Source organism: Pinus tabuliformis, chromosome 3_2 (genome assembly GCF_031772625.1).
Source record: "Pinus tabuliformis cultivar Carrire ecotype Pingquan chromosome 3_2, CPIR1, whole genome shotgun sequence".
NCBI lineage: Eukaryota > Viridiplantae > Streptophyta > Pinopsida > Pinales > Pinaceae > Pinus > Pinus tabuliformis.
The window spans coordinates 1,134,234,439-1,134,306,527 of record NC_142302.1 but is presented as its reverse complement, the minus strand read 5'-3'; the positions used below and the strand labels follow the sequence as shown (position 1 = coordinate 1,134,306,527).

General features: G+C 39.7%; 1 protein-coding gene across 1 annotated transcript; it reads right to left on the bottom strand.

The window, feature by feature from the left end:
* Positions 1 to 26,614: 26,614 nt before the first annotated feature.
* On the bottom strand, positions 26,615 to 30,597 carry LOC149184700 (uncharacterized). The gene is made up of 3 exons (XM_089418966.1): positions 27,670 to 30,597; positions 26,881 to 27,357; positions 26,615 to 26,778 (listed from the first exon to the last, which is right to left on the bottom strand). Exons 1-2 carry the CDS (start codon positions 30,584 to 30,586, stop codon positions 26,990 to 26,992), a joined length of 3,285 nt encoding a protein of 1,094 aa, XP_089275092.1. The 5' UTR covers positions 30,587 to 30,597; the 3' UTR covers positions 26,615 to 26,778; positions 26,881 to 26,989.
* Positions 30,598 to 72,089: the final 41,492 nt, after the last annotated feature.

Sequence of the window (72,089 nt, the reverse complement as noted above, 5' to 3'; positions counted from 1 at the left end):
TATGTTTCAGACTTAGACCTACTGAATTCCTTGTTCAGAGGAGTCCAAATGTCCGCTAATGACGCCATCGGGTTATCAGTGCAATACTTAATGTACCATGTCAACGCACGATCTTGTAGAGAAGTAACCAAATGCAATTTCTTCATATGATCATCTGTAATATTTTGTGTTGTTCACACGGCCTTCGCAATGAACCAAAACTGGTCTGGGTCCTCATTCCCCAAGCCCTTGAAAACGGGAAATTTCATCGTATTCGACATGTTGAACGGTGGCGAAGGTGATGGTGGTGTGGGCGAAGGTGTATGTTGTGGAGGTGAGGGTGGAGGTGGTGTGGACGGATGAGTTATTCACATAAACCCTTGCCTTATTAACTAAACAACGCTTTGCGGTGAAGCCTGTGTTGCTCCCTCGTCATCATTCAGATGAGGCTCAATCAATGGGCTATATTCAAGGCCTGTTCTCCCTCTATCCCTGAAGAACTTTCCACTTCGCGTAGTTCCAAACATCAAGGTAATGGTATAACCCTCTTTTCACATAAGAGCATCTTAATCCAAGTATTCAAAGATCTCAAATAATTACCTCGCGGCCCCTTGAAAAAGCGTCACTCTGCTTTATTGTAACTAACTGAGGTATCAACCGTGAATTCTATCATGAATCTTTCTATGACTCGATCCATCTAGTGATCGACATCGCACACGAGCTTATCTTCAGAGGATTACAAACTTCATATTAGCTCCGGGGTCCACACAATTGGACCATCAATTCTCCACCTTCCTTGGCCGTCTGCCAATTTAGCGATCCACTCGTATAGTTCGATCGGGAAGGTGCAGAAGAAGATCTTGTGTATATCTGTGTATAGGTATCTTTCCAACCACTGTTTTTTCGTCAGGCGCAGATTTCTATTCTCTTACGCTGTGAATTCGTGGATCTTTCTATCCAACCACTCCTTAATTTCTTTCTTGGTTGAATTCCAGTGATGCGACATCACACATCTCTTTATGCAAATCCCGGTCTCGGAAACAGAACCATTTGTTGGCTTAGTGGGTCCTGACCCAGGTTCAGAGTTAGTTTCACCAAACAAATCCCTACACTACTGGCCCTTTCAGCATCAATCCGCGGAGCATGGACTGAAGTCTCACCCAAAGCAGCATGGGGGGATGCAGGAACCAATTTTCCGCACCCAGAGATGAGTGTGATGTCGTTTTATGCCCTAAATATTCCTTCGCGTGGATCGATAAACCTTTAAGGCTTATCGATATAACTATCCTTGATCAGCTTCTATACCTCCACGAATGTTTACGACTGTCTTTCGTGGACCCTGAATAGGTGAATGCACTACTTACGCATATCAAAGATTACGTACAACCCAATAATTACTCAAGTTATCTTAATTGTTCGATAACTTCAACATATATCAAGATAATCGTCGTGTAAACAGTTAAAAATAATTGCATTCATGTAATAGTATAAGTCGTGTAAAGTCGCATATCAATACATCATTATTTCATAAACCCATTATAACATAAGGCGCATTCATATAAACAGAAGTAAAGAGATAAACACAAGTATTTATACAACAATCTTCTTTATTAATACTCAGTTTTGCTTACAAACTCAAGACTTCCATGCACACTCAACTACATAGGTCTACGCACTCAGCTGCAGAGGTCCGCGCACTCAGCTGTAGAGGTCCGCGCACTCAGCTAAGAACTCTACTCTAGGCCTCTGCGCACACAGCGGCAGAGCCTCTCTTCCTACTCTTCTTCGCTAAGTCTTTAGACTTCTCCCATAGACCAAAACATTACTTCTCCATCACCATGATCATGCCTTAGACTCTCTAAGACACACCTATTTATAAAATCCCATGGTCCGCAGACCATGCGTAGATCTTCAAAAGCCAACTCAACTTACATAAAAGAAGGGTAAAACCCTTTATGACACTTTAACTATCTACGCACTCCGCAACCACAACTTGTAGAGACTTTACATCTTTATACAACAAAACTTGGGCTTTTTCCCCAAAATTGACCCTAGGGGACCCCATCCCAACACCATGTTCCCAAAAAATGTCGTTTAGGGCCTCAAAACAGCTCTAAAAGTTCAAGACCTGAAAAAACTACCAAAAATAGTAAATTTTGCTACAACTAAGGAAACTGTAAAACTGAAAGAGATAGTTTTGGGGGTCCAAGTGGGATAGGCAGGTGACCACCAACATCCACCTGGATCATTCCTCCCCCCTTAGGAAGAAATGTTCCCCATTACGTTGAGTGCCTCCATGAGATGGGGAAACTTTTGTTGAACTTGGTCCCTGCTAAGTTGTTATGCAATCTCTGATGTGTCCAATAATGGTGGGAAGCATGGTCGAGGGCGGTCCACATTGAACACTCGGTGCAAGCCAAGGAATGGGGGAATGTTGTGCTCCAAAGCATTGTTTCCCACAACCTTGGTAATGTTGTAAGGACCATATTAGAGTGGTCTGAGCTTCTAATGGGCTCTTGTAAGGTGTTCTTTCTGTAGATGCAACCATACTTTATCACCCACCTGAAACTTGCGTAGCACCCGATGTTGATCATGTCCCTGCTTGTATTTGGCATTTTTCACAATGGAGCGACAATGTATTGGCCTATTGGGTAAAGGTGCTCCAACCAAATGCTTGACCTGACAGTGCAACGGTACCCCTGTGGTTGAGGAGAAGATGTTCTTGTGTTCTTTCATGACCATATCCACCTACTTCTGCTGCATGGAGGAACCCTTCCTAGGGGCCATGGATGTGGCTACGATCTTCCCCTTACTTTGAGAGCGAAACAGAAAGAAAATGAATTTCCTAGTCTTGGAGATGATCTTACTACATTTCTTAGCATAGATCAAAGAGGTGGTGGTAGGTGGGGCTACCTCTGATATCCTGTATAGTGAATTACCCAAAGAAATAATAACAACGCGAGGCATTGACTCATACACAGCATGTCACTTCAATAAGTATGGTTGTCCTAATAATACATCACAAACGTCAAGAGGTGCAACATCACACAATACCTCATCTATGAAGGGCTTGATGTCGTAGGGAAGGTGGAACTGCTAGCGGACTCAGAGATCTTGTCCTTGGTGAAGCCACTCGATGTTGTACGGCTGCAGGTGTGGTGTGGTGTGGTCGGTAGGCCAAGCTGCTTCACGACCTCTACTGAAATGAGGTTCTTTTGGCTACCACTGTCGACAATGAATTGCAACGGCGAACCCTTCACCCACATTTATGAGTGGAAAAGGTGCTCCCCCTCCTCTGGATCTTCAAGCTCATTCTTCTAGATCTTGGCGATGGAAAAAATGGCATTGGGCTCCGCATCAATGATTTTCTTCCCTTTTTCATTCCTCTTGTTGTGTTCTAACTCAAGGTCGGAACATGCATCTGATTCTGAAGCCTTCAACTCGGCCACCATCAACTACTTGGCCCGACACTCACTTGTGTTATGAGTAGGGCTCTTATGGAACTCATACCACTTCCCTGTGTCCTTCTTTGACGTCGTAGTGTTGTTCTTTTCTTGTGGCTTCGACGGGTTGTCTTGGGTCACACCATCTTGGCTTTGTCCTTGGTTCTACGGTTTGGGGAAGCCTTTCCCTTGCTTCGAATTCGTAGATCCAAATTCTCTTTTCTTCTGTTTAAACTTGTGCTCGATCTTGACAGTGTATCGGTACGTCGTGCCGAGCGAGGAGATGTCTAAGAACTCCATCTCGTCCTGGATGTACTTGTGTAGGCAGTCGCAGTATTTGAGTACCAAATTCTGCTTCGAATCCTTGATACCCAACTTTGTGCGAAGGGTATGAAAAATGTTGTTAAACTTCGGCAAGTCTTGGTCCCTTCCCTGCCACAATGTGGTCCACTTTATGTATTTATCCTCATAGCTTCTGACGGGGTAGTACTTCTCCTTGATGGCATCCCGGAATGAATTCCAAGTGGATGCGGCTGAAAACAGTGAGGCCATACTTTCATCCTTCTACTTGCAGTAGGTTTCCCACCAGTTCTTGACTTGGGGGGATGCATTGAGAAGTGAAAAAGTGATATTTTCCTAGCTGGAAAAAATCATGAACGGAAAAATATCCTTCTAGCAGATTTAACCATTTATCTATGACATTTGCATCTATTTGGCCCTCAAATATGGGAATTTCAAAGTTAACTTGTACCTTAAAGGGTTTGGCGCTTCCAGAGTAGCTTATGGAAGTAGATGCGTCGCCCCTAGGTAGCCGCTGAAGGATGTGGGAAAAGTTGTCCATCATCGCAATCCTTTGTCGCTCGAGGGCTTCTTCAAGCAAGGTTTTGATAGGATCTCTTGCCCCATCATATTTTTTTTCATCTGCCATGGGAGGCTTTCGGGATTTGCGAGGTTGGTCTTGCAAAGGTTTGACCAGTTCAAGCCCTAACTCCTTATATCCCGATCTCGTTGGGGACATGCAAAGAAAAATAGAGAAAGAGTAGATCGCTCTGATACCACTAATCTGAATTTAAACGGGAATGCAAAAAATGACAGACATAACCATAAATACAGAGATGCAGTAGAAATAACACTTCATTTCAATGAGATAAAATATTGAAATATGCTTACAAACAAAAATGGAAATAAACTAGCTCGGGCGATGGTAGCTTATCTCTGAGGAGAGATGTGGTGGATACATGCCTCTAAACTATGTTACAATGAGGCTCAAAGGCCTATTTATTATTGAGAAATAATGGAAAACCCTAAACATCCAAAAAAGTAACCCTAGGAGATGAAGCGCCAAACTATGGGCCCCGTTTGCGTAAATTGGTACATCAACTTCCCGGGGTCGTAACTTTGGCATACGATCTTTGTTTGACGTGCACAATGCCTCGTTAGAAATATCTATTCGAGGACTACAACTTTTGAATGACCAACATTGTTTTCTACCCCATGTTGGTCCCATTTTTCCCAAAAGGAGTCATTTAGGGCCTCAAAATGGCTCAGGAAGTTAAGGACCCAAAAATAGTAAATTGTGCTACAATTAAGGAAACTGTAAAACTAAAAGAGATAGTTGTGGGGTTCCAAGTGGGATAGGTGGGTCACCACCAACATCCTCCTGGATCACTCTTGTTGCTATTTTTGTTGAACATTTTGATTTTCTTGTACCTTCGGAAATTCTTTTTCTATGATTTCCTCAAGCACTGTGTATTATGTGCTTTCATTTTCTTGTTTCTTTCTTTGCAATGACCTTTGTACATGAACTTATCATTGAATACCACATTCCTAACCAAAATCATTAACTAAATATCCAATAAAAGTACACTTATTGGATTTTTCCTCAAGCTTTGTTCTATTTTCTCTATCAATATGGAAAAATGATTCACAACCAAATGTCTTCATAAAAAGTAGTTTATCATTTTACCTGTCCATGCCTCCTCTATAATGTCTTCATCCAAATAACTTGAAGATCCCCTATTTATTAAGTAAACCAGCATAGATCCATCTTTACTATGGGTCTACCAAGCACCGAGAGGGATCAAATTTTTTCACTCTATGCTAGTTTGCAAACCAGGATATTTTCTCAGCCCTTAGTAGATCCATAGTAAAGATGGATATATGCTAGCTTAATTTCCTTTTTTAAATAGGCTACATTCCATGTGCATACCATGGGTCAATACCATGTGCCATCTTTATTTTTATTAATATTAATATTAGGGTTAATAATGTTTTTTTGCATGGTATTAATAATAATTTGGCCCATAGACTTCACCTAAATAAAACCTCTTTTTTGAGTGTTCATAAATATAAAGTGGATTATGGAATATATATATATATATATATATATATATATATATATATATATATATATATATATATATATATATGGTTTATTTTTATTTTTATTTATTTACCATACCTCTTTTATAAATATGGTATTTGGCCCATGGTATTTAGTCCATGGTATTAAAATGGTATTTGGCCCATAGGCTTCACCTAAATAAAACCTCTTTTTTGAGTTTTCGTAAATATAAAGAGGTTTATGGAGTAAATATAAAAAGAGGTTTTATTTATTTACCATACTTCTAGTTTATTTATATTTATATTTATTTACCATACCTATTTTTTTTACTGTTCATAAACCTCTTTATATTTTAAATTTATATTTTGTTTATACATAATAATAATTAGATTGATTTTTAAATAGGGTGGACATTATATTAAAAATGTTAAATGTTAAACATTACATGTTAAATGTTTACGTTTACATTTACATTTACATTGATGTTTACATCTTTACATGATATATACCTCATACTCCTTGCATGCTCCATGATTGTCTAATTCATCCTTTCCGACACATTAATTTCTTATGTGCTCTTGGAACTATCTTCTACGAATCACATGGTAATAATAGTAACTATCAAACTCTTTGCTCCAATATTCACCTCCATTATCTTATTTGAGACACTTCAACTTATTTCCTATCTCATTCTCAACCAAAGATTTCCATTTATTAAAAGTATCAAAGACATCATATTTGTTTCTAATGCAATAACTCAATGTCTCCTAGTTGCATCATCAATAAAAGTAACATAATAATAAGAGCCACCAAGAGATGATACTTGAACTAGTCCACATACATATATATGCAGAGATTCTAACTTTTCACTCTTCTTTTCCTTCCCAACTTTGAGAAATCTAGCTCTTTTCTATTTTCCATAAGCACAATGCTCACAGAAGTCCAAATCAACCTTCTTCAAATCTAATAATAATTTCCGTAAGTGGAGAATTGCATCCCCTCCTCAATCACGTGCCTAAGTCTATGATGCCACAAAGATGTATTGGCCCCTATAGAAGCTAAAACAATAAAAAGGTCAACATTACCAATACGTAAATATAATGTACCTACCTTCTCTCATTTTATTGTTAACAAAGATCCTCTAGTGACCTTGAATCCATGAATTTCCTATAAATGTGATTGTACAACTTTCACTTCCCAACTGCCCTATTCAAATTAGACTTTGTCTTAAATCAGGAACATGTCTTACCTATTTCAGCAACCATTGGTTTCCATTTTGTAGTTTTATGAACACCTTACCCTTTCCCAAAATTTTACATTGTTCATCATCACTTAAATAAACCCATCCAAAATCACTTTGTACATAATCTTAAAAATATTTCCTATGGGGTTTAGCATGAAATGAATCCCCTAAGTCTATCTCCCAAGAATCAACAATGTTATCTACTAAAAGGGTTAAAGCTTCTTGTAACACATCCCCTACTACATTTTCTTCCTTATTATTCTCCTATTGTCCATCTCTTTTTTTTCTTTTAGAGACCAATAGCCTTTATTTGTGTGTCCTTTCTTTCCACAATGTTACCATTCCAACCTCCCTTTGGATTTGGATCTTCCCTTCTTAGAATTTCCACAATTCCCTATGCTCTTTCCACTCTCCATTTGTCTTCCCCTACACTCTACAGTCAAAGCATGACTTGATGTCTCACTGGTGCTTTTCCATCACATTTCCTTGTTAAGGATAACACCGATAGCATCATCAAACTTTGAACTATTTGAACTAGAAACAAAATTACTCGACGCAACCATGACCAAGTCATTCCTGCTTTTTAGAGATGAGCATGAAATCAAAAGAGCACTAACTTCATCATCAAATTTTACTCCTACAGAACTTAATTTACTGGTGACCATGTTAAACTCATTTAAATTATTAGCAACAAACCAACTTTCTAACATATTCATATTAAATAAATTCTTCATTAGAAATACCTTGTTGGAAGCTAAGGGTTTTTTGTACAATTTAACCAATGTCATCATCAAACCATGCATTGTCTTTTCTTTTGAAATGTTGAAATTCAATGATGTTGTCGAACATAGTTGTATTGTTCCTAGTGCCTTTTTGTCAAGAATATCCCATTCTTCATTTTTCATAGTCATTGGTTTCTTCGTTATTTCATCTAATGGTAGAAAAGAATTTTTATGATATGGATAATTTTCCATATGTATCTTCCATATCTGGTAATTTTGGCCATTAAATTTCTTGACCCTAAAACCTTCTTTCATCCTATTGCTCCCTCTCAAACCAAAAAGCCTCCTTTCCTACGAGTTTTATTAGCCAAGTAAACCTTTGGTTTCGATACCAGTTATCAGTAATAAATTCACAAATCAATAAAATCAAAATGAATGTGGAAATAAAAGATATAATGAAACAATAAAAAAGAGACACTAGTATATGTGGCTCTCCCATTTTGGGCTAGATCTATGGGGAAATAGCCAATCCTTCACTTTATTCCATCCAGTGAAACAAAGGAATTACAACCTAAAACACATCCACTGCAACCTTATTGGGCATGGAATCCCCACCAAGGCATGTTTTGGCGCTTAAAGCCCAAGTTTTGACCAAATTTTGTTGTAAGAGCTCTGCGAATTACGGGCGCGAGGCGCGAAAATATGATAGAGTCATAGGGTTGTCCACCCTAGTTTTGTAGTGTAATGTCAGCTGGATAGACCTACCCATGGACCACGAACCATGGGATTGTATAAATAGAGCAAGGCTCTAAGAGAAAAAAGGGAAGAAATAATAGAATCGGAGCATGAGAAGGCTAAGTGATTGAGTCAAAGTTTGTAGAGTAGGAGAAGGCTCTGCAGCTGAGTGCGCGGACCCCTGCAGCTGAGTGCACATGGCGAGTCGAGTTTGTAACCATGGAAAGAATCAATAAAAAGAAGTTTTGCTATAATTATGTGTATCTTTTCTGGTGTATTGCATAAATGAATGTAATTTACAAGTATACTGTTTATTTACTGCGTGAACCTGTATGAAGGTTTTATGTTGTTAAGTATAAATTAAAGCACTCAAGTAGGAAAAGATAATTAACTAATATTGGAATATAAGTAAGGCCTTAGGTAATAGCGCAAAGCACAACGCACAGCCCCTGGGTAGGGTTGCATGAAGGCAGTATATCAGGCCGCGAGGAATGGGAAAGTGCGCAAAGCAATCTGTGCGTAAGGACAAATCACTGACTAGACGAACTCATCAGACATCTCCACGGTGCAGAAACCTAGTTCTAGCACCCTCCCATACTACTTTGGGTGATACTTCAGTCTGTGCTCCACGGATCATTGCCGAAAGGGCCAGTAGTACCGGGATTTGTTTGGCTAATTAACTCTGAACCTGGGACAGGCCCCAACAATCCAACAAATGGTTCCGTTGCTGGGACCGGGATCTGCATAGAGATGTCTAATGTCGTATGATTGGAATCCAACAAAGAAAGGAATTGAAGAGTGGTTGGACAGAAAGATTCACGAGTTCGCGGCACAGGAAAACAGGAATCTGTGATTATCAAAGGAAGAGTGGTTAGATTGCTACAGAAATCCACGAAATTTTCTCTACATCCTTCCCTACTGAGTTGTATGAGTGGATCACGAGGCTAGCAGATAGCCAAGGAAGGTGTAAACTCGACAAACCTATTGTGTGGACTCCAGAATTGGTGCGCAGACTGGAAGCATCGAAAGATAAGATCGCGCGCGCTATCGATCACTGGCTAGATCGAATCATAGGAGGGTTCATCATTGAATTCGCGGTAGATACTTCGGTCAGCTATAGCGAGGCAGAATGACGCTTCCTCAAGGGACCGCGAGGTAAGTACGTTAAATATTTGAACACTTGGATTAAAATGCTACTGTGTGAAAAGTGGGTTATGTGAATAAATTGATGTTTGGGGCTACGCGGAGTGGGAGGATCTACAGAAACAAAGGTAGCATAGAACTAGAAACTAGCCCCTTGATTTCACCTCCGCGAGGAGGCGAAGAAGAGCTCACGAAGGTTTCACCAAGAAGTGCGATCAATCTAATAAAGCAGAGAATTTCGCACATACCACCCCCACCCACACCACCACCAGTTTCACCATCTTCACCCCCGACTTCGCCCATACCACCTCCGCCACCACTGCGAAGCAGTATGGCCAGCACGATAAAGCTACCAATGTTCAAGGGAGTAGGGAATGAAGATCCAAACCAATTTTGGTTCGTGGTAAAAGCTGTATGGGAAGCATAGGGTGTCATGGATGACAATATAAAGAAGGCAACGTTGGTCAACGCTTTGCAGGATCGCGCGCTGACCTGGTACATTAAGCATTCCAATGACAATCCGAATGCGGGGATAGCGGATATCCAAGCTGCGCTAAACAAGGAATTTAGTAGGCCAAAATCGGAGGCATAGTCAATCATTGGATTCAAGGAAATCACCATGCTACCAGGCGAAACCCTGTGGGAGTTGGATCAAAGACTGAAGTGCACAATTCATGAAGCGAACATGACCTTAACAGATGGGCAACACTGCGAATGGTTTGTAGCCTCGTTAACACCACATCTATGGAACGCACTGTCACAACAAAGGCTAACCACTCAGGCTAAGGCTTTAGAGGTCACGATGAGATTGCACAAGACTCCGATACAAGATCCTAACCTGGGAGTCCAGCAGATTCACGCACAGTTGAAAAACTTGTGCCTTGAGATGCAAAGTTTGAAACAAGTTAGGACGGTGGTGCGTAAAGTGCAAGGTCCAGGGGAAAGACAATGACCATTGCCCGGTGTTCGTGAATTACCTCACGGGAGGAGGACCAATGCCATTGAGACTGGAGGCACAAGTAGGACCAAGCACGGCACCTACATTATGGTGTGCGATTGTCAGATAGGAGGAAAACATGTTACAGATAACTTCCATATACTACAGAAGTATACGCAGAATTCCTAGCAGTTGTTCTGTAATGTCTGTAGGTCAGTAAGCCATGATGAGCGCACATGTAGAAGTTATGAATTGATGATGGATCGGACTCCTACCTACATAGTTCAGGCTGAAACACAGCCCCTCGATCAAAATGCAGGAATGGCGTGCACTGGATTTCAGGGGCATGGACGAGGCCGAGGTGGAATGGGACCAGGAAGAGGTTGCGGACAGCTGATATGTTACAGTTGCGAAGGTTCGGGGCATTATTCCCGCAATTGTACAAATCCAACGAGACCATCATGCTTATATTGTACGCAATTTGATCATGAGATGGAGGACTGATAAAGGAGCACTCCAACCTCCCCCGACTCAGAACCTGCAAATGATGAGGTCTAAGCTGCACGAGGAAGACCCTAATGTAAATATTGTGCTCCGAAGTGGTATTACGATAGTGGATGAAAAAGGCAAGCAGCCCGAGGAAAGTACCTAGGTTCGCAGGCTCCAACAAAGGAACTAAAATTTGATTTGGAGTGCGCTACGGAGACATTCATGGAAGCTAAGAGGAGCTTCGCAGATGCCTCCACTTCAGGAAGTAAAGACAGACTGGAGTCGAAAATGGACCCATCGATGCTCACTACATTCTTGGAGACATGCATGAAGCTGCTGCACGATAGCAAGGCTGTGAAGGGGTTGCAAGAACTCATAACTAGATGTGTTGGGACCGCGCCAGGAGAACCGTGCGTAGTCTGGAAGCTCGGGAAGCACACAACGCGAATAGGAAGGGAGATGAGATTGACCGCGCAGATCGGGGAATATGAGATGGATCAAGTGATTCTAGATCTAGGATCAGACGTGAACGTCTTACCAAAGCAGACATGGGAGCGCATGGGCAGGCCTGCGTTGCAATGGTCTCCTATCCAACTGCGAATGGCGAACCAGCAAAAGATCCTACCTATGGGGAGATTGCAGGGAATCACAGTAGATATCGAAGGAGCGAGTGTGCTAGAATATTTCAAAGTGATAGAGATTGTCGATGATAGCAATCCCTACCCTGCGCTACTGGGAATAGATTGGGCCACTAACATGAATGGAGTGATAAATCTAAAGAATCGCAAGATGATTTTTGAGAAAAAGTCACTGCACGTAGTGGTACCTTTAGACCCTGCGGAAGGATCATGCTACATAGAGCCAGTGCGCGACTACGACAGTGACGATGATCTAAACTGTATCTACAAGATAACTACGCACGAACAAGACTGGGTAAATCCAACTGTGGATGGTCGAATCTCGTGGGAGTGCGAAAGCTCCTATACATCAGATTCTGACGAAGAGATAGAATGATGGCAGAACCGGTTACACGAGGTAACCACGCTCAACTATAATATGATGACAAGGTCATTGCACTGTGTAGAAACAGAGGTAAGAGATCTGCCTAAGTACGACAGGTTAGGTGAAGTGGAGGAGTCCCTAAACAAATTTTAAGGAGAAGTGTCGAAACAATAGCGTTTAGGTGCTCTGAAATGGGTACTACATGCTACACCCGCAAGGTGGTGGGGTACGCACCATAAGAGTTTTGAGGACTGGCACGACTGCCGAAGGATGATGTGCCTACGATTTGGGAAGCCTTAGATGTGGTTAAAAGAAAAGTATGATAGATGAAATGGCCCGCGCGCCCACCTTTCCAGGTGGGTACAAGCATATGGTGCGAAACTTGCAGGAATGCACATAGTACTCGTAGTAGGAGACATGATCGAGATGCAGGCATGAGAAAGACAATGGTACGAACGACCCCTCTGGTTGGGACCATGAAGTATGGAAAGACTAGGTGCGCAGAAGGATATCCACGTAGAAGTCTTTAACAAAATACGCGAAGCACTGAACAAAGTCCACAATACGAAGTGGACTAGCTGGGACCTACGTGTACCAGCAGCTCTATGGGCTTATAGGACCACGTGCAAGACCCTGACCGCACAGGCACCTCCGAAGCTGAAGTATGAAGCGAATGCTATAATCCCCATGGAGCATGAAAAGCCTAGTCTGCACATAGTAGCACCAGTAGATACGATGGTTCGCAGAGCCTAGAAAGAAGGGATCACATAGTCGCAAGAAGCAGAACACATGGGACTTGAGGAAGAAATCCAACAGGGAAATTTTAGGCTCCAAGAACTTGAAAAAGAAAGGGTACGATTAAGGAGGAAAAGCACTTTGGTAGAAGCAGAAGTCAAGAAGCTGGAAGACGAGATAAGGGATGATTTTCTCGATAAGAAGACCACGGTGATAAAATAGGGTGCGCACGATCATGCTAACAAGTTTGAGGACTATCGCTGCGAATTGATCAGTATGATGCCTTGGCTTGGACCGCATATTACTAAGAGAATTAACCAAGGTGATGCACTGCAGAGGATAAGGTGCGCGACGCCACCAGTAACGATAAAAGGTAGGTATTTCCCAGGAAGAATGCTAGATGATCGGAGGAAACCGCACACAGGTGGCACGACCACCTGACTAGCCGAGGGAGGAACAGTCTTAGCACTCCAAGCAGTTGAAAGGAAGCGTGGGACTATAAAATACTCTGCCCGAAAGCTGCGCAAGGTTGGAGCTGCGCGCAGAAACAAAAAGTCACAAGATCTGCGACCGCGCACAGGGGGTTGCGCTACCATGCAGGGTGGCCAGAAAGTGACTGTTGAAGTCACTATTCACGATGGGATGCTTGACTTGAGGCCAAATGGAGTGGGTGGCAGGAATTTAAGACAATATTTATGGGTAATATTTGGAAAAATATGCCGCCAATGGAGCATTAGTGAATCGGATTTGCGGGGAACAGTCGAATTCAAATTCAAAAAGTGCTATAAAATACAAAGGGCTGCCCAGCAAACAACACTTGGTCATTTGCAAATTGAGCGATTGAGCAGAGCCCTGATTGTTGTGAGCCAAGCATTGATTGAGCCCCTGAGTTCGCGAGTGCTAGATTTCCAGACGAATACGATGGCAACAGCTGAGGACGTTATGGAGATAACCAAAATGACCGTCGGAGAGGCCGCACAGGCCCTAGTAGTGGGAGATGCTCCGGAAGGAGCTGAGATTGTGGCAGAAATCCCAAAATCACCGCGCATGCCCAGACCCAAGAAGGACAAGCAAGCGATGGTTCCCATACGTGTGTTCCTATGGAACTCGCTGCGCACCAAGCTGTCAATGGAGGAGAAGGGGAAAGCCATCACCATAGAGATCGACGAAGAAGAAGAAGACCTGGCGGACCTAATCATCGCCAAAGACGAGGATGAAGGCATGGAGGAGGAAACTCAGCCTGCACACCCCCCAACAAAGTTGTCTGCCCATGTCCCCCTGCGAAAAGGAAAGGATAAAGTGCCCAAGGACCTGGACGAGACCAAGAGCTCGCTCTAGACCCCACTCCTCCCAGACAGCATTATTTTTTAGGGCATGCACCTGGGACGGGTGTCGAACCTAAAATTTGAAGATTGGGACCTCACTGACCACGAGAAGTTCCCTCACCTTGAGACCAGGAACCTTATGAAGCCCAAGCAGAACACCGCGGCAGGAGTGACAAAATTAGAACTGCGGAAGTGGTTGCGCGGAGTGGAAAAGGCTAGGCTACTGAATCTGCTCTTGGTGCCACACTTCCACCATGCACCAATAACCATTTTCGTCATCAGACAGTTGTTTTTCCTTATGCATGATGGCTGTTTGTGGCTGGAGGAGCCCATCCCCATCACGGCAGACTTGATTCACTGCGTTTACCGACTTCCATGCAAAGGAGAAGACCCCGTGGTCATATTGGAAGGGAAGAACAGTGACTTTGTAGGTTTTAACCCCGTACAGAAATTACCTGCATACGAATTCTAAAACACAGAAAATAAATAATGCGAGAGCAGAACACATAAAACACATATACACAGAGATTTTCCCTTGGATCCCAAAATCGGGACTACCAGCTTGATTTTTCATTATGTTCCTTTCAATGTTATAATACATATTTATACATGCTGAAGCATCCAATACCATGAACCGAAAACCATCGCGTCCAATACCATGGACTGAAAACCATCGCGTCCAAAAAAAATGTGTGAAAATCATGCACAAAATGATAGGTGTGTCTGCCCAACCTAACATAGGGTCCAAAACCAAAATTTTCTGGGGCGCTGCCTCAGACCCCATAAACTGGGGTTACAGGTGCCCCTCAAACCCCCTGTTAACTACGTGGAAAGAATATAACACAACCCAACATTCTCCCACTTGTTGTTTTCTTTCCACAGGGGGCCACAAGAGAGCTTAGTCATTTTTCCAGCCCTAAAATGCCCATTGTCTCTCTACACCAAGAGAACTTCTCAAAGCTCACAGATTTTGTCAATACATCTGCAGTATTCTTCAAAGTGTCCACCTTTACCGGCAACACCTTTTTGTCTTCTATCATATCCCTCACAAAATGATACTGAACATCAATGTGCTTTGTCCTTGAATGATAAGCGAGGTTCTTTGCCAAGAAAATTGCACTTTGGCTGTCACAGTCTATCCTTATAGCTTCCTGTACTAACCCCATACTTGAACACAATATCTGCAACCAAACTGCTTCCTTGCTTGCATGAGTGGCTGCCATGTATTCTACCTTTGTAGTTGATAGTGCCACTACAGATTGTTTCTTACTCATCTAACTGACTGCACCTCCAAATAGGTTAAACAAATACCCACTTGTAGATCTTCTCTGATCCATATCTCCAGCCCATTCTGCATCAACAAAGCCACGAATATCCAACACTCTGTCTAATCTTGGTCTTCCTTGGTAGCACAAACCATAATCACTAGTGCCACGCAAATACCTGAAAACCTGTTTCACTACTGTCCAATGCTCCTTTCTTGGTTTTGACATAAACCTGCTCAATACTCCCACTGCATATGCAATGTTTGGTCTAGTATAGACCATTGCATATATCAGGCTACCGAGTTCACTTGCATATGGAACACGGGACATGTCCTCTTCCTCTTCTTGTGTCTTGGGACATTGTTCAGCAGATAACCTCACACCTACAAGAATAGGAACCTTCACCGGTTTACTATCCTGCATATTAAACCTCTGCAGTATTGTCTCGACATACTTCCTCTGGTTTAACCAGAGCTTCCTCTTTGCCCGATCTCTTTTAATTTCCATGCCCAAAATATAGTTTGCAGCACCAAGATCTTTCATGTCGAATTTGGAGGACAATTGGGTCTTCAAATCCTGGGTAACTTCTTTGTCATTTCCAACCAACAACATATCATCCACATACAAGACCAGATAAATAACACAGTCACCAATTAATTTAAAACACACACAGTGATCTACTTTTCTTCTGGTGAAGCCAAGTCCTTGTATAAATGTATCAAATTTCTGATACCACATCCTTGGTGACTGTTTTAACCCATACAGAGACTTCTTTAACTTGCATACCAGTTCTTTCTTACCTTTCACCGCAAAGCCTTCAGGTTGCTTCATGTAGATTTCCTCTTCCAGATCCCCGTGAAGAAATGTTGTCGTCACATCCATCTATTCTACCTCAAAATCAAAAGCAGCAACAACAGATAAAAGTAATCTAATAGAAGTTACCTTGGCAACAGGAGAAAAAATATCACAAAAATCAATTCTCGGCACCTGGGAATAACATTTTTCTACCAACCGAGCTTTGCATTTCTCCACTTTTCCTTCTGCATTTGTTTTCTTTTTTAACACCCATTTGCTGCCAATGGGTTTCCTTCCAGCCGGCAACTCCACCAGATCCCAAGCCTCATTTTTGTGCAAAGATTCCATTTCATCAACCATGGTCTCTTTCCAGAGTTTCCATCCTCTGAATCCACTGCTTCCTTCACAGATCTGGGATCATCATCAATAATAGACAAAGTAAAATTTGAACAGAAAGTAGATGGACTATACCTTTCTCGCTGCCTTCTTTCTCGAACTGATCTTCTCAAAGCTGAAGTTTTTGGCTCTTCATCTTCTAATTCCTCCTCTGTTGTAGAGTCTGGTTCTTCCTCCTTTAGCTCAAACTCTATCTTCTCAGGTTCCTTTGGTTGGACTTCATGTTTAATAACATCTTTCACCTCTCTGAACACCACATCTCGGTTGTACACAACCTTCCTTGTTACTGGGTTCCAAAGCTTATAACCCTTTAAACCATCCTTATACCCAATAAAGATGCACTTTTCAGATTTACTATCCAACTTTGTTCTTTTCTCCTTTAGAACATGTACATATGCATCACATCCAAATACCCTCAGATGTGAAAGAGAGGGTTTCTTACCAGTCCATACCTCTTGTGGAGTCTTATCCTCCAACGCTGATGAAGGTGACCTGTTGACCAGGTAACATGCAGTATCCACCGCCTCTGCCCAGAATTCCTGTCCTAACCCGGCACCACTGAGCATGCTTCTTGCCCTTTCCATCAACATCTTGTTCATTCTTTCTACAAATCCATTTTGCTGAGGTGTATATGGAGTAGTCTTCTGCCGTGCTATACCACACTTCTTACAGAATTTTTCAAATTCCTTACTGCAAAACTCTCCACCATTATCTATCCTCAGCACCTTTATCTTCTTCTCTTTCTGATTTTCCACCAAAGCCTTGAATTCTTTAAACCTTCAAAGACTTCAAATTTCTTCTTAAGGAAATATATCCATGTATTCCTTGAGAAGTCATCTATAAATGATACATAGTACACAGACTTACTCAGTGATGGAACCTTCACAGGTCCAAACACATCACTGTGCACAAGCTTTAATATCTGTTTTGTCCTCTTACCACCAGATGGGAAACTCACCCGATTTTGCTTCCCATATACACAATTTTCACAGAAATCAAAATCCAGAGAGCTATTACTCATACCTTCTACCATACCTTTACCATGAAGTATTCGAAGGCCCTTCTCTCCAATATGTCCAAGCCTTTGATGCCACAGCATGGTCTTTTCTCTAGAGACCACTAGATTTTCTACTCCACTTTCAGGAACCATGGAACTGTTGCACCCATCAACAACAGTGCTACCTTGCAACTTGTACAAAGTTCCAATCCGAACTTCCTGCATCAATACTATTGCTCCCAAACCATCTTGTAGGTATCCTTCTCGAACACTGTTTTTACACCTGCATCCTCCAGCTTACTAACAGAAATCAGATTTCTGGCTAATACAGGAATATGTAGAACACCCAGAAGTGTTCTAACCCTTCCACCTTGCAGCTTCAACTTTACTTTTCCACGACCAATGATTCTATCCTTCCTGTCATCCCCCAAGAAGACATCACCACCATCATATTTCTCATACTCACATAACCACTCCCTATGGGGATTGAAGTGAAAGGATGCACCTGAGTCAATCAACCATGCCTCATGATCTACATGTGTACTTGAAGAAGCCAAGTACACATCTCCACCTTCATCTGAGGTGGTTTTCACCTCTACAGAAGGAGCATCATCAAATCCCTTTCCTTTATCAGGAGCTTTAGATTTATAGTCCCTTTTGAAGTGCCCTTCCTTTCCGCATTTCCAGCACACCACCTTTATAGGTTTTCCTGGAGATTTAGATCCCCCTCTAGATTTAGATCTCCCATTCGATGACTTATTTTTGTTTCTGTTCTGGGACCGTCCTCGTACAGACAAGGCATCACCATTCTAGCTCTCCATATTTTTCCGTCTCATCTCCTCCGTCAGCAAGGATGAGACTATTTCATCAAAATGCAAGGCAGTTGCATTGCTACCTATTGCAATAACCAAACTATCCCACGAATCTGGTAGAGAACACAACAAACTGATGCACTTATCTTCATCTGAAATTTTAATATCAACAGATGCTAACTGACTTACCACAGTATTAAACGCATTCAAATGCTCTGTCACTGAGTCTCCATCTTTCATCCTCAGGTTATACAGCTTTTTCCACAGGAACAGTTTATTCACCAGAGACTTAGATTGGTACAAAGTCCCTAACTTGTCCCACAAAGCCCTTGTCGTACCTTCCCCTGATACATTTAGCAATACTGAATCTGAGACACACAATCGTATTGTGCTCTTTGCCTTCCGATCCAACTTCTTCCATTCTTCATCGGTCACTCCCATTGGTTTAGTACCCGGATCTACCGCGATCCACTGGTCTTTATCCACCAATAGATCCTCCATCTTGAGTTTCCACAACTCCAAAATCTGACCATTAAATTTCTCGATCTCTATCTTTCCACTGCTCACCATCTTCTTTCACTACCAGAATTGATCTCGCGGATCTCCCACTGAACAGGGTCTACCACAGGCCCGAGCGAAACCCCTCAGCAACAATGGTGTCCCCTTGAAGCCAAAACTGCTCTAATACCAAATATAGGTTTTAACCCCATACAGAAATTACCTGCATACGAATTCTAAAACACAGAAAATAAATAATGCGAGAGCAGAACACATAAAACACATATACACAAAGATTTTCCCCTGGATCCCAAAATCAGGACTACTAGCTTGATTTTTCATTATGTTGCTTTCAATGTTATAATACATATTTATACATGTCGAAGCATCCAATACGATGGACCGAAAACCATCGCATCCAATACCATGGATTGAAAACTATCGCGTCCAATACCATGGACCGAAAACCATCGCATCTAAAAAACATGTGTGAAAATCATGCACAAAACCATAGGTATGTCCGCCCAACCTAACATAGGGTCCAAAACCAAAATTTTCCAGGACGCTGTCTTGGACCCCATAAAGTGGGGTTACGGGTGCCCCTCAAACCCCCTGTTAACTACGTGGAAAGAATATAACACAACCCAACAGACTTGGTCGTCACGGAGGCCATGAAGAAAAAGTACAAGCTGGAAAAGAAGAAGAGGGGCTACGCCATCTCCAGCATCAAGGACAAAGCAGTACGTGTGGCGACCTAAATCCTGGCAGGAAAGGTTATGCGCAAGTGTCGCGCGGACGAAGTACCGCGCCGGTAGTCACACTGGCTAAACAGCGTGCGGAGGGGGTCCAGTTTAACTGGTCCGAGTTCCTCTGCAAGGAGTTTTTAGAAAATTGCCGCAAAGCTCAGGAACAGGGAAAAACGTTCCACTATGCATGGCTTTTGCTGTCCATAGTGCTCGTGGCAGGGGAATTACCAGAGGATAGTCAATTCCCCATAATTGACAGGGACCTGCCAGAGGCCGCAAAGTATGCTTCGCTCTGGGCCACAAAAGATGCCAAGAGGATCTGCGACAGTAAAATATTATGGGTGTTCATGGAGATGAACCTCAGAATGGGGATCAACCGCAAGCCGCGGTTGTCGCCCACTGTCTACAACAGTCTGCAGAGTTTTGCATAATTCAAAGCAGACATGCATAACATTTATATGAGAGCACGCAAGGATCCAACTAAACAATAGAGGAAGCTACCCTTTGTAGCCACAGACGATGTCATCTTCAACGTCCTGGAGACATGGCTGCCAGAGTGGCACGTCGTCGACATCGCGTAGGTAGAAAAGTCGATGGCACAGAGGAAGAAAGACGAGGCCAAGTTGCGTATCGTACAGTTGGTAGAAAAACGAAGAAGGAAGCAGCAACAGCAGAAGTGCGGGCAACACGGGACGCTGCACAGACAATAATTGAGCAGGAAAAGGCCGCAGCAGTAGCACAGGAGGCAACCGCGAAGGCACGCGAGGGCCAACCATCGCCTTTGCAAGGGCAAGAAGCAGAGGAAGCAGAAACAAAAAAGGCAAGTGCGGACCCATAAACCGTGTCAATGCAGTTGAAGCGACAACACCCAACAGAGCGGGCAAGGTCGCGTAAGAAGGTCAAGGCATCAAAGTTGTCTATTGACCCGATCACTTTAACCAAGGGTGATTTGCATGACATCGGCGAGACAGTGCGCGATGTCACCTTTGAGGCTCTCCAAGATTTCATGCAAGAGAACCAAATTTTGTTGGGGGCCCTCAGAGCGTAGTTGCAGGAATTACAAGCGCGCCCTCCTCAGGCTGGTACCCTTTCGACCAGCCTCGCAGCCAGCTCAACAGTAGTAGAGCAGATGTTGCACGCGCGGATGACGAATACCATAATGCTGCTAGAAGGGGCACTAGTGACATCAAATGAGGTCGATAGGCCTACGGTCAGCGCACTGAAAGGTCTCAGTCTCAATATGGTTGCACTCCCGCGGGAGACCTTATATATTTTGCAGGATGCAATAACTACAGAGCTGCGCGCTAGGGGGAGCCGCGCACTGCAAATCCTCAGTGAGAAGAAAATCAATATGGAACAACTGAGCTTGCAGCGCGACGAAGTAGTATCGCAAAACCAATAACTGGTATAGGTAATAGACGACGCTTGCCAAAGCGTCCCAGAGCTAGCCATCCCAGCAGACATGCTAGCAGAGGCGCGGATCCACAGGTTAGTAGCAGGGGTCCGTGAGGCAAGGGAAGAAATGACAAAGGTTCAGCTGGAGTTGAACCTTCAGATCGTCGAGCTGCGGTTGAAGGCGCAGCTGTCCAACCCTCCGAAAGTCAGATAACAGTGCGCTAGCGCTATCACAATGGGACTAGACAAGATTGGAGGTGCAGTGCAAGACTACACCAATACATTGGAAGAAACACTTGAGGTCCTCTCAAATCTGTAGGAGGACTCCAACATCCAGCGTTTAGAAACAGAGGCATGAGAACTCCAATAGTAGTATGACAGCATCCGAGGAACTGCGCAGACAGTGGTCCTCACTCAGAGGCTTACGCAGATGCAACAAGCTAAAGTGTTGAAAGAGCAGGTGGATGTGGCACGACACAAGGAAGCAGTCCTAAGGTGCGCGTTCAGCCTTGGATCGACGAGGCCTTCACCATCACAGCAAAAATTGAAGGCAAGCTCACACACATGCAAGGGATGCACGTACTGATGCAGAGAAGCACTCCCGACACAGAGGTCTCGAAACAACGTATGCAGCAGATCTAACAGGCAGTAGCTAAGTGCGATGTTGACCTTGCCACAATTCGAGAACAGTTGGAGGGACTCCGCACAAAGATCTCCGCGCCGACAGAGTGACTCGAGGGTGAGTCACGATGTTTGTGTTAGGGGCCTGTTGGGCATGTAATCCCCCCAAGGCAGGTTTTGGGGCTTAAAGCCCAAGTTTTGACCAAATTTTGGTGTAAGAGTTCCGCAAATTGCGGGCGTGGGGCACGAAAATATGATAGAATCATAGGGTTTTCCACCCTAGTTTTGTAATGTAATGTCGGCTAGATAGGCCTACCCATGGTCCGCGGACCATGGGATTGTATAAATAGAGCGAGGCTCTAAGTGAAAAAAGGGAAGAACTAATAGAATAGGAGCATGAGAAGGCTAAGTGATTGAGTCAAAGTGTAACGTGTGTTTGTGGGTCGTAGAGTAGGAGAAGGCTCTGTCGCTGAGTGCGCAGAGGCCTAGTAGTCCGCAGCTGAGTGTGCAGACCCCTGCAGCTAAGTGCGCAGGGCGAGTCGAGTCTGTAACCGTGGAAAGAATCAATAAAGAGAAGTTTTGCTATAATTTTGTGTATCTTTTCTGGTGTATTGCATGAATGAATGTAATTTACAAGTATACTATTTATTTATTGCGCAAACCTGTATGAAGGTTTTATGTTGTTAAGTATAACTTAAAGCACTCAAGTAGGCAAAGATAATTAACTAATATTGGAATATAAGCAAGGTCTTGGGTAATAGCGCAGAGCGCGACACACAACCCCTAGGTAGGGTTGCACGAAAGCAGTATATCAGGCCGCGAGGAACGAGAAAGTGCGCGAAGCAATCTGCGTGCAGGGACAAACCGCGGACCAGTCGAACTCATCAGACATCTCCAGGGTGCGGAAACCTAGTTCTAGCACCCTCCCATACTACTTCAGGTGAGACCTCAGCCAGAGCTGCCCGGACTGTTGCTGAAAGGGCCAGTAGTATCGGGATTTGTTTGGCTAATTAACTTTGAACCTGGGTCAGGCCCCAACTAACCAACAAACCTCCTCTTCTCTTTGTCATTGTCTCCTCTCTCAATTACAACGTTATCTCAATAATACATAGTTGTCATATAATTCCCTCATAAAAAGAGGGTTTCCTTCTAAGGATAAAAACCCTAACATAATAACTACCGTCAGATTTATGACCTAATGATGAATGGTCTAGATTGATTATTATATTAGAATATTGTACAGGGTAATTTTTTCAAAAAGTTATCTTTAGGACCACTGCCCCCGAACCCCTACTAGAGGGGCTCCAAATAGTTGTCACCGACCACCTAGTAATAATAGTAGGGGGGCAAACCCCCCTACACTCAGCATTGGAACCTAGGGTCCAAACACGACTAACAACAAGACCTCTAAATCAAGAAGAATCAGCTTCCACAACCAACATGAGGGTGTAGGATTAAAGAGAGTGATTCCTAGCAAATGATCGAGAGCGGCCCCAAAATCCCAACATTTCCAAATGCCCAAATTCCTTCAATAAAAGGACATATCAAACAAAGTGGATTTATGTCACATGCCCAACCAATGCTTAATTTGGAGGAGGGTTTGATCTTGAAGAATTGGATCCTTACCCATGATGCTATCACTTCAAATATTGATTTTCTTAATAAATTTCTAGATATGAGATATGCTCTAGACAAGTGGAACCTTATCCAAGCAACTAGAACAATCCCCAACTAAGTATTTTTTTTTTGAAGTATCATTTTCCACTAATAATATCTCCCAACATAAATCTCACAATAGTTTGGCTCTAAATGCAACATTCATTAAAGCGGAGTCCTTAACTCCTAGTCCTCCATTGGCTTTAGGGTCACAAACAACATTCTAATTTACCAAGTGAAAATCATTTTTTATGAACTTTCCTCCTCGCCAAAAAAAGGCTATAACAAATTTAATACCAACTAAAACTAATCAACACAAAAATTTGGAAAATGGAAAGAGTCGATCGTACATATTTAACCAAAACAAGATGATCAACAAAATCAAGTCATCACAGATCATATTGTTGAAATTTGGCTTTGATTTTTAATAGGTTACCAAAAATATCAAAATATTTAAAAAAAACACCTATCTGATTTTAAAAGAAAATGAAAAAATTTAAAATCATTAACAACGATTTTTTTGGGTAATATTCCATACATACAACGAACTTTTAACATATCAATTAAACCCCTAAAACTCTAATAAAGAAATAGTATGCTAATATGCTATAATGGCAGAAACTGCACTTATATATTTAAGTATCAATACTATTCTCCTAAATACATTAATAACACATGATGGTCCATATTTTATTGTGATTTGGAATCTACATTACTTTATATTCTAATATGTAAGCCTTCAAGGGTTAGAATTTCTTGTCCAAGTGATATAGTAGCTTCCCATGGAAGTGTTCCCGTTGATAGAATACATGCAAAAAGATATGCGATTAAGTAAAGGTGAAGCACCCGCAAAGAAAGTTACCACGTGGTTGGAGATATTGTAAGTCCACTTGTACTAGATACATGAAGAATGTAATGTGAGATTCTAAATAATAAATATATTGATTAGATTCAACACCTATCAAATTGTAAAGAAAGCAAAGGAAAGTTGGAAAAGGTTGTTGTTAATGGAAGGTAGTTGGGTGATTGAGAGAGTTTAATAATAATCTTTTCATTTAGGTTCAAGGCTTATTTAATATATTTATTAGATTCAACACCTATCAAATTGTAAAGAAAGCAAAGTTAAGTTGGAAAAGGTTGTTATTAATAGAAGGTTGTTGGGTGATTAAGAGAGTTTAATAATAATCTTTTCACTTAGGTTCAAGTTTTATTTAATTTATTATATATTTTATGCTCGTATGTCGATTACATAAATATTGAATAATAAATTTTTAATAAAGGTTAATATTTTAGTTATTGAATGGACACTACTTTTTTAAACTAGAACTAAACTTGTTTATCTCATAAAGGAACATTTTTTCTTCAATTTTTTAAATTTCAATCAATAAATTATATTTTATATTAAAAAAATATATTTATACGTTTTTTAATAACATATGATTTAATTAGTTTAAATCATTAAATATTACATTTAGCATAGACCAAGTTGATTTGTTCTCGCAAAATTTCACTAAAACCTTAATTAATTTAAAAGTGCACCCTATTATTATTCACTAAATTTATAATATATATATATTAAGATAAATGATATAAATATTTTATTATAAATAGTTATATATGTAATGGGAGTTGTTTTTAGTGGGGATTTCTGGACTATCAGAATTGTTTTTAGTAGGATTTTTTGGACTTTCACGGCGAAAAAATTTGAGGTGAAATCTTGATTTATATTATTTAAACTAGTTTTTTTACTGTATAAATGGATTCAGCACTCTGAAAAATCTCTAAGACACTTCGATTGTGTAGGGATTACTCATCAAACTTGTTATCTCAATAAATTCCTACGAGATTTTAGAAAAATTAAACTAAAAACACCCATAAAAAAAATTCTCACTAAAAACAACTCATATCTAATTTAATAAAACATAAAAACATAATGTCACTGTATGCTCTTGCATCCATTGTAGTCTCAGATATTCCATACACACTTCAAAATCATCTCCCATCTCACTAAAAACAACTCATATCTAATTTAAAACATAAAAGCATAATGTCACTGTATGCTCTTGCATCCATTGTAGTCTCAGATATTCGATACACTCTTCAAAATCCTCTCCCACTTGAGGGGAGGGGAATTCAAGAAAAAAATCCATTAATTCGCTTCTCTGCTGAGTTGCAGGAGATGTATCCTACATTTCCAAGTCAGAAACACGTGATAATGCATTTCAAAATGGCCAAAAATATTTCGAATGCGTTTTCCCCTTAACAGTCAACATTTTGGCCCACACTTAGGACCAACAAAGGCTATTAAAAGGTGGGGGGACCTGCAACAAGCACACATATGCTTAATGAAAACTAAAAAGAAAGGAGTTAAGAGTACAATGAATCAAACTGGAAATGGAAGCTCAAACTACAAGGTATCAAAGGGGAGATCAGCGCTGAAAAGAACCAATGGCATTCTTAATTTCTTAAGAATAGTTTTATGTTCTTGGAGAGTGATTCCAAATTTAATATATTTTCTAGTTTAAGTTTCCGCTTAAAATTTTAGAAATTGTTTTCCACCAGAAAAATTAAGTGGAACTAGTACCAACAATTCTCAAGTCAATATTAGTAGAACTTGTGACTTGGTGACGACAGAGATGTCCAGAGAAATTGGTCTCACTCTAAGGGGATGCTTCCCCTTTTAGCCGCAAGGTCAATATTAATTTATTAATATGTACCAATTTTTTATTTTTTATTTTAAATCTATAACCTCTTAAGAAGATGCATTTAACAATTTCTATTATTTCAGTGTTTAGAATTGGATTCCATAAAAATCCATTTTTCATTATCAAATTTGCTGTTTAAAAACACTTTTTTCATATATTTTGTATATACCACATTTCCAGAGCATACATATTTAGGAATCTGGTTCTGGTTTCCACATATTGTGCAACTTAACTTCTATGTAACCAGAAGAGAGGGAGGCCGTACAAGTGTAAAGATCAACCCTTAAGTGCATGAATGGTGCAAGCAAAATTGGAATTGAATAATGAAACTCCAACCACATCGTTAGAAGCAATTTAGAAGCATGTGCTCCCATTAGCGAAAGGAAAGTACAAAAACAAGGCTACAATTGAAGTACATTGGGGCAATCTTATTGTCCTTCACTCAAACAATATTTAAAGTTTGATATTGTTCTTATCATGGCTTCAGAAGAATGATTTTAATGCTTGCAATTTGAAAAAAACTCACATGAATTCCTTTTTCAGTTCAGAGTTCCGGGGAAACAATAATAAGATAGCTGAATGACTAACAAGACATAACACTGCAAATTTTGCAAGGTTGAAAAAAGGTTGGTGTATTTGCAGTTGCTGTCCAGTTTAGATTAGTTGGTAAAAATGCTAGAGAACATCCCCTTTATGGTTATGGATATTCTCCTTTTGTTGGCAATTACAATTCCAATGACAGCCGAGCTGATTCTTCCACAGAAATCCAACTGCTAAAACAGAATGAGGGTTGTGCTGCCAAAAAATAACAAGACATGAACAGCAGCAAAAGCAAGGATTGTAAAAGAAAAGAAACTATGATCTTTCATATGAAAAATTGCTCAAGATAGGATTCACCTTAATTGATAAGACCACCTCAAGCAAAAGTTTTCTGCAACTAAGACTGCTTCCACTATAATATATACATTGTCAATAAGCCTCATAGAGAATTATTGCAGATATGCAATCAACTTTTCATGAGAGGTTCAGCCATCTTTGAGCACTCCTCAGGTGGATGCTTCACTTCCTTCAGCAAAGCAACTACCTCCTTCATTGTTGGCCTTTCCCCGGGCGTAGAATTAACACAAAGTAGAGCTATGCCAAGTGCCTGAGACATCTCCTGGATCATTGGATCAGGCATTCCCCTGAGCCTTGAATCCAGAACGTTCAATATAGGTTCACAGCTCCGGATCATCCGTTTTACCCATTCCACTATATGCAATCCATCACCTATGGATGATTCCACTGCACCTCTGCCAGTCAAAATCTCAAGGAGAACAATTCCATAGCTGTATACATCACTCTTCTCTGTAATGTTCATTGTGTAGCCATACTCTGCAAGTACGGACAAGTGATGAATGACTTAGAAGTATGGAAATGAAAATAAAGAATGCAGTAAAGGTCTGAGAAATATCTTTCAAGACAGTAAAGAATGGAATAAAAGATGCAGTGTAACATAGAATCTAAAAATTTGTCATATGCTGCAAGTAAAGAAACAAGTGATGAACGACTTAGAAGTATGGAAATGAAAAGAATGCATTAAAGATCTGAGAAATTTCTTCAAGGACAGTGAAGAATGGAATGAAACACACAGTGTAACATAGAATCTAAGAATTTGCAGACACATAAACACTGGACAGACATTACCAGGAGCAATGTAGCCATATGAACCAGCAACCCTGGACATCGCAAGATGAAAATCAGAAGCAGTCATCAGCTTGGCAAGGCCGAAATCGGCTAAATATGGCTCAAACCTTGCATCCAGAAGTATGTTATTGCATTTGACATCCCTGTGCAGAATTGCAGGCACACAATCATGGTGCAAATATGAGAGGCCTTGAGCTGCCCCAACTGCAATTTTGTACCGTGTATCCCAGTCAAGAATCCTCCTCTCATGGAGTAATTGAGCCAGATTCCCATTTGGTATGTAGTTGTAGAGAAGAAGCTGAACTCGCCGATTGGTGCAATACCCAAGTAGTTTCACAATATTACGATGGCGAATATTGCCAAGGATCTCTATTTCTGAGGCAAAGGCATCCTGCTGTTCTTTTGCATCATCCCTCTTAGAAGGCCAAAGTTTCTTCACTGCAATCACTTCTCCACTCGGCATGTCAGCTTTGTAAACAACTCCAGAACAACCTTTACCGATGATATTAGTTTCTGTCAGGTTCTCGAGAACATTTTCTATCGTAAAGTTGAGCTTTTGGAAGGGAATGAATGTCCAGGGCCAAGAGAAATCATCTCGGATCAACTCCTGCCTAAATCGTCTGCCTGTTTTAAAAACTAAATACCATCCTGTGCACAAAGCCAATGCTATGATGCCAGACAAAATGCAGACAAGGATAGTGACTGCTCCAACATGGGTTGAATGATGGGTTTCAAGAGAAGAACAAGTTTGGCCGTCAAGGGAAACACAGAGCCCAGCATTGCCCACAAAAGAATTTGGTGTCAAGGTTCTAAAAAAGGGTGTTGCAGGAAGAGGGCCAGAGAAATTATTGAAGGCAACATTCAAAGATGTCAAGCTTGTAAGTGCCCCAAGCACCTTGACATCCCCGGATAGGTAGTTGTGGGAAAGATCCAATGATTGCAACTGTGTTAAAAGGGAAAATTCCTTAGGGATTTGGCCGGTAAATGCATTCCAGCTGAGGTTGAGATTGATAGCCAAGCTAGTAATGTATCCTATTCCTTTAGGGATGGTAGATGAAAGATTATTACAGCTCAAATCAAGTAATGTCAGCTTCTGGCATTTCTGCAATGCTTGGGGTATGTTACCAGATAAAATATTATTGCTAAGAATCAGCTTGTTCAGGTATTTCAGTTTGCCCAAAAGGAACGGAATCTCACCACTGAAGTAATTTCCACTGAGATCTAGCGTTTCTAGATTAATGAGATTACTAAGCTCAACTGGGATTTTACCTGTCAAACGGTTGTTGTGGACATCGAGAAGCTGAAGAGATGTACTGTTTCCAATCTCTTGAGGAAGAGGTCCAGTGAAGTTATTTGCATAAAGGTCCAAGAATAAAAGGTTTTGGAGCCGACCTAACTCTGAAGGAATCCTTCCAGTCAATTGATTTTCTCCCAAACGCAAACGGAGAAGAGATTGGCAATCACCAACCATGGCTGGAATTGGTCCAGACAAAACATTTGCTAATAACATCAACTTAACTAGCTTCTGGAGGCGAAAAATTTCTTCTGGTATAGGACCAGTAAGCTGATTATTGGACAAATCCAAGCCATATAGGTCAGTGCAATTGCCGATACTTGCAGGAATCTGGCCTGAAAGTTTATTGCCCCACAGAAACAGGGATTGCAGTAACTTTAACCTACCTATCTCCCAGGGTATTGACCCAGATAGTTGGTTTTTATTTAACTGAAGGGAGACAAGGCTTGTACAATTTGTAAGCTGCCATGGTATGGCGCCCACAAGAAAATTATCAGTGAGATGAAGCTGGTCCAATCCTACCAATAAACCCAGTTCCTTGGGAATGGAACCAGAGATCTTGTTTGCGGAGAAGTCCAGTATTACAAGAGAAGAGCAGTTGCCAATCTCTGGAGGAATGGGACCTTCCAAGAAATTTCCCCATAGAAGAATGCTAGTTAACTGTTTCAATCTCCCCAGCTCTGGAGGGATGGGTCCAGAGAGTCTATTCATATGTAGATAAAGATTTCTTAGTTCAGTGCACTTACCCAACTCTGGAGGTATTGGTCCTGAAATTTCAGTTCCATACAGAGCTAAAGTCTGCAGGTTAACAAGGCCACCAAAAGAAGCTGGAATCCTTCCTGATAATGCAGTTAAAGCAACACCAAAGGTAATTAGATTCTTGCACCGACCAAGCTCTGGAGGAATAATGCCACCGAGGTCATTGTTTCCACCCAATCTGAACTGTTCCAAATTCAATAAATTCCCGAGCTCGGACGGTATTGTGCCATTTAAATAATTGTCATGTAGGCAAAAAATACGCATAGACTTACAGTTTCCAAGCTCTGGAGGAACGCTTCCTTCGAGTTGGTTGGAATTTAAGTAGAGAACTTGCAGCTGGGTCAGCCGTCCAAGCTGTAAAGGAATAGGACCTGTGAGACTGTTTCCACTGAGATCCAGCACCTCTAGTTGTATCAAATCCCCAAGGTCTGGTGGAAGAACCCCTGTAAGATTTGTGAGAGAAAGATTCAGGAACTTGAGAGATGTCAAGGTGCCCAACTGGGATGGGATGCTGGCATTGAAGTAGATTTGAGGGAGATTTATTGCAGTCACCCTCTTCTCTTCTGAACAACTAATCCCTTCCCATGAGCACGGATTGTCATCTTTAGGGTTCCAGCTTCTCAGGATGGTGTCTGAAATTTGGGTACTGGCCAAGAGACCCAGAAGAGCTTCTCCATCAGAAGACAGTGCGTCCACCACCTTGAGTTCCATCCTGGACATCATCAGCACTACCATGAACAAGACCAAGAAGGACTGCATTTGCATTTGGTGGAAACTCTTGACCCTGGCCTTGCTACAGCATTTTGGTCTTTGTGGCATTGTTATGAAGTGACAGTCCAGAACCAATTTCAAGAACAGTAACATAAAACAAGAAATGGGCTTCAGCCTTCCTCCCTGCTGCTTCTGATGGTCTTACATTCGATGGAGAGGAGAAAACCTGCATTGACTTTCAAAAATGGGGGAGATGAAAAAGGAGCAAAAACAGCAGCAGAGACGGCCATCATATTCATTAGTGGATTTGTGCATCGGAGAGTGTGAAAGTAGACCCAGCAGCAAAGCAAGCACTCCACCTTAAAAAAAATTCAAAAAATAGAAATATACACACTCCACTCTGCCTCGTTTTCACCACTTTGGGATTTCTCAAAAAGCATTGAGAAACCAAAGGAATACTAATTTTCTTCTCCTTGACCAACTAATGATCTCATTCCCCAAGGCTGAAGTGGAGAGAAAATCAAAGATTATTGAGATTCTGTATCTGCACACCTCTGACACAACCACACACACCATTAATTTATATTTCAAATACATGGATAACTTAGCTTAAACATTCATCCACTGCAGTCCGGAACAAACGACAATTCACCTGCTGTTGCAGCATTTGAAAGGCAGATCAGACAACCAGGGTACTCTTCTCTTTTCTTATATTTTGTCTTAATAAATAAGAGCAAGTAGGTCCATATCTGGCTGATGCCCTGACAAAAGAATGTGCATTCCCATGAAACCTTTGCGAGAAAAAAAAACACACAGCATCCAATCAGATGCCACTGCCTTCACCCCAAACAACCCACCATAAATATATATACATCACACTCGGCCCAGGAAAAAATTTGCACCATCATCACCCTTGCTTAGGGTAACATGGCCAAAAAGACCAAATCTACTTCACGAGCTAAGCTGTCCCCCCCATTTTTCCTGCTTTTGTGTGCCAGCCACCTGCCTGTGTCCCCTTTCTCCCGCTCCACCCTACTGCTGTAACCTGTTCTATGATGTACTATCACCCCCACACAGCCCTCATTTTCATTGAAGGCTGACTGAGGGCTGACTCGGAGTGACAGATTTCAAACACTCTACATCAACCATTACATTACTGAAATAATGAATTCATAAACCAACGTGTCCTAAATAAATCCTGTAAGCATCATTCTTTCCAGTTAAAATAACAGTAATCTTTTAACAATCACAGCTGAGGTAGAGGAATTGATCAGCACTTTCCTGTAATGTTAAATGTATCAACTTGAACATAAGTAGCATATGTCCATCTGTGTTGTTCAACATATAACCAGCATATAAGTAGCATTGATCAGATTCTGCAGCATAGATAGATTGAAAAGCTGGAAATGATCAAATTTATTGAGATAATTTTCTTTTAAAAAAATTTATGGTTCACTTAAAATTTTATTAAATTAACAATTAAATATTTAATTCTTTCAATTTCAAAGTTGAGATAAATTTAAAGCAATATAATTTTATTTTAAAATACAACGACAGAGTATGATTACCCTGCATCATATAACAGATCTACGATCAGGACCTCTCAATCCAACAAGTCCAGCTAAACTAAAATTCAGCATAAAGATGCATGTAACAGGTATTGAGAATCATCTAAGAACTTTTCTTAATCGACCTCATGTTTCTTCACTTAAAATTCTGGAAACATCTTCATTTTGGTGTGAGAAATGAATCAATTTCACAGGTGAAAATATTTATTTTCGAGGTTAACAAGTTAAGAAAGACCAATTTTAGTATCGCGTGTTGTGCCGGGTAGTTGGGAGTAACTTGGGACGGAGCACTATTTCTTTTCCCACCTAGGTTCGATTCACGCCGAACATGTTGAGTTCCCTCCGCGCAACATATGAAAGTTTATTATGGGGTTGCTGTCAAGTGTGACGCAATATATTGTACGGATATCTGTTGTCCAGATTGTATATATTGTAATATAATGCTTCCAAATTGTATATATTGTAATATAATGCTTCTTCAGCCGGGTCTCCCTTTAAAAAAATAAGAAGGACCAATTTTATTTATTTATAATGTTAATAAAAAATAATCTTGGAGAGTTTTTTGGGTACTAATGCAGAACAATGCTGGGGAAGTGGCTAGTGAAAAGATTCACCTTGTCACCATAGCTTTTTTCAAATTTCGATCAAATTGATTTTTGGGCATTTAATGTTTTTTTGGGTTAGATCTACGAATATAGTAAAAGATCTTAAGCTATTGCTAGAACTCAAAATAAGGCTACTTTTTAGATTACAATGTCTTTTTTTTCGAAGATAAGCAAATGGGAGATCTTTTTCTTCTCTCTGTTTAGAATATATGCAGGGATGTCATAGTTTTCATGACTCTTTCACTGCGTGGGGGAGCTTTGGGAAAGCCTTGTTCTTCCCAAACCTTCGCTTACAAAAACACGGTCCGAAACCAGGGTCCCCAAAGTGCAAAGTTGCCTCACGAACATCCCCTGCCGTCAAGCAAGGCGGCTTAGGGCCAGGTTGCTTCGAGTCCTTTTATAGTAGACAAAGTTGAGGATGTTCCTTTAGTGGAAATCACTCATCCAGATCTAGATGGAATCTACGAGTTGTTGGCAGGTAATGGCCTCATCTGTCGTTTCAATAGGCTATGGTCACGTACAACAGACCTTTACCAGTGGATTCACTCAACTTGGACAGGCATGCAGGGTCCTCTTTTGTTCCAAGGGTTTCTTCATCATCATTTTTGAGGAGGATGTGGATTATCATAATGCTTTTTCCAAGGGGCCCTGGTTTTGGGGAAAAGTTGGGCTCTTCCTAACCCCTTGGTGTTAGAAATTGTTGCAAGAAAGGCTAAATTTGACTTGTGCCTTAGTCAAATTTAGTAATTCAATTTTCCACATCAACAGGATGACTTGGATTGCAGTGAACTTGTGTGACATGCCTTTGTCTATTAGTTTACTCAGTAAATTCAAGTTATAGGCTAGAAGTAGAGTTGTGCATTTAGTGATTACTAAAACTTAGCAATCTAGTTCAGTGATTTTCAGTTTGATTCAGTTAACTTAGCTCAAGTACTTAGTTGAGTCATTTGAAGGTCAATTGAGTAGTAGAACTATTGTTTACTCTATGATCTCTTAGTTAAACTAGTCAATCATCGAAAAATAGCCCAGACATGCTTGGAATTCAAATTGCCTAGTTGAGTGGATGGAAAAGGCATATTTATATTTATAATTATATATTGTTGAGTGTTTAATGCTTTTGCACTGAGCAAAGGATCAATTCCTCAAACTACTGTGCAAGGAAATAGGGAATTCTCCTATTTTTTAGGGGCTAATTCCTCCCGGATATCGCAAGGAAATAAGAGGTTGGTTGAGGCTTGAATTGGCTAAGTGTTGGCCATAGCAAGTCAAGAAGTAGGAGAACATGATTGCAATGTAGGGTGTGCTTCAGAGTTGAAGCAAGACATTGTAAGTGTTTCTCTTTTCATTTGAATTAAAGCAAAGCGGAGACGTTTTTCCCAGTTGGGTTCCCCTATAAATCATTGTGTTCTTGTGGTGTTCTAATGGTTGCATGTCATTGCATGTGTTTCTAAATTGTGATTTCCATTCCGTAGTATTGTAGAGGAAATTTGCGATCTCTTGATTTCAGTTCAATTTCATCAATAGTAACAAATTTCTATTAATTTCTACACTTGGTTCCCAAATTTTGACCCCTCCAAAGTTGTGATCACATAGCTACCTATTTGGGTTAGGCTCCAAAATTTGTCGACCCATCTATGGCATTCTTCATTTTTTTTGGGTATTGGAAACACCTTGGGTCGTTTTCTGAAAAAAGATCCCTCGCAAGGCCAACGTTGAGTCTTCATATATGGCAAGATTGGCATAGAACTCGACATCAGCAAAGGCTTGCCTGACAAAATTAACTTAAAAATAGGTGATTTTCATTGGACCCAGCAGTTGGACTACGATAACACTGCTTTTCAGTGTCGACTTTGCCATCAAACAGGTCATCTTCAGAACTCTTGTTCTCAAAAACCAGTGAAACGAAAGCCCAGATCTAAAGCATGGAAGCCATGCAGCCTGCCTCCTCGAGAAGAGGAGGATTCCTCTTCCTCGGATCAAGAAGATGATGAGTCTGATGACGACATGCTCCCATCGAACAAGGCCCAGAATTTAGGTCTTCAAAAGCCTTGTGAAGGAGGTCAAAAGATCCAAGTTTTGTCAGCCAGAAGAGAAGAACTCAGTAATAATGCTCTGACGAGTGCCATGAAGTGCGCCCATGAATCAACCTCCTCGGACTCTGACAAGGATGCTTCCTTAGATTGTCAGAACAATCTTAAGGTAGCTTTGGTAGCCACACCTCCAAAAGGTTGGACCAAAGTAGTAAAGAAGAAAGGACACACTAGTGATCAACCCCAAGTTGTGTGATTCCAATGGTTCTGTTTTTTCATTTTCTATATGTGTTCTCTACTTTGTTTCATGGCCATCATTAGGCATGTTCTGTTTATGGCCATCTTTAGGTCGGTTCTATCATATGGCCATCATATGTTATCAATGTAAAACTTTTATATTAATAGAAATCTTTTTGTACTGACTTAAAAAAAATGTTAATAAAGTATATATATATTAATTTAAATAAAAATTGTATTTAATTATTTTTATATTTTTTAATATATGTTGTAAATATAAAATTAAGATTTCCTACAACGAGTGCTTACTTGGAGGGTGCTTACATGGAGGGTGACCTCCTGGGCTTTTTTTATAAGAGAGCTATAAAATTAAATGTGGGTGGCCATTAGCCATTCTAATGGAAACCTGCATGTAACAAGGTACAAGACACTTGGGAAAGAATGTTGCCCAGCTTGTGGGAGGCCACTGCATTGATGCCTTCAAACTCAGGTGAAGGACAATTTGTCCTATATTCAGCTTGCAACAAAACTTTGGAGATCATGAGAATTGATGGGAGCTTGCCTATATATCATGACAGAGGATGGGTGGAGATAGATATAAACGTCGTCCTCATTGTCTTAAGTGCAACAAACGACCACTATCTTTGAGTTCTCAGGAGATTTTCTAGGGTTTCTATTCCTAGAGAGAAAATGGGAAAAAGGAAAGAGGCTCGATGCCTAAACGACAATGGAGTCTCTAGTGCACGCAGGGTTAACAATGATTTTCAATTGGAAATTAACTAGCAAAGGAAGTGCCACCATTGAAACATTGTGAAACATGCTAAGGCATATCAGGTTCGGTCTTATCGTCATCTTTGTTTGGAACAATGTCATAATTCTAAATTTCTTGTTTTCAATTCTAACTATAAGAATTGGGCTGGTGGTTTTTTGATTGTGTATCCGGTCCTTGGGTCTGATAATTATGGGATGGTTGTTTTTATTGTCCCCAATGACTATTCTAGGTTTCTCTCTTTTCTCTCTATGCACTCTTTATCCTCTATTTATCTCATTTGAGTTGTGAAGGCTCTACCTCTCATTCCCTCATTAATATTTTATCCTAGCTACATATTCTCAAAGAACTCCTATGGTTTCTCCTTTGCCCATTTTCTTTGTCCGCGCTCCGATTTCAACCTCTTTCCTGCTTTCTACGATACCATCCTTTATTCTCTCACACTACGAAACTCTAGTTTAATGGTCATGCGTCGTATCTTTGCCTCTGATTTGAGGTGGAAGGAGAGAATGTCCAGGTCTCTTTATTGCCTTTGACCCTTCCCCGTCCTTTGTTGGACATTGGATAAACCAACGCTCCCCATGTGTTTCGCGACATGGACTAACCACCTCTCGTGGATCCTTATCTCTGGTGATGCAATCGTTGACTAACACATGTGGGTTTTGGTCTAACAACAATCATGATTCCCAACAAGTGGTATCAGAACATAGGTCACGAGTTCGATACACACCCGACTCACGTTGGGGGGTGGAGATTGTTGGACATTGGATAAACCAATGTTCCCCGTGTGTTTCGCGACATGGACTAATCGCCTCTCGTGGATCCTTATCTCTGGAAATGCGATCGTTTACTAAAACCCGCGGATTTTGGTCTAATGGCAATCGTGATTCCCAACGTCCTCTACTAATCAAATTCGGGCCAAGCAAACAGCTCAAGTAGCTATGGATATATATAAGGATATTATCCCTGCAGTGGTCCAAAGAGTAATTTCTGATGTTGAAGAGAAAATCAAACAAACAAGATGATACATTCATGAGAGGCAGGTTCACTAGGAGACCATGGAATGGATTCCAAATGTGGGGAAGCCTTCCAGAGCTAGAATCTCCCCATATATGCAAACCATCAGTTTGCACTAACATATCAAAACTCTCATGGGTAGAGTTCTTACTGATGGAGATAACACTCAACAGGAATTGATGATCTGCATAGCAAAATTAATGGTTAAAGTTGACGATCTTAACAGGAAAGTCTCGACTTTAGACAAGAATTTGACAAACCTTGACTTCTCCTACTTGAACAATGACAATGAGCCACAACCATTGGTCTAGTTGGACTATCTTGTTGAATGATAATCAAGTGAGCCAATTATAATTCAATTAGTTTTTATGTTTTTATTTTTTATTTTAGTATCATGAGATGTATCATGTTTTGACATTTATTATGGATTGATGTCTATCAACGTTTACCGACCATTTAATTTATATGTTTTCACTAGTGTTTGTTATATGTATGTTTTTGAAAGTTATATATATATATTATAGTCTTAAAGTTTAGCTTAATTGATTAAGACTGTATTGTTAAAGTACTTTTATTATTACGAAGTTATAGATTCAATTCTCTTCACTCTGGGGTCAGACTTCCTAGTCCACGACGGGATGTAATCAACTTAATACAATTATTTGAAAAAATGATTCTTTAAATCAATCCACTTGAAACGATTGTTCCTTAATATGTATATCAAAATTACAAGATCGATATTCTGTATTTGGTATACATACTTAAAGCTCCCCAAACCTGAGGTGTGTGGAGTTAATTGAGTTTCGGTTGCTATCCATTTTCAATATACTTAATGCGTTTAGAGTTTGTACTAAATTTCTCAAGACGTTTATAATGGTTTACATTGGATTGATTTATTTAATTTAATTTAACATTCCTATAAATTGAGTAAAAAAGAAATTGTATAATCAACTTTCATGTTCATATAAGGTAAGAGAGTAGGTTTTATGAAGCATCGCAAAGAAGATAACCTTGACCTCATTTTAACATATACTTTTTGTGATCCTAAGTGATCCTAAATGTTAGAAGTATTGTCTTTATGAAGGGCAACTAAGCTTAATTTTTGTTACCATACTTAAATTATTGATTTAGCTTTTATTTATATAATTTGGAGACTTTAGTCAACAACAACGTTATTGTGGGTAAACAAAACATGGCTACTTGAAATATTTATTAGTGGCTAATAAGGGGCAAACTTATACTTTTGCCTTAGGCTTCTAGATCTTGGGTCTTTTCCCTCTTTCCTTGTGTCCAAGGAAGGTGAGTGTTAATAGTTAGAAGTAATTTTAGATCACATTCCAAGACCAAAAGGTAGTTTCAACCTACATTGTATCCACAGGAAGAACGTTGTTCCATAGTATAATCATTAAGGGTACAACAGTGGGATCATTTTCCTTCAAGTAGCATCTAACCTCAGTCCCCATACATGAGCCTGAATACTACCCCCAGTTGTAGTTTAACCTCTTGTCTAGGGAGTATTTACAAGTGAATTAATTTCTTTTTATGGGATTTCCTTTTTCATGAATCCCTTATTGCTTATCCATAAATAGTATGCCTATGTTATGTTTGTTTCTGGATCTCTGCAAAAATAAATAATACCACCAACAAAGGATAATAAATAATGGCTCCATTTCATATTTGGTTCACTACATGATTCTTTGTTTCAATAGACATACCTTTGTTCCATAAAGGCTCTCCAAATGCGTTCTCAAGCTGCAAGTTTTCTTCGTGCATCAAATGTAAGATATGTGGCTATCATTTCAATGATCAAATAAGTGAATAATGGGTGGATAGAACAACGGTGTAGTTTATGGTACTCGAACTAATTGAAATATTGGATACTCATACAAACCTACTACAAAATAAAAATTATCTAGTAAGAAGCAATTGCAAGATTAACTATTGAATGTGGTTAAACAATGAACCAACAATACACTTAACCAATTTCAACAAACTAGCAATCATATAAACAAATGAGCAGAGTTAGGATTATAATGTAGCTTTGTTATAGGTTCTAGGGTTTTTTATTAGGGTGAATTGATTAAAAAACAGGGTGATCTATACTTAGAAAAGATTATGCCAGTTGTCACCCTCTAACATAAACAAATTTACAAGTGGATTGAACTCAACAACAATCTTTGCTCATGTGTGGTTAGGCATAATGTCTCCCTTTTTCTATGATCTTTGAGTTGATTTCCTTCTTAGAGTTCTCCTCTCTACATCTACTCTTTTTCATTTCCTCTTAGTCTTGCTCTCTTCTCATCCATTCAATGTCCTTCTTCATCACATCCTTCATTTTTTATGGGTTATCTTGGAAAACTAACCATTACAACTATTTGTTCCAACTTCTAAGTAAATTTATAGGCACTTTTCTCAACTTTTCTAAGAACAATTAAATTATTATTACAAAATTCATAAAGATATTTTAGCAAATATCCAATCTAAATCAATGGTTCCCTATTTTGTTAACTTGTTTTTTTCTTTTTCTTTTTATTCCAAAGTAGGAAAAAACCTATGATACTCTAGGCTATTAGCCTAGCCTCTATTGATACAATCTCAAGGCCTCAACATGTGATGACATCATTATGTGTACACAAAATTTGGCCACTTAAAATAACCCACAAGAAGTTTGTAAGGGAGTAGACTTCCACTATTGCAGGATATTTTTAAGTCTTGGGCCATTAACTTGTTTTCCTTATATCCATGAAATACAAGCTCTTAGCCAATTAGAAGCAATTTTAGGCCATACTCCAAGACCAAAAAAGCAATTTTAGCCAAAAGTTATCCACAATAAGACCAATGTCTCTTGTGGTCATCGCTAAGGCCACCCCCAATGAGGTCATCTTCTTTCTAGTAACATTTAAAATTAATCTCATTCACGAAATCATATACTCCTCCGTTAATGAACCTTATTTTCCTCATCTTTTTAATTTATAAATGCAATACACTTTTTATGTTTACTATTATGTTCTACTTTAATAAAATGAAAAATAAATTAAACTTAATAAAACAATGTTCACAATCAAGAGGGATCAAATTTCTCAATGTGTGTGTGTGTGTGTGTTTTTATTATCATTTAATCTCATGTCATGTACTAATTCTTCATATTACATGATTAAAACAAATTACACATTAAGAAATTAAAGGATCAAATTTCTCGATGTGTAATTTTTTTTCTTTTTTATCATTTAATCTCATGTCAATTATTAATTCTTCATTATAAATAATTAAAAAATCGCACATTAAGAAATATCCCTTTCAATGCGGATTAAGGCTAGATTATGTACATGTCTACATATGTAATTATTTATTTTTCATTTATCCCCCATATTGGGTTGTTCCTCCATACTAGTTATAGATAATCGTGCTACTCTTGTTCCTAAGTAAAGGAGAGCAAATGTGACCTCTCATTAATAAAAACAATTAGCTTTTATTAAACACTTCACACACACATATATAGTCTTACTATGGAATAATGCTAAATGCTACTAGAAAGTGCATAACACCATTGGAGGGAGTCTCCTCAATTATGACTATAAAGGACTAACATTCTTTCAAATATTATCTAGGCTTGAACCACCTTTTAATGTTATATCAAGACTTAAAATTGCTTTTGATTAGCTAGGAGCTTGTCTTCGACTTAAAGAAACTAATTAAGGAGCAAATACCTAAAGACATCTAATAAGAGTAAGAGCTTACCCCTTGTGAGGCCCTTGGGCTTGAGTGCACTTGAAGGTGTGCCCATGTGGTGAAAAACCAAAGTGGACCAAGGTTATGCGATAAAGTTGTGTAGTGAGGTCGTGTGACAAGGTTGTGCGATAAAGTCATGTAGTGAGGTCATGCGACAAGGTTGTGCGATAAAGCCGTGTAGTGAGGTCGTGCGACAAGGTTGTGTGGAGAGGCCGCATGGAGAGGTCATGTAAAGAGGTTGTGCAATGGGTCATGCGATGGTAAGACTTGTGACACAAGCATGTAGTGGACAAGGGCACCCACCCAGTCAAGGGTGTGGATGCCCACTCAGATGAGGTCATGGACACCCCCTCAAATGAGGGTGATTGCCCAACTAAGGACATGGATACTTGCCCAGTCGAGGATGTGGACACCCACCCAACAAAGTGGACCAAGCCCACATTGTGAACAACCAACCAAATAGTTGAGGGCAGTCGGTTTGCACAAGTTGCAAGTCAACTTGAATTATGGCAAAGGGTTATGATAGTTCAAGGGGAGGCTTGAACACATATACATAATTGACGACAATTTGAATAGAGTAAATCAACTCAACCAATGAAGAAATAAGAAGAAGAGTGAACCGTAGGGAATGACGAAGACAAGTCGAGGATGAGCTCACCTTAAGCAAGCGAGCAAAGTTGCAGGAATCACGAAAGTTTGTTTTCTAGGTTTGTGAAGGTCTTTGTGCAATATGCCGAGGGAATTCATGCGAAAGACTAAGGGAATTCATGCGACAGGATGAGATAATTCACACAATAGGCTGAGGGAATTCGTGTGATGAAGCTGAGGGTGTTTGTGCAATGAACCGAGGGTGTTTGTGTGATGAGGTCAGGGGTATTCGTGCGATGTATCTGAGGATCAAAGATTTCTAATGAAGGCTGAAAGGCTTAATTGGAATTTAAATAAGTGGAGATGACAAGTTTTTAGGAATATGTTTTGTAGCAAAGCCACAAGAAACTTGTGCAACTCATAGAAGATTTGAGTCACATAAGAGAGAAAATGTCGAAGTTGTGGAAGGAAGTTGATGCTCTCCTAGAGAAGGTTAAGAGTAAACTTCTTGATAGTGACCATTGGGTTGAGTAGGTTGAAGTTGTTAACTACGACGAGAAGTTGGTCATGCAACCAAGTATTGAATATGTGTTGTGAAGCGATCATCGAAAGAGGAAGGACATGGTAGAATGAAGTTTGCCAAGGTTGGACCATGTTTGAGCTCTTCACAGCCACAAAAGGAAGAAATGGGTTCTTTTACGAAAGGACCTTATGCAAGTGTTGATGAGGAGAGTTGGACAATGACTTTCCTCATACAAATTGAGATGGACTCTTATTCATGTATGAACCAGATGACTTGGGTTGATGAGAAGCTTGTTTGAGGAGCGTTTGGGCTCAAATTTGATGGTTTGAATTCCTAAGATAAGGGCATTAGACGAGGCATTCACGCGATAGGCAAGTCATGGTTAGCCAAGTGAAGGAATTAGCCAAGTGTCCGACATGAATCATGGACTGAGGTCGTTTAGGTGGAAGCACTCGAAACGAAAGAACACAGTAGCAAACGACGACATCACCAAAGGTGTGGGTGGCTTGCAAAGGCACCCACATGACTGAAGGTGTGGGCGACCTGCAAAGGCGCCTGCATGATTGAAGACATGGGCGACTTGTGAAGGCACCCGCCCAAATGAAGTTGAGGGCGTAGATGATCCAGGTGGATATTGGTGGCCACTTGCAAGTCCACTTGGACCCCCACCATTGTTTCTTTAACTTTTCAATTTCCTTAATTGTAGCACAGTTTACTATTTTTAGCAGTTTTTCGGGTCCTGAACTTCCGGAGCCGTTTTGAGGCCCTAAATGACATTTTTTGGGAAATACGGAAGCAACATGGGTCCATGGACCGATGTTGCTCTACCTAAAGTTGTATTTCTCGAATATATCTTTCTAACGAGATATTGTGTGCGTTAAATGGAGATCATATGCCAAAGTTACGACCCCGGGAAGTTAATGTACCAATTTACCCAAACAGGGCCCACAGTTTGGCGTTTCATCTTCTAGGGTTAGGTTTTTGGATGCTTAGGGTTTTACATTGTTTCTCAACAATAAATAGGCCTTCGAGCCTCATTGTAACAGAATTCAGAGGCACGTAGCCACCACATCTCTTCTCAAAGATAATCTACCATCGCCCTAGCTGGTTTATTTCCATTGTTGTTTGTAAGCATATTTCAGTATTTTACATTAATGAAATGAAGTATTATTTCTGCTTCATCTTTTTTTATGGTTATCTCTATAATTTGTTGCGTCCCTGTTTAAATCCGGATCAGTAGAACCAAGGGCACTCACTGGACTGAAGTTAAGGGCGCTCAACCATGTAGAAATTAATCTGTAGATTCAATACTGCTCATGAAATTTACTAAATCATAAGACTTGAAGCTACTCTACTGATTTGTGGAAGTAAATTCACCATCTAAATCAAGAATCATAGACATGCAAAAGGAAATATCACACATGCATAGAGATTTATCTAGGGGAAAGAAACTACTCAAAACCCTTTACTATCTATATTGCATTAATCAGAGAATAAAGAAGAAATACAATGCTTGTTCAAGCTTGAGCACACCCTACAAGTGTGTAGTCTATCCCTCTGCCTGATTGATTGACTCTGTCTAATAGTTAGCCAATTTTCAATCCCTCCAAGCTCCTATTTATTTGTGTTGTTCCCTTGGGAAATTTCCCCTGTTTTTTAGGAATTTCACACTCTGAAATTGCACAATTTCCTTAGGTCTTTCTTTGACTGCATGCACATTGGAATATGCTATAACTAATAGTACACTGCCTTGGAATATCCATCTCAACTGGGTAACTTAAATTCTCTGCATGAAACAATGATTGTGGGTTGATTAATCAATTAACTGGTTGATCACTTGGTGTTGTTGAAGTTCCACTTCCACAACTTGACCTCCACTAGTTATTTTGAGAGTTAGAACTAGTTAAACTGACAATAACTCAAATTAACTGAAACAGATTGCTACAAATTAGAAATCAATCATGAAGAACTGAACTCTAACTCCTCCAACTTGAATTTACTGAGTAGGTGACATAAGCCATGTCATACAAGTTAATATCATCCAATTTGTCTGCTGATGTGGAATTCAAATTTTAATCTAGTTTGACCAAGGCAAAGTCAAAACTAGATTTTCTTGCTTCATTTTCAACACTTCCTCTCAGCAAGAAAGGGATTATCAACAACCCCGATCTTGCACCCTTGAAACTAAAACTTCCCTCTTGACAAGGCCTTTGTCAAAATATTTGCATCTTTTTCCTCTATCGAAATGCACTGCAACAACATAATCTACCTCTACCCACAATCTCATAGATGGTGATACCGAATATCAATATGCTTGGATCGATCATGAAAAACAAGCATTCAAAGAGTTTGATACAACTCTGGTTATCACAGTAAATCGAAGTAGGATCCATCATTTGACCAAACAAGCCAACAATTATCTTCCCCATCCAGATCACCTAACATGTTGCTTGACTTGTAGCCATGTATTCTGCTTCCTTTGAGTTGAGTGCCATTGATCTCTACTTCCTGTTGTACCAAGAAATTGTTGCAGATCCAACACTGAAAATTCCACTTGATGTACTCTTCCAGTCTGATGGAATTCCTACCCAATCTGTATTAGTGAAGCCACATAACCTCACTCCCTCTATTGGTCTATACCAAAGTCCAAACTGGGTAGTGCCTCTGAGGTACCATACAACATGTTGAGATGCCCTCCAAAACATTTTTGTTGGCCTAACCATAAATTGACTCAATTGGTTGACTACATAGCACATGTTTGATCGTGTTTTCACAAGATACATGAGTGAACCCACCAACTGCTAGTAAACAGTTACATCCACTTCCTCACCTGAAGTGGCATCCTCTTTCCTCTAGTTGGTCGCTAGAGGAGTCTCCATGGGTTTGCACTTGTCCATGCAAAACCTTTGAAGTATCTTGTTGGCATACTTTCCCTCAGAGACAAATAGTTACCTGTCACCTTTCCATACTTCCAATCCAAGGAAGTAGTGCATGAGACCCATGGCCTTCATCTCAAACTCACTTGCAAGGTCCTCCTTACAAGATCTTATCAACCCCTCATCACCAATAAGGATCAAGTCATCAACATATAAAACAATAATCAACAATTTACCTTCTACCAAAATATGATAGAGGTTTTCATCTTCTTCACTTTTGGTGAAGCCCAATCGATGAGATATTTATCGATTATGGTGTATCAAGCATGGCATGCTTGTTTGAGACCATACAACGCTCGCTTGAGTCTACATACATAAGACTCTTGATCAAAAGTCTCGAAGCCTTATGGCTGCTTGATATACACCTCCTCCTCTATAAATCCATTGAGGAATGTTGTTTTCACATCCATCTGGTGGATCTTCCACTCCATTTGTGTAGCTAAATCAAGGATCGATCTGATGGATGAGTACCTTGCTATAGGAGCAAAGGTCTCCCCATAGTCAAGCCCCTTAACCTGAGAGTACCCCTTGGCTACAAATCTGGCCTTGTACTTATCTATGCTTTTGTATGCTACCTGTTTCACTTTGAAGATCCATCTTGATCCCACAACTGATTTGTGTGTTGTTCTTGGGAAAACTTCCCAAACATTGTTCTTCAAAATGGATTCATAATCATTCACTATTGCATCAACCCGTATTGGTTTCTATAATGCTTCCTCGAAAGAGGATGGCTCAATGTCTACTAGCTCAGTCATTAGAGCCATATAGCCAGTGTACCAATCTAGTGACCTTCTCTACATGCGTTGATTTGAAGGAGCACCCACATTCTCCCTCACATCCTGCACAAGTCTCTCAGCTTCTCTGGTTCTCTTCTTGCCTTCTTTGGATGATTATGCTTGAGTGGTTGTCTCCACTCTCTACTCCTCAACTTGTGGCTACTCCACAACATCCTGAGGCTCCTCCTTTGGAGCTAAAAGCTCCTCCTCTGGTGGGATCTGAAGCTCCCTCTCAAGAGAGCATTGCATGGCTTTGTCTTCATCAAATTTGACATCCCGTCGCACAACTATCATTTTGAGGGATGGAAAATACACATGATAGTTGTGGGGAGTTTTTGTGTAACCCAAAAATACCCCTAACTTTGTTGTCAGCTCTAGCTTCTTCCTTGATTCTTTGGAGACATGGAAATAATCAAAGGCTCCAAAGACACATCTGACTTCCTCCCCGAGAAAGCCTCCTTTGGTGTGATCATGCCAAGAATCCGATGAGGACTCCTGTTCTACAAATAGACCATTTTGTTACATGCTTCATCCCACAAGTGTAGGGGTAGGCTTTAGTCATGCAACATCACCCGCATTTCTCCCACAATGCTTCAGTTCTTCCTCTCGCCCACCCCATTCTGTTGTGGGTTGTGGGGTGCTGTCAACTCTCGTCGAATGCCTTCTTTTTCACAGAAATTTTTAAACTCGTTTGACACATACTCACCTCCATTATCACTCTTGAGAACCTTCACCTTCTTGCCTGCTTCTTTCTCCACCAGTGCCATGAACTCTAAGAACTTGGAGAAATTCTCATCCTTCTTTCACATGAATAAGATTTAGCACTTTTGTGAATATTCATCAATAAATATTAAAAAATACTTGTGCTTAGTAGTGGAGGCTTTCGAGAAAGGTCCACATACATCAGAGTGGATCCTTTTAAGGACTGCATGTGCTTTGTTGTCTCTGTTATGAAACCAGCTCACAAAAAGATAGAAAAGATAGATCAACGCCTTAGAATTCAACCTCTTCGAGGGGGAAACCTCCTTTACATTACACAAATGAACAATTCTTGGATGATACAAATGACAAGACCTCCTTTCTATATATAGGAGTCTAAGGGGTCATAATATAATCAGAGCCGACATAACAATAATAATGTAAGGGCACAATAATAACAATAATGGGCTTCTATGGGGCACAATAATAACAATATGGGGACTACATGGGTACAAAAATATAATAAGGGGGTTGTACTAATAACAATAAGGGGTTACACTAGTAGTATAGGGGCCTAACATGCCCCTCTCCTTCAAAAAGTGTTGTCCTCAATGCTTGAGTAGTTCTTGATGCTTCTGTATAAAATTCTTGTCCTACCATGTGGAATCTTCAGCGGGTAAGTTCTTCCACTTGATGAGATACTCTGAAATTGATCGATTTCGTAGCTGTCGGGTTCTTGTTTCTGTGACTGCTCCAGGTTCCAATATGAATTTTCCTTCCTCTTCAAGTTCTGGCAATATTGTGTGAATTGGGCTATTCTGCAACTTTTGAATGAGTGGCCACACTTCTTTGTCCTTCTTCCATTCATCCCTTGCTTCGTGTATCCAATCTGGTCAGATAATAAAAATAGCACAAAACAATGCTTCCACATCCTCATCCTTTCTTGAGAGTGCATCTGCAACAAAATTTTGCTTCCCTTTTCTATAGATGATGTTAAAGTCATAACCAAACATATTTGTGACCCATTTTTTCTGTTCTTCTAAAGATAATATTTGTTCTAAAAAGTATTTAAGACTATCATGATCCATTTTTACCTTGAAATGTCTTCCCATTGGGTAAGGTTGCCATTTCTTAAGTGCATGTAGTATTGCCAAGATTTCCTTATAATAAATAGCTTGCTTGAGATATAGCCATAAAAATACCCAATCACCTACATCAAAACATTTTTCACTATGATGTTGATCTACCTATTGTTTCATTCAATTCTACACCAAAGTGGCATTATCCTTTAAAAGTTGGAGAAATTGTTGTTGATGCTCAATGTGATCTTTCACTGCTTGAACCTTTTTCTTCTTGATATGTCCTTTTATCTTTAGAGTTTGAGGAGTGGTAATTTCTTCGAATGCTTTACAAGATATGGTCGGATTCATTTCTTGATTCTTGATGTCATCTTTCACTTCTTGAACATTTTTCTTCTTGATATGTCCTTCTATCTTGATAGTTTGAGGAGTGGTAATTCCGGCCAATGCATTACAAGATATGGTTGGATTCATTTCTTCTTTCTCGATGTGATCTTTCACTTCTTGAACCTTTTTCTTCTTGATATGTCCTTCTATCTTGAGAGTTTGAGTTGTGGTAATTCTTGCCAATGATTTACAAGATATGGTCGGATTCATTTCTTCTTTCTCTGGGGTTGGTTCCTGGTGTATGTCCTCTTCTTTTGATGTTTCTTGATCCTTTTCTTCCTCCTCTTCATAATCTATGTAAAATAATTTCTTCTCAGCACACTTATGACCTTTAGTGCATTTGCTATCACAATTGTAACAAAGCCCTTTTTCCCTTTTTTCTTCCAATTGTCGTCGTGTCACCCTTGTAGGTTGTGGAAGGCTAGGAGAAACAACAATTCCATGTTTATAGTTGTAAGGGGTAGAATTCATTGTTTCCATAATTTTGCTTTCCACTTTTCTTGCCAACCTGAATGCCTTCTCCAATGAATTAGGTTCACTAAGATGAACCTCATGTTGAATGTCATCCTTTAAAGTCCCTATGGAGACATCAATCCTCTGCTTCTTTGGAATATCATTTTCCCTTATATTCAATTTTTGAAAGTCCTCGATGTGCTCTTCCATTGAACAGTTTTGTTTGAGATTTATCAATTTGCTAAAGAAGGTGTTTCTCTTTGTATCCTCATAATGTGCTATCATTTCCTCCGTGAAAATTGACCATGTGACAAGTGGTTTACGAGAACAAAGCCCTTTATACCATCAAAATTAATTCAGTTCTAAATAATTGGATGTAATACATACCTTTTGTAATAGTGGTACACCATGTAGATCAAAATATTTCTCCATCTGTAGTATCCAATTTACCGGATCCTTGCCATCAAACTTCCTCATCTCGCTTTTTCTTGATTTTAGGAGCTCGATCTTGAAACGACTGTAACTCTATAATTTCAGATCTTCCAGTTCTAAAATCGCGACCTGCAGTAGCCCTTTGCATCCTCTTTCCAATGCCACCAGTGTGATCCAAATTGGATTCTCCAAGGAAGAGTTATGCCAAATCTCCCATGGTGACCTGATTATAGACTAGTTCCGTAGAGTGAACTTGTACAACGTGCCATGTGTCACTGTTTCGACCTTTGGATCTGAAAAATGTATAAAAGAAACTACAGTTTGTCTTCGTTTTGTAACTTCTTACGAAATTTCAATCTGATGCGCAAAACAAAAGTTATGACTATTTTCCCCAGGTCACCTGTTTGTAATGTAATTTGGGAGTCTGCAAAAAGGCCAACTACCTCAGAGCATATCTCCGCCAATATAGCACTAAAAGGTCTGAAATTCAGATCTGAAGTTTAGAACGATTTCAACTCAAATGGGTTTTGTTTTTAGCATCTGAAACATCGCAGAAAAAAAGTTATAGTGCAAATTCCACGATGACCTGTTTGGAGCAACGAAACCCTAGAATCCAAAGCTTTGATACCAAATGTTATGAAACCAGCTCACAAAAAGATAGAAAAGATAGATCAACGCCTTAGAATTCAGCCTCTTCGAGGGGGAAACCTCATTTACATTACACAAATGAAAAATTCTTGGATGATACAAATGACAAGACCTCCTTTCTATATATAGGAGTCTAAGGGGTCATAATATAATTAGAGCCGACATAACAATAATAATGTAAGGGCACAATAATAACAATAGTGGGCTTCTATGGGGCACAATAATAACAATATGGGGACTACATGGGTACAACAATATAATAAGGGGGTTGTACTAATAACAATAAGGGGTTACACTAGTAGTATATGGGCCTAACAGTCTCGATCATGGAAAGTGGATTTTGTGTACTTCCCAAAGGTACACCCTTTGCATGTGTCCTGCTATTCTAGTTCTCCTTTGGGAAGGCATGTGGTAACCTGTTGCATGATCTTCAAAGAACCATGATGCAAATCGCCAAGTCTTCTATGCCAAAGTTCGCCACCATTGCGACTCTGCATCTTCTCTACCTTTGTGATCAATGCATCACAATCCTCCACATCTAGCTTGTAGAGGTTCTTCACATGAACCTCAATCTACTTCACATGTCCCGTGGCTATGTGTCTCAAGAATGCCTTTCCTTTACTGAATTTCACATCGTAGCCATGATCTTCCAAAACTATAATGGAGACAAGATTCTTCTTTAGACTCAGAATAATCATCACATCCTTGAGCCTGAGAGGGGAGACGAACTCACTCTGAAAGGTGACTGTACCAATCTTAATTGCGCTTTACCTCCCATCATCTCCCATATCGATGTGCACCTAGAGATCCTTCTCCTCTAAATCACTAGAAAAATATATATTCCTTGTGATATGGAACGAGGCACTGTTGTCGAGATACCACACACTTCCCATCATCATGTTGGCCATGCATGCAATGAGAGTAAAATCAAGCTCGGACTGTGAAGCCAAAGCTTCAACCGTTACTCCTCCTGCAGTCTTATTTCTTACCTTCTTGTGTGGACACTTCGTGACATAGTGCCTGAATTCATGATAGTGAAAGCACTTGATTCTGGACAAGTCTTTCTTCTTGCCCCCTTGACTAAATTCTGCTTTGGATTTGGATTCTTCCCTTTCCCTTTCTTTTCCTTTCTAGCCAAGGCATATTTCTCCTCATCCTCACCCTTGGATGAAGTCTCATCTCTGGTATTCTGCCTTATCTCCTCTTGTACCAAATCAGACCACAAGCATTCCCAATTTGGTAGTTTCTCCCTCCTGTTCATCGAATCTTGGTAGTTGTGCTAGCTCTTGGGAAGGCTTAGAAGGGCTAGGCTCACCAAATAATCATTTGCTACAATAACACCAACTTGACCAAGTTCATCACGACACTATGTGAACCTGCTCATGTACTATGGAATGGTCTCGTTCCTCTGTATCTTGATATTTCAAAGTTTGTCCTTGAGTGCCAATTTCCTGTGGTCACTACTATTTTGGAAAACAATTGTTAGCGCTTGCCACATTGCATACGAAGTCTCTTTCCCATGGATATTTGAGACAATATGGTCTCATACTCCCTCCAATATGATCCTCCTCACCTTGGCAACACACTTCTTCCATTCTTCCAAATCCTTAGCATCAGATGTTGCTAGTTTTAGAATATCATTATCAATGAATTCCTTCAACCCATTATCCTCCAGTACTGCCTCCATGCGATCCTTCCATGCAACATAATTCGAGCTTCCCTCAAGGGCATACTTAAGCCTTAGTCCATTGAAATCCATCTTCTCAATCCTGAAGAAAACCTGCAACCCTGTGCAAATTAGAATTTTCTGCAATGACAACTTTGAAATATCTGTTATAGAGTGATTCCAACTTTGATACCATGTAGAAATTAATATGTATATTCAATATTGCTAATGAAATTTACAAAATCACAAGACTTTAAGCTACTCTACTGATCTGCGGAAGTAAATTCACCATCTAAAACAAGAATCATAGACATGCAAAAGGAAACATCACACATGCACAAAGATTTATCTAAGGGAAAGCAATTGTTCAATATCCCTTACTATCTATATTGCACTAATCAGAGAATAACGAAGAAATATAATGCTTGCTCAAGCTTGAGCACACCCTACAAGTGTGTAGTCTATCCCTATGCTTGACTCACTGACTATGTCCAAAACTTAGCCAATTTTCAAGCTCTCCAAGCTCATATTTCCTTGCATTGTTCCCTTGGGAAATTTCCTCTAATTTTTAGGAATTTTACACTCTAGAATTACGCAATTGCCTTAGGTCTTTCTCTGGCTGCTTGCACCACCTGTACACATTGGAATATGCTACAACTAATAGTACAATGCCTTGGAATCTCCATCTCAACTGGGTAACTCAAATTCTCTGCATGCAACAATTATTTTGGGTTGACTAATCAATTAATTGGTTGATCACTGAGTGTGGTTGAAGTTCCACTTCCACAACTTGACCTCCACTAGTTCTTCTGATAGTTAGAACTAGTTAAACTGATAATAACTCAAATTAACTGAACTCTAACTCCTCCAACTTGAATTTACTGAGTAAACTAGGTGACACAAGCTATGTCACACAAGTTAATATCATCCCAAGTTGTCTGTTGATGTGGAAATTCAAATTTTAATCTAGTTTGACCAAGGCAAGTCAAAAATATATTTTCTTGTTAGATTTTCAACAAGCCAAGGGCGCTAACCCAACCAAAGTTGAAGGGCACACAATCGAGGGCATTTTCTTGAGTGAATGAGTGCACACGATGATGGTGCCTGCCTAAGACATGAAGGCGCATGATGAAGGTGGAATGAACAATGAGATGAATGTTGTGACGAATCGAAGGATGAGTCGAGAACCAAAGTTGAGTTGAAGGAACGTGTGCCTAGTTAAAGATGAGGAATACCCACCAGAGTCATGCAATGAAGACGATGTCACTCGCTGCGACGTAGCATGCTCCTGCGAATGATGGACAATGACGCCTACCAAGACGCGACATGTCTACCCGAATGAAGTAGACGAGGGTGTCCATATGTGCTTGAGTTGCAAGGTTATATGCCTGAGGTCAAGACGATGAACGATCAGTTGCTAGTGAGGAAGACTTCATATTGATGGTGGTCTTGGAGAATTTCTAGTTTGTTGAGGAGCTTGGGTTGAGACCTTGACATGATATGGGGCATGTACCTTTGGGCATAGTATGGGATGTGTCCATGAGGAGCATACTTGACAGATATAGATAGAGGTGAGACACCTTGGAGTTTGATAATGGTCGTAACGATGAAGAAACCTTGGTGCCAAACACTTGAGGTGTAGGGTGAGTCTGAAGCGACTTAGTCATTGCTATATGAGTTGATAGTTTCGAGTAGAGTCTTCTTGAAAAAGGAGGACTTAGGCATCTATGGATACTATGGGCATGAGTGCCTAGGGTAGTACATAGGCGTGATTATGAGGTGAGTGAAGGATTTCCTCCTTCATAGAAGATATGAGTAGCATATCTAAGAGGAAATAAGGGAGTGAAAACTTCTCATGGACTTGGATGTGGAGACGATGATTGAACTTCATTTGGATTTCATCTGCATGACAAGGGGCATGAAGTGTGTATGTCCATGGTGGACGACTGCTTGAACGAGGGAGTGGATGCTTGCTCGAATGAGGGCACCCACCCAGTTGAGGGCATGTGCACATGCCCGTGTGATGAGTATGTCGAGCAAAGTGGACTGAGCTAACATTGTGAACGATGGACCAAAAGGTTTAGGGTACTTGGATTGCACGAGTTTTGGGTTGGTTCGAATTATGGTGAAGGGTCACGATGGTTCAAGGGGAGGCTTGAACGCATATACATAACCAAGGGAAAGTTGGATGTAGGACATTAACTCAACCAACAAACAAACAAGAAGAAGAGTGAATTGTAGAGAACAAAGAAGACAAATCAAGGATGAGCTCTCCCTAAGCAAGAGAGCGAAGTCGAAGGAATCGTGTGAGTTTTTTTCTAGGTCGTGCAATAGGCCGAGTGCGTTCATGCAATGGGCTGAGGGCGTTCATGTGACAAGATAAGGGCGTTTGTGCAATAGGATGAGGGTGTTTGTGTGACAAAGTCTAGGGCATTCATGTGGCAAAGATGAGGGTGTTCATGCGATGGACCGAGGGCATCCGAGTGATGAGGTTGAGGGTGTTCGTGCTGATCTGAGGAATAAATATTTCTAACGAATATACATCTCCAATTAAATCAATCTATCTCCTTATCATCAATTAACAATTAAATTATAATATTTTTATATATTCCAAGTTACACTATTATTATATTTTATATTTTATATTACACCCTTAATTCAAAATAGAGTGGACTATCTTATCGATGAACTTAGTCATTACTTTTCATGTTTATTAGTTGGGGAGACATTTCGTATAGGGAATTCATGCCATATCTTTTTTATGTTTATGATATAGTAGAGTCTTATTCCAAATATTAAATAGAAATGACTTTCATTTTTAATTATCATTGTCATTTTAGCTTTACAACATGCTGCTTCATAATAGTTTAATCTGCATTAATTATTTTATGCATAGGTCGTTGGTGTTTCTACTCCCTCATTTTTTATTCACAGGTTACTGATTTTGGTCTGCATCCTCACGTGATGATCGAATAAAAGTATGTAAATATTTATCTTATGTAAATAAATTCATCCTTTTGTTTTTTTGGTTAGAGGCAATGTTGACCGTGAATTATAGGAATTTCTTTTTTATCTCAATATATGAAAGACAGACAAAGTTAATGTTCAATTTTAATCCCCACCACAATCTTCTTATTTTAAAAATAAGGTTAGATTTTCAAATTTATTATTTTATAGATGTATATTAAATTGTTAAATGATATTTGTTCAATTGTATAATATTTAATATTTTATGCTTTGAAATTTGTATTATCAAATTTAAAATTTAGTTAGGTTTTGATGATATAAAATTGAGTATTTTAAATATTAATAATAATAATTATAATTTTTCAATTTTAAGGTTATGGTCAAGTTAGAAACTAAATTAGTATATGAGACTTTTTGTTTGTAAAACAAAAAATACATCTACGTGTAATGATTTAATTGCTAAATCTATAAAAAAAATACATACTCTATCCTTCTAATTTTAAACCTAAAACCTCTTAAATATACAACTAAATATTTATAATTCTCTCATACTTAAATATTCAATCCTATCATCTTCCATGATATTAGCATATATTTGACATAAGGAAAACAACTCATTGATAAGTGTAAACTTAGTACCCATGATATGATAATGTGTTTGACATTACATGAAGTAGTCACATATTTAATACATTGGTTCTAATGAAATGATTAGACTCATACCTTCATCTCAGTGTCTCAAATGAAAGAAAGTCAGTCACATTTCATGAGTTTAAGTGATGAGATGATTTAAGCGCATGTCCACGAATCATTTTCTTGTTTTGTCTCCTGGACTTTAACAATGGGGTACTCAAACCTATGTGTTGTGTTAAATATTTGTAAAGGTCTTGGATTTTGTGTTTTTTATTAGACATGGTTTGGATTTTGTGCATTTTTGTCTGAGGTATTGAACTCTATTATAATTATGTCGATTATTAGATTCAATGTTTATGTTTAGTATTATCATTTGATTAAATTTTTAAGTTAAAAAAAAGTTGTTTTTTAAGCTTAAAAAAAGTTAGGTTGATAGGCAAAACATAATAGTGTGGGGATGATGAAATTTATTTAAATTGGGTTAATTTAAAATTACTTTAATATGTTCTTACAAATTATTATGTTTTTTAAGTATATTTTAGAGATATAATTATGTTTATTGTTATAAATTATTTTTATGAAATGATAATGTTTATAGGTTAAAATTTTACTTTATAATTATTTTTAATAATATAGATTAAATTAATGTTTATGGAGTTGTTTTGTTAAGATATTTGGTGGTGAAAAAGTTATTAACTTAAAATTAGTGGGTACAAATCTTGTTATAAGTACGAGTTGGTATGGTTTAAGTTGAGTACAATCTTTAGGCGATTTTAAAGGCTTAAATGTTCCAGATGGTGATTTTGATGGCTTAAATACTCCAAATGATTGTGACGAAACAAATTCAGTTATTGACTCTTTTAAATACGAAAAAAATAATAATGAAGGTAGGAGTAGAAACTCACTCTTTTTTATATTTTTATTTTTTAATAGGTAAGAAATATATTGAATTATATGGCTTACGGTGTTTGAATTAAAAAAATCAACTTCTTTACCATGGACGTGACATGAAAAAATTCAGAAATTAAATTCCTTAGAAATTTAATTTGTAATCTGCTAAACAATGTTGAAGCAATTTAAGTGATGCAAGGATTAATCACTACAATTCACACATCAAACATATAGAGTTTGTTATTGAGTTTAAGTGAATAATTATGGAATTCTTTTTTTTTGTAAACTAAAATACTTTATATTATCATAAAAGCTCAGTGATTTCATAGCTAAAACAATCCTATATGACCTGAGCACAAGGGAGCACTCTATTGGTTCTTGGAGAAGTCAGGTTTTCATATATTCTATTGGGCCCAAATTACATAATTCAAAGCCCCATATTACAAAATCCACACAATATACTTCAACAAAACAACTAATACCAAAACCCAGACTCACTGGGACAATGTCACACCACAAAACATACAACCAACCACAACAAACAAACATAAAAAACATTAGTAGTAAGATGAAGAGATGGGGGTAATATCCCTGGCACTCAATCCAGGCAGAGAAACATTTTCAAACTCACAGAGGAGGTGACCTTCAACATGAACCAATCTTGAATCTAACTTTTCCAAAGTGAAGTGTTGATTCTGTTAGGGGACAACCCTAACCCATTTATTTGTGTAATAAGTCCAATGGCTTGAGTCAGAGTCATAGTTAGTTAGAGAGTCAATAAATCCCGTATTAATAACCCACATTAAAGAAAAGGGACTACAGTTAGTTGTAAATGGGCCATAGTTAATAAATAAAGTGGTTAACCCGTGTTATGCAAGGGACCACTAGTAGTTAGGGTTTTGGATGTCATTTAGCTATAAATAGTCTTAGTTAGTAAGGGAAATATCATCGAGTCTTATTGTAATTGAGCTCTGCTCTATTGGAGGTTGCCCCTTCAAAGAGGTAAGTGAACATTGAATATGTTTCTGAATAATAAAATACTTTGCAGTTTTTCTCATTTCATGTGATAATTCTATGTTCTGGGCTATATTTCTTCGTATTTCTGGTATTCTGGATTTCTCGCAGGTCAAGAGCATAAAAAGTGGTATTAGAGCACTTTCCAGGGCCAGTTGTACCTCCAATTTTCGTAGAAATTGTTTTAGACTAGGGACGTGTTCTGGCATCTTTAAACCACAGGATATGTCACTGAGCGCATAAACCTGCAGATTTGGGGAGGCATGCACACAAGAACTACAAGAGGTGGTCACACTTGTTGGACTCCCTTGTAACCCCTGTGGGTACCCCTTCGAGTAGTAGCGCGTTAGACAAAACCGTGCATAGACTGCACTTCCAAGTACCCTCTGGTATATCGGAAGCCCCCTAGGCTCGCATGAAACCTAACTTTAGATAAGTCATCAACTGTCTTGATGCTATAGTACACTGAGAACAACATTCAGGGATATTACTCACATGTAAAATAGGGTAGTCGAGTAGTATGACTAAGGGTACGGTCGATCCTCCCTAGTTAGCGCCCTGAAAAATTGGGCCGAGTACTATTATTCGACCCCTATGTATATCACGATTTGTAGCACCTGACACTCCTTTGTAACCGTAGTTCCCTTTACTATCAGAATTTCTCCCTCTACCTTATCTTCCAGATTAGATCCAGCTGTTGGGGTTCTACCGCCTCCATACAACTAAGATTCAACAGTTGGTGTTTTCTTAGTGTAGATCAGATTGTTTGTTCATTGAGGGTTTTGGTCGCCATAGTCCAGATCAGATTCTCACAACACATTTGATAGGACCAAGACCTTGGAGTTTTTGTTACTACAGTCCAAGCCCAATTTTCGCAGGACATTGGACAATATCAAGCTTTCTGGAATTCATCCACTTCAATATTGATCAGTGCGGAGTAAACCTCCTTTCGGAGTTAAAAAATAAAAAAATAAAAAATAGAGTTTGAGACCATCTCGGGACGCTTACAAGAGACTTAGTCCATAAGCTTCAGGACAACGAGCTGGTCGCAGTGGTACCATTCACTTGTAAGCCTCCAATTTTCTAGCAGGCCCAAATTTTTTTCCGACGTAACTTCAAGTGACCCACACCATTAGGATGTTGACCTCTCCCTCTTTCCAAGAAGACTAATCTTAAGTAATTGATTGGGGTGGTGTATTCTAGGTACCAGATCTCAAGTTATGGTTTCTGAGAGGGTCAAACGCCTTGAAAAAAGGTTCGAATAATTCCATAACAATATGGAAAATATTACCCAACAATTCTCACGACTAATATAACTTATAACAAATTCTCATCGAGATGAGCCTAGTGTTGATGCATACATAGAAGGAGAATCTAGCCATCACATTCACTTCCATGGAAATCACCACCATTCCAACCACTGGACACCCAAGCTGGACATGTAAAAATTTGATGGCTCTAACCCTGCAGTATGGGTAGCACAAATGGAACAATATTTCTCCCTTAATGATATCTGTGAAGATGAAACTAAACTACATGTGGGAGCCCTTTACTTGGACCAAGAGAGATGGCAATGGTGGCAATGGCATAAGAAATGTTATCCAGGGAGAGTAACTTGGCACATGTTCTCAAAAGCCATATGTGATTGCTTTGACTAGGAATCTAATTTTTTGGGTCGTCTCACTAAGCTCCAACAAATAGGTACAATAAAGGACTACATTGCAACCTTTGAGAAATTGGCCATCAGAACTGACGGTCTAGGAAATGACTTCTACTTGGAATGTTTCATTAGTTTCCTAAAATAATCCATCCAATCCCATGCCTAGATGCACCACCCAGCTACTTGGTTGGACGCATTTAGTAAGGCCTTAGATGTGGAAATCTCCTTAAATTCCTAATCCAATCGTCCAAATTTCATTTCCAAGGCGCGTCTCACCCAGGCTCAGGGCTCCACCCAAACACTTAAGGTTCAAAATGTTTCACCAGTAGAAATGGCCGAAAGAAGAAAACAAAGGTTGTGCCACTATTGTGATGACAAGTATTCCCCAGGACATAAATGCAAGGAACCAAAATTCTTTCAAATTGATGCTATTTATAACAACTCAACAGAGGAAGCTCCATCCCTTGAAGTGCCCGAGGACGAATTCAGGGAAAACCAAACTAACAATGGTCTCACATTTACGCCAGATGAGCTGGTTATCTCACTACATGCCTTGGCTGGAATTTGTTCGCCTCAAACTCTCAAAATTTGAGGCTTTATTAAACATCGACTAGTAGTGGGATTCATTGATAGTGGCAACACTCATAACTTTATCCATAAGAGAGTCTCAAAAGTTATTCATTGCTTTGTGCTGGTGGTATCTAATTTCCAAGTCCTTATTGTTGATGGGGGGACCATGAAATGTGAAGGCCACTGTGAAAATATTAAGCTTCAAATGGGAGACTACCACTTAAATACCCACATGTTTGCTATTGAAATGGGTGGTTGCGACATTGTCCTGGGTGTTGACGCTTCACATAATGGTCCCTATCAAAATGGATTTCCAGGAGTTATATATGAGCTTCAAGCAGAATGACCACATTCATACATTAAGGAGACTCTAGGCAAGTGCTCCTACTATCATCAACTCGCATAGAATGGAGAAGCTTTTAAAAAAGGGCCATCATGGAGTAGTCGCCCAATTTAATTCCATCCAAGCCATTGAATCCACTACTCCTCATATTCATCCTGAGATGCAACAAGTCTTAGATCACCACTAGTGGGTCTTTGAAAAACCTAAAGAGCTTCCACCCTCTAGGGGTGAACATGATCATAACATCCCTTTGGTCCCGGGGGCCCAACCACCAAATGTCCACTCATATCGATATCCCTTTTCCTAAAAGAATGAAATTGAAAAAATCATCAAGGGACTCCTTGTTGACAAGGTTAATCCTCTCTGTGGACAGAGACGATCCCTCTAGCCCAATGAGTGGGTCTAGCAATTGAAGTGACAATCAACTAGACATCTTCCTAGGTTATAATTGAAAAGAAGAACGAAAGAGATGACCTACCTCATTCTGATGCTATTCCGATTTCCTTTGTTGAGGGCCTCAAACTGCTTGTGTCATGGACTTGTTCTTGCTTCTCTCAGTGTTTATGTACCTGCACAAGTGATCAAGGGACAACAAAGCATGCCAAAACCAATAGCAAATCCAATAACAACCTACTTAACTGATCAAGGAATGTCAAGCTAAATAATACATGAACATATATATTTTGGGAAGATGAACCAACTATTGTATATTATTAGGAAATAAAGGGAAGCTTACAACTAAAGCCTTGATGTTGAAAGGCTCTCCTTGAGTGGTAATCCAAGTCCAAGCCAAGAACTCTCCAAGCACTCCTTCTCCAAGTCTAATGAATAGCCTTAGGCGCAATCTCAACAAAGGGTGCAAATAGACATAGACCAACCCAACCTCCAACCATTTGGGAATGTGAGAAGATGGATATATAGGTAAGGAGAGGGAGTTAGGATCTCTCCAAAGATAGGAGTAGGTCCTCATCTCAAGGAGGTAGGTCATAGGGATAAGACCAAGAGGCCAAGTTGGGAGAATTCGACCTCATCTATGCCAAACAACCTCCAGCTCGCTGCTCTGGAAGCTTCTAGATCACAAAGCTTCTCATCCTTTTTGGGGATCATCGTGGGTATACAAGGGAACAAAGTGATGCCATCGCGGGTCAAGCATGATGCAACAAGTGACCATTGCAGTTTTTAACCTCATAAGAGTGATGAGTCTCAAAATTAGGGTTTTAGAGCTATTTCTTCAAGGGAAAGCTCAAGGAATTTTCCAATCAATGTTCTAGGGAGGATATGAGCTGCATATCTGAATAAGTACACTGCATGATGGTCATGTTTCAGGCACTTCGGGGTATGTCACAGGGAAGTGCACGAGGTGTGACAAAATATTGTGTAATAGATGCCCCCTAAAGCATGAAGGCAGAACGAGGAGTGATGGTTGAGATGCTTTACGAGCTTTTGCAAGGACGAGGACACACACTGTCAGGAGACCTACAAATCAAGGATGCATATACATATACATATCTAAGAGCAAGACATGAATCTATGACATGGGTGTAGCCATCCAGATAATAAGGACTATATGAAAGGATCCATGGCATGGACGCAACCATCCAAATAAGAAGGATCATCTGTAAATCTAAGATCCAAGGTATGGACACAACCATTTAATATAGAAGGATCATCATCATAAATATAAAGTCCCACGGTATGGTCACAGCCATTCGTATAAAAGAAACATGTGTACAATCATGAATAACACATAACTCCACATAGCCTGAGTCATATCAGACAAGAATTGGGGTCTTGCGCTCCATCCCAACCCGATCAAAGTACGAATTCTAACATGAGAATGAACGCATTGCAGTCGAACATAAACCATCTGATTACCGGCCATTGATGTAGACCATTAACAGGCATGAGAGGAACCACCCATAATGGAAATGGATCTCAAGGTACGATAGTACAATCCGTGAATGTGATAACGAAGCTGAAGTCGAACACTCATGGAATCATCTGATCAAAGGCTAATGATGAAAACTTGTCGTCGGATGCGAAGAACTTGCCATTAAGGCATGCAAGCTCTAAGGTACTAAAAGGGAGTTTCTAAGTCATCTTCCTGGATAATGAGCTGAAGTCGATAGGAAGTGACTCGTCGAAGGAGGGCAATGATGAATTACCCATCATCGACATGAAACAAGGAATAAAGTGGAATAATTTTCAAGACTGTAACAATGACTCAAATAGTGTATAGGTAAATAACTACAGATTGGACTTCTCTTGAACATATTGGCGACACAACTCCAGAGTGTGGCAACATTAGACTCAACATAGGACCAAGGGTCATAATGACGAGGTGGAATAGTCAAATGAGAGGCAAAATGGATCACCCAAACCCGAAAGGACAAGTGACTAAGTGAGGATATCCCAAACCCGACACGAGAAACAGATGAGTGTCATGTTCAAGAGCGACATGCTGCCTATACAAAGGATGTTTCATCTTCATTTTTCCCTTGCTATTTCTAGCGAGTACCTCTTTATTTTTACACAAGCTTGAAGAGGATACCATATGCTTGTCATATAAGTTCATTCTTCGAATGAATCCATCCTAATGAGTTTTACGATTCCTAGGAAGGACAAACTTGGGCTTGTCATGGTGACAAGTCTTTCATCATTTAATTTTTAACGAGTCCGGCGTAAGATTATCTCGGTATATTTTTCATATTTAGAGATTTTGAAAAAGAGACGAAAAAGGAAAACCCCACTAGGCCCCTTTTCCTAATTTGTCTCTCGAATCTGAAAAGGTAGAAAACAATATTCGAGAGAGCCTCCTAGTCATGTTCGACTAAGGTGTACATTTTTCGTAAATAGTCAATCTCAACCCGAAAAGGGGTAAACGTATACTGAGACAAAGTTGATTCATTTACTTTAACGAGTTAAAAATGACAAGTACTCGACAATCTTTTCATATTTTTAGAGTCTGAAAAGAGCTAAAAGAAGACTCCTCTCAGAGGAACAAGTGGTAAAAAAGGATAGCAACTGGTTCCCGTAATGATGGAACTGCTGAAAACATGTAATGGTTAAGAGGCTGGCTAATAAGACCACTCATCACAGATGTTCCTCAGGCAAGGGTAAAACAACCAAGCGAAAGTGTATGATCAACCAAAGGGATGGTGATGATGGAATGAAAGAACCAAGGCTCATCTAACAAAAATCGACTGATAAAAACAACAATCACGAGATGTAAAGTGGGAATGGTTTCATTTTTATGCAAGATTGTGTTGGGTTGTGTTATATTCTTTCCACGACTAGCCCACATAGTTAACCAGGGGGTTAGGAGGGGGACGGAGCCCCCCCTTCGTTGCGTCGATTATGTAGCAGGGGGGTCACAGGGGGTTTGAGGGGTGCAGGTAACCTCACTCTATGGGGTCTGGGGCAACGCCCCGGAAAATTTTGGTTTTGGACCCTATGTTAGGTTGGGCAAACCTACCTATGGTTTTGTGCATGATTTTCGCACATGGTTTTGGATGCGATGGTTTTCGGTCCATGGTTTTGGACGCGATAGTTTTTGGTCCATGGTATTGGATGCTTCAACATGTATAAATATGTATTGTAACATTGAAAGGAACATAATGAAAAATCAAGCTGGCAGTCCCGATTTTGGGATCCAGGGGAAAATCTGTGTATATGTGTTTTATGTGTTATGCTCTCACATTATTTATTTCCCGTGTTTTAGAATTTGTATGCAGGTAATTTCTGTACGGGGTTAAAACCTACATTTGGTATCAGAGCTATTTTGGCTTCAAGGGGACACCTTTGTTGCTAAGGGATTTCACTCGGTCCTGTGGTAGACCCTGTTTAGTGGGAGATCTGTGAGATCAATTCTGGTGGTGAAAGAAGATGGCGAGCAATGGAAAGATAGAGATCGAGAAATTTAATGGTCAGAGTTTTGAGTTGTGGAAACTCAAGATGGAGGATCTATTGGTGGATAAAGATTAGTGGATCATGGTAGATCTGGGTACTAAACCAAAGGGAGTGTCCGAAGAAGAATGGAAGAAGTTAGATCGGAAGGCAAATAGCACAATACGATTGTGTGTCTCAGATTCAGTATTGCTGAATGTATCAGGGGAAGCTACGGCTAAGGCTTTGTGGGACAAGTTAGGGACTTTGTACCAGTCTAAGTCTCTGGTGAATAAACTGTTCCTACGGAAAAAGCTATATAACCTGAGGATGAAAGATGGAGACTCGATGACAGAGCATCTGAATGCGTTTAATACTGTGGTAAGTCAGTTATCGTTTGTTGATATCAAAATTTCAGATGAAGATAAGTGCATTAGTTTGTTGTGTTCTCTACCAGATTCATGGGATAGTTTGGTTATTGTAATAGGTAGCAATGCAACTGCCTTGCATTTTGATGAAATAGTCTCATCCTTGGTGACGGAGGAGATGAGACAGAAAAATATGGAGATCCAGAATGGTGATGCCTTGTCTGTACGAGGACGGTACCAGAACAGAAACAAAAATAAGTCATCGAGTGGGAGATCTAAATCACCAGGAAAACCTGTAAAGGTGGTGTGCTGGAAATGCAGAAAGGAAGGGCACTACAAAAGGGACTATAAATCTAAAGCTCCTGACAAACGAAAGGGATCCAATGATGCTCCTTCTGCAGAGGCGAAAACCACCTCAAATGAAGGTGGGGATGTGTACTTGGCTTCTTCAAATACACATGTAGATCATGAGGCACGGTTAATTGACTCTCTAGTAGAAGGTATGAGTAATAACTCTCTGGATTTTGATTTCTGTAAAAATTGTGTATATTGGAAGCAGAATCGGGTGAGTTTCCCCTCTGGTGGTAAGAGGGCAAAACATATATTAGAGCTTGTGCACAGTGATGTGTTTGGACCTGTGAAGGTTCCATCACTGGGTAAGTCTATGTACTATGTATCATTTATAGATGACTTCTCAAGGAATACATGGATATATTTCCTTAAGAAGAAATCTGAAGTCTTTGACATGTTTAAAGAATTTAAGGCTCTGGTGAAAAACCAGACAAAGAAGAAGATAAAAGTGCCGAGGACAGATAACGGTGGAGAGTTTTGCAGTAAGGAACTTGAAGAATTCTGTAAGAAGTGTGGTATAGCATGGCAGAAGACTACTCCATATACACCTCAGCAAAATGGAGCTGTAGAAAGAATGAACAAGACGTTGATGGAAAGGGCAAGAAGCATGCTCACTGGTGCCGGGTTAGGACAGGAATTCTGGGCAGAGGCGGTGGAGACAACATGTTACCTGGTCAATAGATCACCTTCATCAGTGTTGGAGGATAAGACTCCACAAGACGTATGGACTGGTAAGAAACCCTCTCTTTCACATCTGAGGGTATTTTGATGTGATGCATATGTACATGTTCCAAAGGAGAAATGAACCAAGTTGGATAGTAAATCTGAAAAGGGCATCTTTATTAGGTATAAGGATGGTTTAAAGGGTTATAAGCTTTGGAACCCAGTAACAAGGAAGGCTGCGTATAGCCAAGATGTGGTGTTCAGAGAGGTGAAAGATGTTATTAAACATGAAGTCCAACCAAAGGAACTTGAGAAGATAGAGTTTGAGCTAAAGGAGGAAGAATCAGACTCTACAGCAGAGGAGGAATTAGAAGATGAAGAGCCACAAACCCCAGGTGTGAGAAGATCAGTTCAAGAAAGAAGGCAGCCAAAAAGGTATAATCCATCTACTTTTTGTTCAAATTTTTCTTTATCTATTACTGATGATGATCCCAGAACTGTGAAGGAAGCAGTAGATTCAGAGGATGGAAAACTCTGGAAAGAGGCCATGGTTGATGAAATGGCATCTTTGCACAAAAATGAGGCTTGGGATCTGGTGGAGTTGCCGACTGGAAGGAAACCCATTGGCAGCAAATGGGTGTTCAAGAAGAAGACAAATGCAGAAGGAAAGGTGGAGAAATATAAAGCTCGGTTGGTAGCAAAAGGTTATTCCTAGGTGCCGGGAATTGATTTTGGTGATATTTTTTCTCCTGTTGCCAAGGTAGCTTCTATTAGATTACTTTTATTGGTTGCTGCTGCGTTTGATTTTGAGGTAGAACAGATGGATGTGAAGACAAAATTTCTTCATGGGGATCTAGAAGAGGAGATCTACATGAAGCAACTTGAAGGCTTTGCGGTGAAGGGTAAGAAATAATTGGTATGCTAGTTAAAGAAGTCTCTATATGGGTTAAAACAGTCACCAAGGATGTAGTATAAGAAATTTGATACATTTATACGGGGACTTGGCTTCACCAGAAGCAAAGAAGATCACTGTGTGTATTTTAAATTAATTGGTGACCGTGTTATTTATCTGGTCTTGTATGTGGATGATATGTTACTGGTTGGAAATGACAAAGAAATTATCCAGGATTTGAAGACCCAATTGTCCTCCAAATTCGACATGAAAGATATTGGTGTTGCAAATTATATTTTGGGCATGGAAATTAAAAGAGATCGGGCAAAGAGGAAGCTCTGGTTAAACCAGAGGAAGTATGTCGAGACAATATTGCAGAGGTTTAATATGCAGGATAGTAAACTGGTGAAGGTTCCTATTCCTGTAGGTGTAAAGTTATCTACTAAACAGTGTCCCAAGGTACAAGAAGAAGAAGAGGATATGTCCCGTGTTCCATATGCAAGTGTAGTCAGTAGCCTGATGTATGCGATGGTTTGTACTAGACCAAACATTGCACATGCAGTGGGAGTATTGAGCAGGTTTATGTCAAAACCAGGGAAGGAGCATTGGATAGCAGTGAAGCGGGTTTTTCAGGTATTTGCGTGGCACTAGTGATTATGGTTTGTGCTACCAAGGAAGACTAGGATTGGACAGAGTTTTGGATATCCGTGGCTTTGTTGATGCGGACTGGGCTGGAGATCTGGATTAGAGAAGATCTACAAGTGGGTATGTGTTTAACTTATTTGGAGGTGCAGTTAGTTGGATGAGTAAGAAACAATCTGTAGTGGCACTATCAACTACAAAGGCAGAATACATGGCAGCCACTCATGCAAGCAAGGAAGCAGTTTGGTTGCAAAGATTGTGTTCAAGTATGGGGTTAGTACAGGGAGCTATAAGGATAGACTGTGATAGCCAAAGTGCAATTTTCTTGGCAAAGAACCCTACTTACCATTCAAAGACAAAGCACATTGATGTTTAGTATCACTTTGTGAGGGATATGATAGAAGACAAAAAGATGTTGCTGGTAAAGGTGGACACTTTGAAGAATACTGCAGATGCATTGGAAAAATATATGAGCTCTGAGAAGTTCTCTTGGTGTAGAGAAACAATGGGCATTGCAGGACTGGATAAATGACTAAGCTCTCTTATGGCCCCCTGTGGAAAGAAAACAACAAGTGGGAGAATGTTGGGTTGTGTTATATTCTTTCCACGACTAGCCCACGTAGTTAACCAGAGGGTTAGGAGGGGGGCGGAGCCCCCCCTTCGTTGCGCCGATTGCGTAGAAGGGGGAGTCACAGGAGGTTTGAGGGGTGCAGGTAACCCCACTCTATGGGGTCTGGGGCAGCGCCCTAGAAAATTTTGGTTTTGGACCCTATGTTAGGTTGGGTAGACCTACCTATGGTTTTGTGCATGAATTTCGTAGATGGTTTTGGATGCGATGGTTTTCAGTCCATGGTATTGGATGCTTCGACATGTATAAATATGTATTGTAACATTGAAAGGAACATAATGAAAAATCAAGCTGGTAGTCTCGGTTTTGGGATCCAGGGGAAAATCTTTGTGTATATGTGTTTTATGTGTTATGCTCTCGCATTATTTATTTTCTGTGTTTTATAATTCATATGCAGGTAATTTTTGTACGGGTTTAAAACATATAGATTGAAACAGAGACAAACTATGCTTAGATTTGGTTTCATTTTTACACAAGCTTGAAACGGAAACAAACTGTGCTTGAATTGGGTTTCATTTTTACACAAGCTTGAAATAAAGATAAACTACGCTTGGGTTTGGTTTCATTTTTACAAAAGCTTGAAACAAAGATAAACTATGCTTGAGATAAGCTTTCATGCCCCCAGCATAATGATTCAATTCGAGGTACATGCCCCACAAGTTTCATTTCATTCACCTAAGTGGATGGAAAGAAGGTTCACTTATGAGATCAAGTGAAAGAATCGACTGGGATTTTACAAGATCTAATCGAAGACTCGAATTGGAAGGGGATTTGTTTCATTTTTTAATGAGCTTGACACAAGAAAAGAACCATGCTCATGGAGACCTATTTCATTTTTTAACGAGGTTGACATAGTAAAAGAACTATCCTCACAACCCTTGTTTCATTTTTTAACGAGCTTGACACAAGACAAGGAACTCTGCTCCAAATTCCTTGTTTCATTTTTTAACGAGCTTGACATAAGACAAGGAACTCTACTCCAAATTCCTTGTTTCAATTTTTAACGAGCTTGACACAAGACAAGGAACTCTACTCCATTCCCTTGATTCATTTTTTAAGGAGCTTGACACAAGACAAGGAACTCTACTCCATTCCCTTGTTTCATTTTTTAAGGAGCTTAACACAAGACAAGGAACTCTACTCCATGGAGACCTATTTAATTTTTGAATGAGGTTGACATGGTAAAAGAACTATCCTCATAGCCCTTGTTTCTTTTTTTAAGGAGCTTGACACAAGACAAGGAACTTTACTCCATAGCCCTTGTTTCATTTTTTAAGGAGCTTGACACAAGACAAGGAACTCTGCTCCAAATTCCTTGTTTCATTTTTTAATGAGCTTGACATAAGACAAGGAAGTCCGCTCCAAATTCCTTGTTTCATTTTTTAACGAGCTTGACACAAGACAAGGAACTCTGCTCCATTCCCTTGTTTCATTTTTTAAGGAGCTTGACACAAGACAAGGAACTCTGCTCCATTCCCTTGTTTCATTTTTTAAGGGGCTTGACACAAGACAAGGAACTCTGCTCTGTGGTCCTTGTTTCATTTTTTAACAAGCTTGACACAAGACAAGGAACTATGCTCCATCCCTTGTCTCATTTTTTAACGAGCTCGACACAAGGCAAGGAACTATGCTAATAGGGACCTATTTCATTTTTTAACGAGGTTTACATAATAAAATAACTATCCTCACATCCTTTGTTTCATTTTTTAAGGATCTTGACACAAGACAAGGAACTTTGCTCCAAATTCCTTGTTTCAATTTTTAACGAGCTTGACACAAGACAAGGAAATCTGCTCCATAGTCCTTGTTTCATTTTTTAAGGAGCTTGACACAAGACAGGGAACTCTGCTCCACTTCCCTTGTTTAATTTTTTAAGGAGCTTGACACAAGAAAAGAACCATGCTCATGACACTTATTTACAGACCAAAAGAGGCCATGGCTTCCAATAGGTTATAATTAGATGGGAGAACAACACTTTGGAAGGGATACATGTCCGGGGATCCAAATGCAAAATCAAGCTCCATTGCCCCCAATACATGGTGTACTACCTGAGAAGTATGAGGTTCATTTGAAACTGAAGAAACCAGAAGAACCTGAGTAGTATGAGGTTCACTCTCTACCGGAAAGGTATGGTTAATTGAAGGTGGAGCCAAGTCTACCGGTTTCTCAATCAATGGTTGGTTCAGAACAAACTCACGAGACTCACTTTTAGAGAGAGTGGGATTGACCAAAGATGGTTTTCGATCAAACACTGGATCAACTAGCGAAGGATCAGGGGAAAGCTTTTGATACCCAGTCGGAAGATGAGATTGGGAAGTTGTAAGGTTTTCCAACTCTTTGGAAGCTTCATCCATAAGAGGACACAGGTGAATGGGATGATTACCTTCACACAACATACAGGGAAATTTGACTTTTGTCTTTTTCCGATGAGATTTACTATCACTAGTTGAAGGTTTATCACCAGCATGAGTGCCAGAGGCTGATGACAAAGGTCAATGTGAACATATGGACCACACTTCTAAGACCTTGGGAATACGAGGACAATTCTGAAGAAGGTGGTAACCATTACATAACATGCAAGGGCATTTTACTTTCTGGGGATTTTTGGAATATTTTTATTCATTAGTTGCATCGGTAACAATAGTTGTTTGGTTGTCCCCTTGCTTATTTTGATTCATATTCTTCATCCTCTTCTTCTTCTTATTAGCTTCCTAATTACTAGAATCCAGACTTTCACTGGGCAAAGAGGAAGAACAGGGTGAATAAATAGGCGAAGAAGGTGAGGGGTCAACTTTAGTATCAACATGAGGTTGATATTGTTCAGGTGGAGGAGAACTTGGTTGAATGATAGTTTGGACACTCGGAGCCATCAAGGTCGAAAACAACCAAACTAGAAGACCAATGGTCAATCCAGGAAGGGACAACGCTACCATATAAGGAGCACCAGTATTTTCGAAAGAACGAAAAGGACTAGGATTCCCGTCAGAGGGGTTTCCTTGACTGGTAGACTCGGGAAATGTTGCCATTGGTATGAACCTAAGATATAATAAGGAGTATTTCCACATGAAGGATGTTGTTTTGTGTTCAATTAATTTATTTTAGAATTTGAAACAAAAGCTTGGCCTTTTCATGTTTTAAGATTTGAGAAAAGGACGAAAATGTGACTCTATTCACTTTCATTGGTTTAGCGAGCTCGAAAGGACAAGTGCTCGATGATATTTTCAAATCTAAGGAGTCAGAAAAGATTGAAATGACTACTCAAGATACTCTAGGAAAAAAGGATTACCAAGTAACGTGAACTCCAATATACACCTTAGCAAATAAATTTACCAAGGACTTGACATTCGTGCAAGCAATGCCCCCGAATGTTGTGTTCGGTGTATCACGTTTACAGGGCGACATACTCGACTTCCTATGGATAAAGCTTTGCAACTTGTGAGGGTGTCCCTTTATATACTCGATGGTATGGGGAGCACAAGTTCGTGCTAACGCTATCTAATGCAAGAGTGAATGACAACTGCTAAGTTTTAAAGACGCCGGAACACGTCTCTAGCCTAGACCACTAATTATGAAGTGTTAATGTTTCAAATTCTCCTTAGATTAATTGATAGATTTTAGAGTTGATCTTGAAATTATGTTTCAGTTTTAAGGCTCAACACAATGTCAGCTGAACATCTAAGATGCAACTATATGAGAAAAATAAAACTTTCATTTCTATGAAAGATAGACTAACAAAGGGAAGAAATTTCAATCAATAATGCATCATCCAAAATTCCTTCCACTAACTTTCACTTTCGTCTTCCAAATGCAATGCCAAAATTAAAAAATATTTTCACTTTGCACTATCCTAAATGCAACTTTTCGAAAGCAAAATAATTTTGACTTTACAAAGATGCACTTATATGAATTATGATTTTCTTTTCATTTTGAATGATTTGATGCACCTAATATAGTTTTTAGCTTTCAATCATCGAAAAATATGATCTATTCTCAATGATGGATCTAAAAGAAATACTTCTCAATGCAACTAATCTAATGCATTTTCACGAAAATTAAATTTCGAAATACAAGCTAAAACAGATGCAAAGCGGTGTTTTCAAAGATTTCTATAAAACAACACTCATTCAATCAACAAAACAAACATCTCAATGACACCAACAAGAAGCAAGCAATGACCAATGACTAGAAACCCTAGAATTCAGTCAAATTTCACTTCGAAGCCAATGAGACAAATTTTGCAAATTAATCAAGGAAATCAATCAAAACATTGACAAATCCAAGCATACAGGATGGGAAAAGACCTTAGGGGCCAAGACACACTGGATTCTTAGGAAGAAACCTAAAAAATTCTCACATTCAAGGATCATTGCTACTTTATATACCCAAACCCGCGATTATCGCTACTTTGCATAGGCAAACCCACGATGGCATCACTACTTTGTATAGCAAAAGTAGTGATGATTTCAGTGTGACCAAATAATGAAGAATTATTTTTTTTCATCGCGACTATAAAGGTAAAAACTGCGATGCCATCGTGACTGTTAAGGCTAAACCCGTGATGGACGAGGAATATGGGAAAAAAACTAAAAATATTCCAAGAAACAATCCAGACTTAGCACTCTAAGGCAGTAATCAGTGATGGTATAAACCCAGACTGATGTAGACAAGCCGAAAAATCGACGGTTGGTCAAACTAGTCAAAAGATCAGGGTGAAGGATTGGATGGAAAGGATCATAGGCTCCCCAACAGAGTCACCATTTTTTTGACAAGGTTAATTCTCTCTGCGGATAGAGACAATCCATCTAGCCCAATGAGTGGGTCTAGCAACTGAAGTGACAATGAACTAGACATCTTCCTAGGTTATAATTGAAAAGAAGAACGAAAGAGATGACCTACCTCATTCTGATCAAGAGACAATAAAGCATGCCAAAACCAATAGCAAATCTAATAATAACCTACTTAACTGATCAAGGAATGTCAAGCTAAATAATACATGAACATATATATTTTGAGAAGATTAACCAACAATTGTATATTATTAGGAAATAGAGGGAAGCTTACAACCAAAGCCTTGATGTTGAAGGGCTCTCCATGAGTGGTAATCCAAGTCCAACCCAAGAACTCTCTAGGCACTCCTTCTCCAAGTCCAATGAATAGCCTTAGGCACAATCTCAGCATAAGGGTGCAAATAGACATAGACCAACCTAGCCTCCAACCATTTGGGAATGGGAGAAGATGAATATATAGGCAAGGAGAGGGAGTTAGGATCTCTCCAAAGATAGGAGTAGGTCCTCATCTCAAGGAGGTAGGTCATAGGGATAAGACCAAGAGACCAACTTGGGAGAATCCGACCTCATCTATGCCAAACAACCTCCAGCTCGCTGCTTTGGAAGCTTCTAGATCACGAAGCTTCTCATCCTTTTTGGGGATCATCGCAAGTATACAAGGGAACATAGCAATGGCATTGCGGGTCAAGCATGATTAAACAAGAGACCATCACATTTTTTAACCTCATAAGAGTGTGGAATCTCAAAATTAGGGTTTTATATCTATTCCTCTAGGGGAAAGCTCAAGGCATTTTCCAATCAATGTTCTAGGGAGGATATGAGCTGCATATCTAAATAAGTACACTGCATGATGGTCATATTTTGGGAACTCTAGGGTATGTCACAGGTGAGTGTGGGAGGTGTGACAAAATACTTTGTAACACTCCTCGAAGCCAGTGTTATTCGTCCGGGAATCAGTCCTTATTCATCTCCAGTGGTCATGGTTCTAAAGAAATATGGAGAATGGTGCATGTGTCCGGACTTTCGGGCCATCAACAAGATCACTATCAAGAACAAATTTCCTATTCTAGTTTTTGATGATTTGATTGATGAACTGCATGGTTCTCAATTCTTTACGAAGCTAGACCTCTGCTTCGACTATCATGAAATACACATGAAGGAAGTAAACATTCCAAAGACTACCTTTTGAACTCATGAAGGCCATTATGAATTCATGGTCA

Coding starts and splice junctions, on each gene's coding strand:
- LOC149184700 (XM_089418966.1), bottom strand. CDS start 30,586: ATGTTACTGTTCTTGAAATTGGTTCTGGACTGTCACTTCATAACAATG. Junction 27,358..27,669: donor ATATGGCTACATTGCTCCTG/GTAATGTCTGTC, acceptor CCGTACTTGCAG/AGTATGGCTACACAATGAAC.